The sequence below is a fragment of the Podarcis pityusensis genome (genome assembly GCF_964106645.2).
Source record: "Podarcis pityusensis genome assembly, chromosome: 3".
Taxonomy (NCBI): Eukaryota; Metazoa; Chordata; class Lepidosauria; order Squamata; family Lacertidae; genus Podarcis; species Podarcis pityusensis.
In genome coordinates this window covers 97858519-97913381 of record NC_138026.1, presented here as the reverse complement: position 1 = coordinate 97913381, position 54863 = coordinate 97858519, and the positions used below count along the sequence as shown (strand labels likewise).

The 54863-nt window shown below is 43.3% G+C and overlaps 1 protein-coding gene and 1 long non-coding RNA gene across 4 annotated transcripts; one reads left to right on the top strand and one right to left on the bottom strand.

Moving 5' to 3' along the window:
- Nucleotides 1-14441: 14441 nt before the first annotated feature.
- Nucleotides 14442-51455, top strand: ATF3 (activating transcription factor 3). 3 transcript variants are annotated; one of them, XM_081000627.1, is made up of 4 exons: nucleotides 14442-14547; nucleotides 46121-46364; nucleotides 46818-46922; nucleotides 47042-51455. In XM_081000627.1, exons 2-4 carry the CDS (start codon nucleotides 46125-46127, stop codon nucleotides 47237-47239), a joined length of 543 nt encoding a protein of 180 aa, XP_080856753.1. In that variant the 5' UTR covers nucleotides 14442-14547; nucleotides 46121-46124; the 3' UTR covers nucleotides 47240-51455. The 3 variants fall into 3 exon arrangements, with proteins under 3 accessions (XP_080856753.1, XP_080856754.1, XP_080856752.1); XM_081000628.1 differs by lacking the exon at nucleotides 14442-14547 and adding an exon at nucleotides 36327-36549; XM_081000626.1 differs by lacking the exon at nucleotides 14442-14547 and adding an exon at nucleotides 36414-36560.
- LOC308474410 lies at nucleotides 24881-37601 on the bottom strand. Its single transcript, XR_013984706.1, has 2 exons — nucleotides 37276-37601; nucleotides 24881-26289 (listed from the first exon to the last, which is right to left on the bottom strand). It is a non-coding gene; the product is annotated as an uncharacterized lncRNA (long non-coding RNA).
- Nucleotides 51456-54863: the final 3408 nt, after the last annotated feature.

Sequence of the window (54863 nt, the reverse complement as noted above, 5' to 3'; positions counted from 1 at the left end):
GAGATTCCTGCAAGGGGTCGGAATAGATGACTCTTGGGATTCCCTTACAACTCTACAATTCTATTATGCTGATTCCTAGGAAACTGATTATATACTTCCTGAGAATGCAAGTCCATGAGTACGTGAGTCCAAATCTTAATAGAACTTGTCTGGCATGTCATAAAGTGTCCTTCTCCTCCCCCCCCCCCCACAAAAAATATAAAACATAAAGGAAGTTGTAAATGGGGGGAATGCTTAAAAACCAGCTTTTATTTGCCTTGGTCAGGAAAGGGCGAATTGCCAAGAGGCCATGTCAGATTTTATAAAGGTCAAATACTTGCTCTGTTTTACATGGAAACTTGGTTGCCTCACCTCAAAAGGAGCTGGAAAAGGTTCAGAAATTGGCAACCAAATGATGAAAGAGCTGGAGCAACACTCCTATGAATAATGGTTATAGTGTTTGGGGCTTTTTAGTTTAGAAAAAAGACTAATAAGGAAGGGAGGATATAGATGGAGAAATTTGGTAGGAAGAAGGTTTTCTCCATCTCCCATAATAATACAACTGGGTGTTATCCCATTAAGCTGAACATTGGGAGATGGAGGAAGGATCAAGGAGTTAAAACTATGGGATTTGCTGCCACAAGACCAACTTGGATGGCTTTAAAGGGTTCAACAAATTCACGGAGGACAAGTCAACCTCTGCTGTTTCAATAGGATGATAAACCCTTTTAAGGACAACTTTGCTGGGAAAGCAGCATAGAAAATGAAATAAAATGAAATAAATTAATGAATGCCTATATAACTTTACCTCTGAGTACAAGTTGCTGGAGATCATGGGTGGGAGACTGCTGCTGCTGCTGCATTCATGTTCTACTTCTGGGTTCCTCCCCAAAAGGCGAAAGTGGCGCATTGCAGTGCTGGGGCCCCTTGGTTTAACACCTCTTGCAAACAAGCAAGATCCCTTCTTCGTTCCATCTATAATGAATACAAAAACTCTAATGCCCAGGCTCTACCATCCTCCTATTTACAAGCCAAAAGAGCATACAAACAGACTTTAAAGCTGGCCAAACGTGAGTGGTATCTAAAGCGTTGGCGAGCCTTGATTGCGGCCTCTAGATCCCGCAGACCACAGGAATTTTGGGCTTTGATAAACAAAAGAGGAAGGAAGTACCCACGGATGATTATCCCTGCGCCCACATGGGAACAATTCTTGAGTAAATATTTCTCCTTGGCAGAGGAATCCAACTCATCCACGGAATTCCGAGCCGACCATCTACCTTTGTGGCCCTCTACCGACCCAGACCTGATAATGAACTTGATATTAGATCTGAAAACGGGCAAAGCCCCTGGGCCGGATCTAGTCCCTGCTGAGGCTATTGTTGCGCAACCGAGGTGGTGGGCTGAAATCCTGGCCAAAGTCTTTGATGCAATTAATTCTACGGGGCTTATCCCTAGGTCATGGAAGGAGGCCGTGATCGTGCCAGTCCATAAAAAGGGTCCCCCTGCTGACCCGGAGAACTATCGGAACATCAGCCTTTTGTCTATCATCGGGAAAATCTATGCAAAATTTTTGCTGTCTAAGCTGTCCCATTGGGCAAACGACTCAAATTTGATTGGCCACGAGCAAGCGGGCTTTAGGAACAATTATTCGACCACTGACCATATGGTAATTATGTATCATCTTGCCAGAAAATATTCTGCCCCGAGTCGGGGGCGCCTATGTGTCGCTTTCATAGACCTAAAGGCCGCCTTCGACAGTATCCCAAGAAACTGTCTATGGAAGAAATTAGAGAGATGGGGCACAGATAGAAGGCTGTTATGGCTTATAACCCAATTACACCATGGGTCGTCGGCTAGAGTGAGACTCACACCGGCGGGAAACCTATCCAACGAGGTCCCAATAAATAGAGGTGTGCGCCAAGGCTGCATTTTGGCCCCACTCCTCTTCAACTTGTTTATTAGCGATATGAAGCTCTTTCTGAATGAGTCTCAAGCCAACATTCATGCCCCCCGCCTAGCTGATTTTCGCTGCCCTCTGCTCCTATATGCCGACGATGCAGCGATCCTTTCCTACTCTAGAGTCGGTTTATGCAGAGCTCTAAAGATTTTTGCGGCTTATTGCAAACTCAACCATCTGACAATTAATCATGGGAAATCTAAAGTCCTGGTCTTTACCAGGTCTCGGAAAACTTACAGCTGGAAGTTAGATGGAGTCCAATTAGAACAGGTTTTCAAATTTAAATACCTGGGAGTCTTTTTTCACTACAACCTAAGCTGGAAGCCACAGATACAGTATTTACTAAACAAAGGGAAAACAATACTTTATACTCTACTCCAAATTTTTGCGGCCGACGGAGCCTCCCACATCCCTTCTGCATTGAAGGTGTACCATGCAAAAGTGGTTTCCACCCTCTGTTATGCTGCCCCGCTCTGGGCCCCAGGGTCCAATTTAACATCGTTGGGGACATTGCAGAATCAGTTTCTCCGTCGCCTCCTGAAACTCCCCATGTGTGTGAGCAACGCAGCCATACGTCTGGAGTTAAGGATTGCATCATTGGAGACTGTCATCTGGAAGCGAGTCTTTGGTTATTGGCTGTCCAGCTGGCATAGGCTTCCCGACCATTACCTTTTTCAGTGCCTCTGGCGGGACGACTTTGTCAATCCGTGGGTAGGAAAAATCCATGCCAAACTTCTGAGCATCGGAATTTCTCCAGCGGACTCCTTAAAGATGAACTTACGCTCAGCCAAAAGCCTTATTGAGCAAAGATTAGCAGACATTGAAAACCAACACAACCTCGCCGGGGGTGGGGGTGTCTGCTCCCCCAGGTATCACGGAATAACCCCACCACTTGGCCTTCCATCATACATGTCATCTCTTTCATCTGTACCACACCGACTTGCATTTATTCGTGCAAGGTTCAATGTCCTTCCATCGAACCTGCTGAGCCACAGATTTTCCAAGGGTTTGGTGTCTCCGCTATGCGTGTGTGACGGGAAAACTGTTGATTCTCTCCCACATATAATGTTCAACTGCCCCCTACATAGCATAGCCAGGACTAAATTCCTGGGTCCTGCTTTACTACGCTTGGTTGGCAGGCCTGTTGAGTCACATGCCGCACTACTTTTGCAGGATACAGATCCTTCTGTAACTCTGCAGGTGGCGAGATTCCTGAATGCGGTTATCTCACACACAAAAACCACCAAAAACAACAACATCAAAAACTAATCGGACAGTTTTGAAGAGAGTGCATGTCGGATCTCGTCTTCAGTTTTCCTTTTTCTGGGATCCGTCCCTTGGAGCTATCCGGGCCCCAAGCTGTTACCTGGCTCTGCTCAATGACCCACCCCTGCATCATGGTGTTCACCTTCTGGTTTTCACCTTCTGGTGCCGAATATACCGGCTTTATGCCTCTGTGCTTTTATGTTTGTACATGGGCTAATAGCCGCAAATAAATAAATAAATAAATACTTCTGGGTTTCCCATAACCATCTGCCTGGCTACTGTGAGAACAGACTTGCTATAGACATTACATTTTGTAATTAACATTCAGTGTATCAGGTTTCTGTTTTCATTGCTAATATGTAGTTGCCTAATGGTATCTTCCAAAAAAGATGTACATATGGGCACATATATGAAGCTGCCCTGTACTTAGACATGTCATTGGTCTACCTAGCTCAGCACTGTGTATTCTGACTTGCAGTGCCTCACTTTCTTCACAACAGGGCTTAAGATCAACTCGACAAGTCTATGATTCTATGACCTTTTGCTCCACAGGTGGCAGCTCTCTCTGTTGAAGAGGCAAGCCAGTGTTCAGCTAATACCTCTTTGGTGGTCAATCAATAATGCAATGATAAATGCAATACCAAATGGTCTATTTAGTTTCCATCTTCTCCAATGAACCCACACAGCTGCTGGTGCTTCCCCAGGAAGCCACATCATATTCTGAAAGCATCATTCCAGTATGTTTGCTCCACATTTACTTGGAATATGTATTCATAGCCCAAGCAGACAAAAATACAAAATTCATATGATGCATGCAATTTACAGAGAAAAGAGAGTATTTTCTATGACTCACTATTTTTAGCAAGTTCCCATAAAGGGTCCAGTGTTAATGCTTGTTAATTATAGCTTCGGTTGTTGATAACCAAGAGGGAGCAGAACAAAAATAATGGAGTGTTTCTTTTTGCACAAATGCTTAGTCACTGCTTCTTTTCGCTATGTCACACACTGTTCTTTGTGTTTCCCTACCTACAGAAGCAGGAAACTTCAGAAGTCAACATGTCAAGAGTCATGCTCAAAAGACAGACAATTTGATGACCTCAGCATCTCTCTTGTACCACGAGTCACATGGATTTGTGGTCATGATTGGAGGGAAAGTTCTAAGTTTGGAAAACATTGTTTCTACCAATCATCTTAATAAAGGCTTTCTTCTTTTCTGTAAAACAGACATGAATGTTTCTTTGGAAGGGGCAAAATTAGAAATTTGTTGGAAGCTGATTAATAGTGGCAAAAAATGAGTAACCATGCTTTTTTGTGTATGGTTTACAGGGGGTAACCAGATGGGTGCAATGTAATATACACAAGCCAAATTCACTCAACTTAAAATTCAAGTCATAGCCTTGGATTTTATAATATGTTGAAGTTTGTAGCACAGAGGGCTACTGAGGAATGGGAGGGGGGGTATCAAAATCAGAAAGTCTCTTCATGATTTTCTACAGTTCTCTCGCCTCCACCCATTTCATAGAGATCCTTCCCAAGGGTTTTCCAAGGGGTGCAGCTAATAGCAGGAGGAACTGGGAAACTTTCCTTCCATGCACTTATCTTTGGATCCAACCCACAGAGCCTTTAGCACATTACTGCAGTGCACAATATGTGTCCCTAAAACTATTAATGGTCTGCATTCCCAAACACTCATAAAACCTTTCTTAAAATGATTTGCATTCTTCTCACTGATGGTTGATGGAAAAGCTGATAGCCACTTCCTCAATCTGAAGCAGAGATGGAAAACCTGTGGCTTTCCAGATATTGTTGGACTACAGTTCCCATCATCCCTGAGCATTGACCATGTTGACTAGGGTAGACTCGGGGTGGAATCCTGCATCATCCAGAAATCCACACGATCTTCTTCCCTGTGTAAAGATTTGAGTTCAGCAATAGATGTAGCAGAACCTTAAGACTATGAACCTGAATGATCAGGAGACATCAAACCCACCCACCCCCTCTCAAAGTCTAGTTTCTCCACTCTCTCAAAGCCCAGGACGTATTAACCTGTCTCTGACTTGTTCTTGCCTGGGGCTGACTTTAACCAACCCATTAACATCAGATCCAAAGGGCTTGTCCAGATGGGTGTTTTTCACTTCATCTTACACCAAGTACAGCAAGAAGAAATGTACACCGCACACCACATCCAGTGATATGTGCCTAGTTACAACTCAGCTTCCCAGCATGTGAGAGATCGTACATTTATCCACAACTGATCTACACAAAACTCTTAAATATCTTCGACCTTTGGCCATTGTCCAGCATCTCCTCTATAATTAGGGCCGGTCCCATTTTCTTTAATTGTAAACCATTTTAAGATAGGTAAAGATAGTCATCGCTACGCTTGGAAAATTTCTTGTGCAGAAGTCACCATGTACAACCCTGAACACATCCTAATATCTTGTCATATTGCCTATTGGGCAAGCCTTACCAAATGTGCATGTGTATCAAGCAATGGAAACTGTTTTTTGTTGTTGTTGTTGTTTAAATAAAACTTAATATAAGAGTTTAGAGGAAGAAGCATGGACTGTAAAACAAATGCACTAAGATTAGCAGTAAATAAACGAGAGGCAAACTAGTGCATACAGTGTTTTATAGCAAGGTGGTGAACCTGTGGCTCTCCAGATATTAGACTTTAACTCCCACCAGCCCGGTCAATATGTCCAATGATCAGGGATGGTGGGAATTGTGGTCCAGCAATATCTGGAGGGTGACAGGTTCCCCATCCGTTTTACAGCATTGCCTTCAATGATACATGGTCATTTGCTGATGCGTTTATGCTGTGGCTTATGCAAATTTAAAGTGCAATTCTATTCACACACACTGGAGTAAGTCCCATTGAAGTCAATGGGGCTTACGTTGAAGTAGGTATTATAAGCTGTAATCCTACATGAGCCTACTTAATGCTCAAAGGAAACAGCCTGGAGCATAGGGTGACTGGCAGCAGGTAGCTGGATGCTTATGAAACAAGGAGCAGGAATCCAATACAGAAGCTTTCTGAATAAGCAGGCTAGCGTAGAGTTCTGTAGGACTTGGGAGAACTCAGAAGGATTGCCAGCACTCCTCTGCCAAAGTGCAAAGCTCAACTAAACCCTTATATTCCCAGTCAGATTCAATAGCAGCCATTGTCTGGCCCTTAGGTGAAGTTGCAATGAGTTAAAGAGGCAGTACTGTAGTTTAAACTGAAATCACATGTACATTTTGAAGTACTTTGATGATTGTTGGGGAATCTTTCCTCACTTCAGTTCATGTGGCCTTTAAAAACTTCAGTTTTCCCCTCTTTAAAGGTCATGACACTCCTCCAGCTACTGCAGAAGCCATTGTCCTCCCCTGCCCTCATTGCCTACACTGGATGTTTGCCCATGCTGCCCTATGAGTGTACTTGGATATAGTCCCATCATGACATGGCTGGTTACATTAATGCCTTTCTGTACTGATGGTCAGCCCCTCCCATTTCCCTTTGGGAAAACCGGGAAACCTTGTTAATTTCACCAATTCAATTATTCCTTCTTTTCGCTGCTTAGATTGTGGTGAAGCATCAATTTTAGCAGTGTTTCCTTTTCTTCTTTTTAACAGCTCCAGTGCAGATACAAATGCATGCCCTTTTAAAGTTAGAGGAAAACTCATACTGGTGAAATTGATAAGAATGATTTTATGAAAGTACAACAATACATTCAGATTTTTTTTAAAAAAGAAAACTGCTAATAAGACCCCAAGATTTCTACATTCTGAGTGGTTGCAGTTTGGTTTCGGCCACTGTTGCACTGTCCTTCACCTTCTGTCACATGAAAAGCTACTGGAATAAAAACATTCTCAGTAGCTTTCAGTAGACTCACATTTTGTCTGGAGTGGAAAAGAGCTGGCCTGCAAGATTCAAGTTAATATTCAACTTCAGCTCCTGATATGAACATGTGGATCTCCAGTTTTCTGCTTTTGGAAACTAAGAAATGAGAGACCCACGTGAAAACTCTCAGAGATCTTATCAGCACTGTCTTTTGTCACAAAATTGAGAAATAGGGACTAAAATTAGAAGAATCACGGGTGATCCAAATGTCCATTCTATTTACGTAGCCAGGAACAGGAAGGAGGCAATTACATCAACATAATAGCTCCTAGGACTTGGCAATCCCAGAATATTACATGTGGAAAAATGAAGCTTTTCCTTCTCCTCTTCCAAGCCCCTGCCCACAGGCACATAAATAAAGGAACCAAAAGAAAATGTACCCAAAACATTATTTCTTCATGGATGACCAAACCCTACTGCAGCTCTTGACAACAGAAAAGAATGAAGGTTGAACAGGTGTCTTAAGAGGGATTTGCTACACAGTATCATAGGGGCTGAATAGTGTCACACACTTTGTAGGGGCTTCATCACTAATTTGGTAACACTGGCAGTGCAATTCTATGCACTTCTTACTTAGTATTAAGTCCAATGGTACTCACGCCCTAGGACATACGTTAAGGAGTGCAGCCTTAATTCTTTGCCTACATGAATCAACAGTCTGTCTGGGTATAAAGCAGCCTCTGTTGGATGAAATCCAAGGCTGCTGTCCCACTCACAGAACAACTTTTGATCTAACAGAGCCATTCACTAATGTTAAGCAGGAAGGCAATTTTCTCCATTTCCCCCTTCCCACTGCAGACCCTCTACAAAACCTGTTCCAGACAGTTGGGGGATCCTCCAGATGATGTAGATAGCTGAAATCCAGGAGAATCATCTCCTCTCCTTTTCTGTTACCAGACACTTCTATTGGGTCAAAAGCCATTCCATTAGTGGAACTACCACACTGGAATTCATCCTATGTCCTTAATATGGGGCACTTCTCTTTTATTACTAGTGAATTACAAATCTCTATTTTACATGTTATTACATGGCATTAGCGGTTTTTATTTACAAATAAAGGCCCCCACAAAGTGTCAGAAGCAAAATGAACAGCCCTTGACCAAGAAGCCTTGCTGTTCTGATGCAGTTTTCAATTCATCTGTGGTTAATATGTATTATTTAAAGACATGGCGACAAACATAGATTTATAGAGCTCAATATATCAAGCAAAATTAACAATCACGTCCAAAGAAAGCAATTGGAAAAACTGGCAGCACTATTTCCCCCCTTACTTCTAATTCTTAAAAAAATCAATCTTTTCAATCTGGTTAGAAATAATTTGTTACTTTTATAGTCTATCCTGGGAATAAAAGTAAGACATCGGAGCTCCATGTTTTGCACAATTGATTAAGCAACCCCATACTGAAGGATCTAACTGGCTCTAAGACATCAACAGAGCAGGACACAACCATAAAAACCGTAAATCTAGGAACCTTTATTATTACTCCTTTCTTGTCTTTTACGCAATCGGACCTGCATGATCCCAAACACTTACATACAAATCCCATGTCCTATCCATTCCTTGAGGGTGTGGCAAGGCTGCCCAGATTCAATTGTCTCAAGTCACTACAGGTGGCACATCAAATACACAAAAAATCCTCCCTGTGAATTCAACAGCAAGGCTCACCACCAAGGCACCAAGCCATTCCGTTGGCTCCAAACAACGCTGAAAATGCTTGAGGGCTGAGCATGAGCAGAACACTGGGGAAGCTGACAGTGAAAAATAACAGACAAATTGAATTTGTTTATTTCTATAGTCCATGCCTTCAGTATCTATGAATAGCTCCATTTCTCTCTTGAATTTCACACATCTGTGTGAGCCACAGGCCACTTGTATTTTACAGCTGCTTTTCTGATTGACAGAGATAGTAAAGGAACTAAGATTCACTCTCATCAGATTCATCTTAGCTCTTTCCTCTATCAACTTTTCTTCCACTCTTCCTTTCCTAGAACCACTGCTCTTTCCCTTTTCCTGCAGTTTCATCATCCCTCTTTCCTAATCTTGCTTCATCTGACCCCAGGTCCTACGTTCCTCGGGTTTCATTTTGTTTCCTGCCTTCCTAAAGGTCCATTTCTCATGTCTTTTTACAGATGTATACTGATTTAAAATGTTGTAATAAATAATAAATTTTAATATTCTACTGGGATTCCATCTTAAACATTCATCACGTGGTACAACCAAACCTATTACAGTGGTACCTCAGGTTACATACGCTTCAGGTTACAGACTCCGCTAACCCAGAAATAGTGCTTCAGGTTAAAAACTTTTCTTCAGGATGAGAACAGAAATTGTGCTCCGGCGGCGTGGCAGCAGCAGGAGGTCCCATTAGCTAAAGTAGTGCTTCAGGTTAAGAACAGTTTCAGGTTAAGAACGGACCTCCGGAACGAATTAAGTACTTAACCCGAGGTACCACTGTATAATTTTTTTTTTGTGCCACAATGACCATGTTTTTCCACCCACAGAGAATGCTGCCAGGTCTTAATTCAAGGCAAATCAGTCATAAGAACTTAAGAGGAACCTGCTGGATCAGGCCAATGGCCCAACTAGTCCAGCATCCTGCTCTCTGTGGCCATCCAGCTGCCTGTAGAAAACCCAAAAGCAGCATCCGAACATCTGGTTTCCAGCAATATTCAGAAGCGTTGCTGTCTCTAACCATGGAGGCTGATCATAGCCACCATGATGGCTAAGAGAGTCACTCCATTCCCTTGATTATTTTGATTAACCTTCTCTGAACCCTTTCCAATTCTACCTTATCCTTTGGAAGGTGAGGCAACCAGAATTATACAGAGTCTTTCAAATGCGGTCACACCATAGATATGCTTAAAGGCATGATATCGGCCCAGAACTTTTTTATTTTTGTATTGGTTTTTAATCACACATAATCATCCATTACAAATAAACCTAACACATAATACCAAAACTCATTCATATTAACATTTCTTTAGAAACATAGTATACTAAAATATACTAAAAAACACATTAATCCAACATTCCACTGTATTTTAGGCAAAAAGAAGCGAAACTCTTTGACCCAGCATAAATAACTTTGCTTCATGCCTTTCAATAAATTAGAAACGCAGTGCCTCATCCCAACCCAACTATATGAACCTGCTTTACTATTCCTCCCTGGGACTATTTAAAAAGAAACTTTAAAGTTGTCATGGAGAATACACCTAGCTATATATGTGTTATATAATACGCATGATGATGCTTATTATTGACATATGTAAGCCACCCTGGGACTCTTTATGGGCTGAAAAGCAGGACAAAAAACCCCTCTAAATAAAACCAACAACATGAGGGAAGTGTTCCTGGGCATGAGCAGAAGCCCTAAAGGGTTTTAAGGGCCTATTTCTTTTCGTCCCCCTCTTGAGCGGCCTTTGCTTAAGGGTCCCACCCCCCTCCACAGCCCTCCCGCTCTCATGCGGCCTAGCGCGGTTGCCAGGCAACCTGCGGCCCCCAGCAGAGTAAACACCGCTAGGGCGCTAGGCAACAGGCGGGGCGAGACCGAATCTCGGTCGCTGCCCAACTGCCGCCTGCATGACATCACTCACCCTCCTTGGGCCGGTTTATAAATAGACGGCATTGCTGCGCGTGCGCGGGGGGCTTCCGCGGTCAACGATGAGTCATAGCACGAGAGAAGGAAACAGGGCTTTGCAGCCACGCCCCCTCATGAGTCATCACCCGGCGGCGGGCCTGCCAGTTCTGAGGAGTGCGGATGGGCAAGGGGGCTCGTCGCTTGCCGTAGCGCTCAGAAAGCGCTCGGGCGCAAGCGACGGCGCTCTGAATCCTCTTTCCTCCTCTTTCGCGACGCGAATATTTCTTTGTTTCGCGTCGCCGCCCGCCCCTCTTGTCAAGGACGGAGAGGGGCCGACGCCGACCTCTTCCCGGAATGCCGGTGACGCGCTAAAGAGGGACGGGGAAAGCTTGGAATGTTCGCTGGCGTGCGGCGGCCTTAAAGGGACAGTGACCTTTTCCCTTCCGCTCTGGGTTCCGAATGCAGAAGGAAGCGGCAGTCAGGAGCCTTTAAAGGAGACGACGTCCCCAATGAAGAGTTTCTTTTTTAAAGCGAAAAACGAAAGCAGCCTTGTTAAATTTTGTTAAAAAACAGCAACAGGATATGAATACAGGTCTTGGGTCTGTTCAGTGCCAGGATGAGAGACCTCCTGGGAGACAGTGTGGTGTAGTGGTTAGAGTGGTGGCCTAGGAGCTGAGAGAGAACAGAGTTCAAATTCCTACTAAGCCGTGAAACCCGGCGGTTGACCTTGGGTCCGCCACTGCCCCCTCATTTCTAACCCACCTCACAGGGGTGTTGTGAGGATGAAAAGGGGAGTGGGGAATAATACTGGGCACCACCTTGAGTTCCTTGGGGAAATGGTGGGATAGAAATGTAATCAAAGAATAAAGCCTTAATCTATAGCAGATTATTGGCCTAATCTGACCCTGGTTACAATGGATGCAAGTGGCTTGTTCATCTGACCAAAGGCCCCAGTTAAATTGCACATTCTCTTTCCAATGGTTGCCAGCCAGATGCTTCTAGGAAACATACAAGCCTGAGGTGAACAGCCTTCCTCTTTTATCTGCCCCCATTGTTTGGTAGTTGGATAAAAAATATAGGGATACTATGGTTTGATGTGAAACCCAAACCAACAGATCATGGCTTGGGGTGTTGCCTTGCCACCCTCAGAGGGGCAGGACTGTAGCTCAGTGGCCCAACATCTGTCTAGCATACAGAAGGTCTCAGAATCAGTCCTTGGTGTCTTCAGGTAGGACTCGGAAAAGCTTGTACCTGAAACCTTGGAGAGCTGCTGCCAATCAAAGTAGATCGTACTCAACCAGATTCACCAATAGTATGACGCCATATAAAATAGTTGTTAAAGTGATAGTATATGGGAGTTCTCAGGGAAGGCAGAAGAAAGGGGAAATGATAGGAACCATAGTTTGTCTGGAACACAAATTGTTTGTAGTCTAAGGCTAGAATCCTATATCCACTTACTTGGGAGTAAGGTCCATTGAATTCCTTGGGACTTACTTCTGAGTAGACTTGTATAGGATTGTGCTGTAAACTACATTGGTTAGTGTTAACTTCTAAAAAGCCCGTTACATTTTCTGATAACTGTTCTTCATACCAGTTGGAGATAGCTGAACAGCCATCCTAAGATCCATATTATGTGATCACTTGCCTTCTCATCTTATGAGGGCCATTTGAATTAAAATGGAATTTGTGTGCCTATCCCACACTGTAATACTGTGGTGTGTGAGAGGAAAGCAATATTGTCCAACGTAGATGAAGTTGTAACCGTCATTCCGTAATAACTCAAAAACTCCACTGACTTTGGGAATGATGCCAAGAATACATTGGTCATGCTGGATTGTGTGTGTAACCACTCAAGGGCTTGCTTATATAATATGGTTGAAATCAAATGTGTCACAGATGTTTGCAGTAGAGAATCCCATGGGGCACCTAAGTCCAGTGTTACTCTTGTGCAGCGGTTAGTGTGGTGGACATGGACCAGGAAGACACGGGATCAACTCCCTATTCAGGCATGAAGCTTACTGGCCAGCCTTGGGCCAGCCACTCCATATTGCTCAGCCTAATCTACCTCATAGGGTGGTTGTTATGAGGACTGAGCATGAGGGAAAATACGGTACTCCCTAAAATCCTTGGAATAAAGGTAGGATATAACCATAATAAATAAGCATGCCATGGCTTTGTCGCATATGAGTAGAAAACCCAAAGGCCTCTTGACCAGCCCAAACTGATGCTTTTCTGTTTATATGCTGCTGTTAAAAAAGGAGAAAACTTTGTTTCACACAGCATATAATTAACTAACTGTGACCTTCCAGATGTTTTTGAGCTAGAGCTCCCATAATCCCTGTCCATTGGTCATGCTGGCTGGGGATGATGGGAATTGGAATCCGACATCTCGAGAGCCACAGGTTTCCCATCCCTGTTTTATGGGATTGGCTGCCACATTAAGAATAAGAATAATAAGTCACTGTTTTGCCACGGCAACTCAAAGTGACTTACAATATTTTAAGCAAAAAAAACAAACACATTCATTAAAACCAGCCACACACACACAAAATAGGTTGAAACATCCCACTGGGACAAAAAGGTCATAGGTAAAAGCCAAAGGCCTGATTAACAAAGAATGCTTTTGCCTGGTGCCTGAAGGTGTGCAATGACCGTTCCACTGCCAGGTGAGCCTCCCCTGTTGTACTGGTCATAAGCTTAGAGGACTTTTCAAACTGGCTAGACAAATTCAGGGACAATTCTAGTTGTGATGACTCTGTGCAACATGTTCAGAGAGTAGGTCACTGAATACCAGATGCTGATGAGCAACAGAAGAAGAAGACACCACAACAACCACATGTAATATTGACATTCCCGATTCTGGAAACTTAAGTGTTAAAAATACAATCAGAATTGTTTGTATTGCATCCATCTGTCATAGATTCTTTAGCTGAGATTGCTGCATTGCAGGGGGGGTTGGACTAGATGACCCTCGGGCCCCTTTCAACTCTACGATTCCATGATTCTATGATTTATTACTGTTTCTATCCCAACCTTCCTTTAGGGAGTTCAGAGAGGCATATATGGTTCTTCCTCCCCACCCACCCTTCCATCGTCACAACAAGAACCCTGAGAGGTAGGTTAGGCAGAGTAAGTTGGGCTTGTCCAAAATCACATAGGGAACCTCATGATTGTGGGGCTTTGAACTCATGCCTTCCTATTCCTAAGGATTCAGCATTCTAACCACTACACCACACTACCTCTTTCATAACTAACTTATTTAAGAATAACTTCCTTATCACTCGTTTTGAAATTGAACATGGCTTTTTCTTTTCTAAACATTGTGATTCTTTCCCCCCCCTTTTTTTAAAAAAATGCTGTTTTTGACATGTCTTTGTATTGTAAAGGAAGAGCCGCTGGCTGTAAATTTCCACACACTAAAAAGCAGAAAATGACTTAAGTAGTTAGAGGAGCAGGGGATCACACAAAAATATTTAGAACTCATGTCAGTCTCACCGGTTTCGAACGACAGATGTTGTCCCTAGTAGGTTATCTTTTGAGCAAAGGGCATTGCTGTGAAATACAGCCCCTCACGCACTGGTAAGGTCGAGATGATGCGGTTGCTTCATATTTAGATCATGGGTAGTGGAGAATTATAGGGCGCATATTAGTCACCTATGCTATGATTTCATATTCCCACCTAATTTAGTAACAACAGTTGGTTACTTGGGGGGTGCCTGGGGGGCAAAGGAGATTTAGGTCATTAACTGAGGTTCTGGCTAAGGGAGCAGATGGAGAGGTTTGAAAGAGAGATGAGGAGTCAGGCTAAAAGAGAGAAGCTCAGCTTTCCCAGAGACCGAGGGCTGCTTCAGGTCTGGAACTGGCTCATCTCTCAACTTTCCCAGGTAATACTATATACATCCATGTAAACGTGTGTGTGTGTGTGTGTGTGTGTGTGAGAACAGTGCTTGGGACTGTTAACGGTGAACACTGAATGTTGACCATCACAGATTAGTTTTGCAAATGCCTGAAAATAGACATTTCCCCCTTTCCTGAAATTAGCAAATGAACACTGATGGTCAGATTGTAAAGCTATATTCACGAGGGTTAAATATTGTGAGTTTTGGAGAGGTATTCACAAGATTCATCTGGGGGTGTCACCCAGGACCTGTGAAGGTCAACAGTTTCCACATATCTGTTTGAAGTGGCTTAATTTGCTTTTGTTCAATGTTTCTTTGTGTCAGGGCATCAATCATTTTGCTGCGGGTGGGTGGGAATTTATGCTCTGGAGGGAGTTTCCAAATCAGTGAGCTTTTTTGGGGTAACTAAATATCACTGAACATATGCATGCCGCTATTTCACCAATACCAAATAGACATATTCTGTATTTGAGCTGTGTCACAGCTGAGAAATGAGATTTCTAGTTTGCAGTCTTATGCCTAATGGAACTTAGACTGTGTACACACCATTCATTTGATGCACATGGCTTCCCCAGAGAAACCTGGAAACTATAGCGTACACTTCACAGAGCTACAATTCCAAGCACCCTTGGCAAACTACAGTTCCCTGGATTCTTTGGAGCTAGTCCTGTGCTTCAAATGTATGGTGTGTACCCTCCAATAAGTGTGTATAGGATTGCAGCCTAAGGAAATTTGTGAAAAGGACCACTGACTTTGGTGGCAGCGAGTGAAGCACATTCTTAAATCTCTGTATGGGTATGCTCACCTTTCCAATTACTCCACATCCAGTGTGCTCCCACTGCTAATTTTCAACGCGGCCGCTGCACAAGAGCTACAATCCATATCAGTGCTATGGTTCCGTGACAAATACTGCTGCTGGACATGTTCCTTCCTCAAACCAGCTTCAATCTGATTAGAAAACAATGTGGAGGAATCCGCAGGACTCTGAACAGAGGCAGTGTGGTACAGTGGTTAAAGTGCCAGGCAAGGATGTGGAAGACCAGGGTTCAAATCCCTACTTGGCCAAGAAGCTCACTGGGTGATCTTGGACCAATCACTGCCTCTCGGCCTAACCTTCTTCGCAGGGTTGTTGTGGGGATTAAACGAGGAGGGAGAGAGCCATATACAACATGTTGCGCTCCTTGGAGAAAGGTGGGATAAAAATAAATGTGGAAAACTGTAATGGCCATCACATAGCTACAGATGAGCATGCAAGTCAGGTGGCAGCTTAACGAATAAGTGTTTGGGGTTTGCGTGTTGCAGGGGCAGGGAAACCCAAAATGTCCCTAGCTTTCAGTGAAAGCATCCTCGCCCTCTCTGCAGTGTTGAAAATTCCCGGGGCTCCAGGTGCGTTTTGTGACTTGACATGGTCTAATTGTGACCAGTTTGAGATGTGTGGCCATGATCTATGGCAGGGGTCAGCAAACTTTTACAGCAGGGGGCTGGTCCACTGTCCCTCAGACCTTGTAGGGGGCCGGACTATATTTTGAAGGGGGGGAAATGAACGAGTTCCTATGCCCCACAAATAACCCAGAGATGCATTTTAAATAAAAGGGCACATTCTACTCACGTAAAAACATGCTGATTCCAGGAACATCTGTGGGCCAGATTTAGAAGGCGATTGGGCCAGATCTGGCCCCCGGGCCACTAATAATGAACATACCTTAAGTCTTTTACGTTTGGCAGACATGGGTATTCTTCTGAATTTGTCAATAAGGGAGAATGCTACTCATTCAACATGTTATAGTCTGTTGTTTTAGATCTGACGTATATGGACAAGTGAAATTGAAGCACAGCTGGGTGTGTGCAGAGGGGGAGCTTAGCTCTTTCCTTCCCAATGCCCTATTTAAAATCCCTCCCCCCCCAACTGCTGTTTGCATAGGGAAGGACACACCCCTTGGTGCCAATGGAGGACACCTTCCTGATGTGCAAACAGTAGATTGGGAGGGGAAGAGATTTTTAGTTGGGATCAGAGTGGTAGGGCCAGGTAGAAATCTGATTCTGCTGCTTTGATCCTGCCTGGCAACCCTCATGGCTATTACATTTAGAGAGGAACTTTTTTTTCTAGCTGAAGGGCTGCATTCCTTTCTTGTCAGCCTTCTGGGGGCCACATGCCAGTAGTGATTAGGGCTGGAAACAAAAGTAGGCGGAGCAGTGAATGCAAATCCTACTTTTGTGCAGGAGGCTAGTTCCTACATGTACAGTGGTACCTCGGGTTAAGAACTTAATTTTTTCCCGGAGGTCTGTTCTTAACCTAAAACTGTTCTTAACCTGAGGTACCACTTTAGCTAATGGGGCCTCCTGCTGCCGCCACGCGATTTCTGTTCTCATCCTGAAGCAAAGTTCTTAACCTGAGGTACTATTTCTGGGTTAGCAGAGTCTGTAACCTGAAGCGTCTGTAACCCGAGGTACCACTGTACTCACACACCCATCTCTGTATGTAGAAAATATGTACTTGCTTACCACCGCCAACAACAACAACAACAACATGACATGTTTATCTGTGTGTTTGTGAAGGGAACTATTGGTCTGAAAAGGTCTTTGCCTTAAAAATATGGACACTGCATTTATGTTTGGTATTGCCGTGGACATTGGGGGAAAAGAGGGGAGAGAGAGAGGGAGGGAAAGGGTTGCAGGAGATGGGATAATGATCTTTTCATTCTGTTGCATAGCGTCTGTGCAGGGTTTTTGTGTCAGCGTCTCATGCGTAGGTCCTTTATTTATATAGTTATTTATTTTTATTGGCATTGTGAGAGGGTTGCTGTATTTCAAAAAGTGAAAATCCAGAAACCAAAGTTGTTGAGTGTTTCCCCCAAAATCTCATAAAAGGAAATTTAAGGAAATTCACCAAAATCTACATGCCTGGATTTTCCTGGACATTTTAGCGATTTTCACCCGGACACTGTTTCTGACATATGGCAGCCCTATATTGTGAGAGATTTGAGGGTCCAGAGCTTTGTTGCAGTATGCTTTATTTGTATGACTCTAGGAATTGAAAGTGGAGACGCTGTATGCAGTTTTCCTTGTTTATTTGTTTTCTTTGTGTCACAGAAAATCTTTAATAAAAACCAATTTAAAAGAAAAAGCAAGTACTGACACCGTGTGACTCAGAAATAGGTCAATTTATTGAAGCAACCTATTCCACAGGATACTGTAGTTTAAATAATGGGGTTTCATACGCACCACTTCTCCAGACACACCAACCCTTACACGTTCATTTTCCTTCTGAGGAGAATGTGCAGTAAGCCCACAACTTGTGCCCCTGTAATGGATGAATTCAGCTTTCCACATTTGCCCAAAATAAAAAAACCAAAAATGGAAAAGGGGTTGGGTGTCCAGGAAAAAAAGAATTTGACAATTCCACCCACCACTGCACCCAGTGTGTGTTTACTTTAGGCGGTTTTGCCTTCAGGCATGATCCCCAGAACCCTGCGTAAGTTGCAGGCTTACTGTACTACAGAACCAAAAAACGTATCAGTCTAGCACATTTCAGAGATCTTCCAAAGCCAGCTACTTGACATTAAACTACCACTTGACATTAATAGGTTTAGTTTAAATTAATACATTGCTGTGCAGTGAAATCCTACACATGTCTACTCAGAAATAAGCTCAATTATTTGGGACTTCCTCCCAGGCAAGTGTGCCTAGGATTGAAATGTGTTGCTCAGCACCAATAGCTGATTATGAAGAATAGTCCTGCCTGTGTAGCCACATTGCAGTCTAGAGTTGGACAGGCTTCTGCTTGTTGAAATCCGTGGGCTTAAGCATACAGTACCTATCTTTGCCAGTTTGTGAACCCTATTCTGCAAATATCGCTTGGGAAGAAGGTGGAGGCGTCCCAACTTTCCCTGCTGTTTAATCGATCTACCTCCAATGGGAAAAAGTTGCTTGAGCTTCCTTTCAAAATGGTAATTGCAGTGAACCTGAATTAAAATTAACCTTCCTTCTGAGCCGCGGCTTGTAATTTAGCATGACTTTCACAATCCGGCAATTTTGTCCCCTCCTCCTGTGTACAGGAGTGCACTGTATTCAGAAACCGACACCAAGTCTTGATATACAGAGCTTTCTGTTTCTGTGTGACTCAGTTGACATTAACATAATTACGTTACAGGAGTCAAAAGTGATTTTCAAACTATGAGTAATGCGCAAACTAAGAGAGAGAGTGTGTGTGTGTATGTATCAGAGACAAGTACATATCAGCTGCCCGAAGTAAACACCAGCTGCTGGTTTAGCAGCTGGAGAATGGAAGCCTTGATGTACAGTAAAACTATCTGTGTTCAAAACTTATGGACAGAATTGAAATCTAGAGGGCAAGAACCAGAATCCTGGTGTAGTCATAGTAATTATAGCCTTGGGCCTCATATTTTTCTCCTCTCCTAATCCATAAGATCTTGGGGTGAGGAAGCACTTCTGTAACCCTCTCTCACGCATATGAGAACAGTTACAGGTAGGTAGCTGTGTTGGTCTGCCGAAGTCAAAACAAAATAATTTCCCCCCTTCCAGTAGCACCTTAGAGACTAATTGAGTTTGTTATTAGTATGAGCTTTTGTGTGCAATTTTTATTTTGTTTCACATATGAGAAAAGTCACTCATGTGAAGCGGGAAGGCTACGAGAACATGCTTACACTCTTCCTTGTGCAGCTGTTGCACAACTGGCCTGCAAAGTAGGCCAGCTGTATCCCCCTAAATTATCCACTTATTGCTGCCACCGCTGCTCTCCAGCCCTCAGATGGGAGACAATTCTGGGGCACTCGAGGAAGTACTAAAATGTGGGTTCCTGAAAACAACACATCCTGCTTTGCATAGCTATGGAAAATTATAGGCTGAAGCCAGCACATATGCAGATGCATTTTAATATCCTTTACTCCAGTTTCATCTTTGTGTTAATAATAGTAGTAATACAGTAATACAGTGGTGCCCTGCAAGACGAATGCCTCGCAAGACGAAAAACCCGCTAGACGAAAGGGTTTTCCGTTTTTCGATGCACTTCGCAAGACGAATTTCCCTATGGGACTCGAAAGTCTTGCGAGTCTTGCGATTTTTTTCGCTTCCCCCCCCTTTTTCTAAGCCGCTAATAGCCTTTTAGCCGCTAAGCCGCTAAGCCTTTAATAGCCGCTAAACCGCTAATAGCGCTAATCCGCTAATCCGCTAATAGGGTTGCTTCGCAAGACGAAAAAACCGCTAGACGAAGAGACTCGCGGAACGGATTATTTTCGTCTTGCGAGGCACCACTGTATATTATTTATACCCCACCCATTTGGCTGGGTTTCCCCAGCCACTCTGGGTGGCTTCCAACAGGATATTAAGATCAAACATTAAAAACTTCCCTAAACAGGGCTGTCTTCAGATGTCTTCTAAAAGTCAGATAGTTGTTTATTTCTTTGACAACTGGTGGGAGGGCATTCCACAGGGCGGGCGCCACTACCTAGAAGACCCTCTGCCTGGTTCCTTGGTTTAAACTAAAAGAAGCAAGACTGGATATCATCTTTCAAATACGTACCAGTGCTTGGTGACCATTCTGCTTATTATGCTATCATAAACTGGAAAACATTTGTCATGCTTTTAATTTGCAAATAATTTTATGGCATTTCTTTACCTTGTTCATTTTGGTTTAATTGCTCCCACACGAAGCAAAAACACCACATACAATAATGCACAGCTACAATTAAACCAAGCCGAAGATAAGAAAGGTCGAAAGGCTCCCTGCAAATTACAGGTGCTAGAAAAATCACTATTATTCATAATGAATAATGATGATGATGACAGCAGCTGAGAAATATATAAAAGACGGCAGTAAGCAGGAGGGCTGCCTTTTAAAATATATGGGTCAAAGTGATGGGGATTAATACTGCAACCCTAAATGCACCCCCAGGAGGGAGCAAGCCCTATTGTACATAGTGGAGCTGACTTTGTAGTAAAACATGCGTAGGATTGCGCTGCTAGTAGAGTCAAAAGGAGAATTCGTTTGTGCCAAGTGGGGTTTTAATACTATTTTCTCTTAAACAAAGGATGCTCCCCCTCAATGCCATGATCACAACACAAACTGCTTTCAAAATTCCTTTCAATTTCAAAGCCCATTTTCGAAGCAAGGGGGGAGACAACTGTCTGAGTAACAGCAGCCTTAAACGCCCTTGAAAACAAAGAACCAGCTTCTTTAGACCCTGGCAGAGAACTTTTAAAAGAAACAAGAGCGCTGCTTCTGTCATTCAGACATTTGCATGAGACAAGGAAAACGTCACAAAATTCGGGGAAGTGCAAGCTTCGAAGGATGGCAGGTTGTGGTTTGGTTCTCAGGTTGGTTCGGAAAGTTTAGATTTAATATTTGCCTTTAAATGCAAACCAAACTGAATTTCTCCCCCCATCCCTAGTTAAGATCATGGTGCTATGAGAAGGAGGTTCAGCTTATCCCGTTTCCAACACAATTTCCCTGATTAAAATCATCCCCAGCTTTTGCTCTTTGGAGGCACCCCCATGGTTTCAAGGCTGTTAATGAAGCAAGAGATGTCTCCAGGCTGACCAGCGCAAGGCTCCTGTAGGGATGACACAAGATGTTGCGCTTGCGGAAGGACAAAATCCCTTCCCTCACACAAAAAATTCAGCGTATTGAAGTGGACCAGGTTGCTTTAAGGTTGGTAATGGGACAATGTCCTCCCATGGGGTGCTCAGAGCAGACCACATGGCGGTCCTCCGACAGAAGGGAATGGGTGGGGTCACTCAGGAGGATGACTATCAAGTCTCCATCCCCATCCTCAACATGCTCTACCTGAGGCAGATGCCTCACTCTGCCTGATGAGAAGGCCGGCCCAACCCATGGCACAGAAGCTCTAGGGCAGTTGAGGATTTATAGATATGCACAAAAGTAGCGTCCCTTGTGGTGGATGATCCCCCCCAGTCATTAACATAATTAACTGAGAAAAGATCTTTGAAACATGACAATGAATTGCCCTTGATGAATTCTCGTGTTTAAATTTATTACGTTGTGTCCGCTGTCAAATGTCTCCTACTCCCCGATTAAACTGTAGAAGCTGTGATGCCATGCAGGCCAACATGTCATGTGGCGACTGCCGACACATTCCCTTCTTTCTACCTCTCTCTATATGTGTCTCATCACAAGCAAAAGGAACTGTTTAATAATCTAATGGGGGGGGGATAATCTGTGTTATTACCTCATTCTTAAGCGTTTAGCTCTGTTGTATTTTTTGGATGGAAGTCACATTTATTTACATGAAGGAATAGCCCTACCCACGCCCCTCAAAAAAGGGCTGTGTAGAAAACACGGGGGGGGGGGAGAGGAGAAAAGAGCTTGCAATTCAATCTTTGATCTTCAGATGTAGAACCCAACTCGTGTTTGCTTTATTTTCCACACACACTTCTTTCATTCCTATCTGGACATGTTCATGGCAAAGCTATAAAACACCCAGGAAACTGAAAGTTAAGGCAGTCCATTTCCCTCTCCCAGCCTTTGAAACTGGAGGAAAAGGCAAGAGTCTTAGCTAAGTGAAATTTCAGGACACTCTTGTTCCTCAATTTCCTGCCATCTTTTATGTTCTGTGTCAGATTATCACGTAACCACTATTGAAAGACACCCCCACTGTGTTGATAATATTGCTATAGTTATTTATAAAGGATATGGTGAAAGAAAATAATCGTAACAAATGCTCTTAAAACCTGCTCTTCTTTAGCAAATTACACTGGGCAACAATTTTTTACTTTTTGAATGTTGTCTAGATTTCTACAACTGATTTAGGGTATTTTTGCACTGCTGAATCAGGAAATGGCATCCGTTTCTCTCCATCAGGTCCGGTTTACTGTAAACTGAGTGGTGGGCATTGATAAAGGTAAGTACACGTAAATTGCATGTTGCTTCACCATTTTTCAAACTTCAGGGATTGAACTTCCGTTTCTTGGAACTCCTGGAATGCTCAGCAGCAGGGAGGTCTCTCTTCAGAGTCCAACAGTAGTCAGCCATCATGACTGCGTCCCAGCGACCCTGATACCTGGTCTCCATCTCTTTCATGTCCTGATTTCCCTGCTCTCCCCCTGCTTGTCACTCAGGGGGATTTCTCCCCCTGCTCGTCACTCATTGAACCCAGGTTCTCAGGAAACCGGCCCATATGTGAAAATAGGTAGTGCATCTTGATGCTCATATAGCAGCCCAGGTTTCTGAAAGCAGTCAGCATGTTGTTGACAAGTTCTGCATAGTTTCTGGCCTTATTGTTGCCAAGAAAGTTCTTCACTACCAGAACAAATGCCTTCCACACTTCCAGTTCCACTTCATTCATTGAGTTTCCGAACTCTGGATCTCTGATGAGCTGACGGATCTGAGGACTGTCAAAGATGCCAGCTTTCAACTTCTCCATGGTCAATCCTGGAAAAGCCTGGCACAAGTAAGTGAAGCAGTCACCATCCTTGTCCAGAGCCTTGGTAAACTGCTTGATTAAGCCGAGCTTGATGTGCAGCAGTGGGAAGAGTATTCTGTCTCTGTCCACCAGAGGGTCATTGATGACGTTCCTTTTTTTGCAAGGCACCAGTTCCTCCCACACAGGCCAGTCCTTCTTCGTGTAATGCTGAGCACGGTCCCTACTATCCCACATGCACAGAAAACATGGGTACTTGGTGAAGCCAGACTGTTGTCCCAACAAAAAGTTCACCATCTTCAGATCAACACAAATAAACCACTTATGCTGATCAGAACCAATTTGCTTCAGCACATACTTCACCGCTTCATAGTTCTCCTTCAGTGTAGTCGAGTGAGCCAGGGGTATAGAGGCAAACTGGTTGCCGTTGTGTAGCAGAACACATTTCAGTGATCGCTTGCTGCTGTCAATGAACAGTCTCCGGTCTTTGGGTTCGTACTGTGGCACTCCAAGCTTGAGCAGAAGCTGCGCAATATCTGCACGGTACACCAAGTCCTTCTCTTCCGAGAAAAAACGGAGGTACTCTTGATGCCTGTTGCGGAAGAAACTGATGCGAGCACTGTCAGAGAGGAGTTTTTTTCCCCTTCAATCTGGATGCCAACAGTTCGGCAGAGTCCTTTGACAAGCTGAGGTCACGAACTAGATCATTCAACTCCTTTTGGGAAAATGGATGTGGAGCATCATCTTCAAGAACCATCACTTCTTCTTCATGTCCTTCAACACTGGAGGCATCTTCGTCACTAATGTCAGGAAGTTCTCCGAAGATAGGCACTGGAATTTCATCACAATGAGCTACAGGACGACGTGCTGATTGAAGATAAGGATACTTCGTGGGGCGGCTGCCCCATTAACTTAGTTTTGATCCCCCAACTTTATGCTTTGCTGCACCAATTTATGGAAGATTTCGAGGTTTTATCACTTCAAATTGATCCCTTTTCGACATAATCACCCAGAACTATTGGACCTGAATACTTCTTGTCATTAAAATAATCATTTCCAATCAAAACAATTATTCAACATGGCATTTTACCCCCACCAACTTCTTCTAAAATGCTCCGCATAAGCGTACATGTGAACAAAAACATAAAAAAAGACATGTGGCCATAGCTCAAAAACTTGACCAGATTGCGCAAAACCAATGTGATTTTTGGATTCAGCGCATCAGATTCGTCCTAAATCAACTGAAAAAACGCAGGCAACAAATTTGTTGTTGACCAGTGTTATCTTTGAATTCTCCAAGAGCTAACTAGAACTGTCCTGCAGAATCTTTTTGCATCCTGCAAACTGGGCAAGTTGACCCTCTCCTAGGACAGGAATACCCTTTATCGAAAGCATCTATGGCAGAGATGTCAAACTGATGTATATTTATACATATACAAGATACTTATGCATATTTATTAGGGCTGTCAACTGCCTGAACTGATCACCTTCCATTAAACCAATTAATTTTTCAACTAGTTTTTCAAATAAATCTGCATATTACCAAAATATAGCAGATTTTCTGAGATCCTGATCAATGTAGAGCAGGCATGGCCAAACTTGGCCCTCCAGCTGTTTTGGGACTACAGTTCCCATCATCCCTGACCACTGGTCCTGTTAGCTAGGGATGATGGGAGTTGTAGTCCCAAAACAGCTGGAGGGCCATGTTTGGCCATGCCTGATGTAGATGATAACTCACAATTTCATAAGCGGTAGTCATTCCCAGAAGCAAAAGTGATTTTTAGTATTTTGTTTCACATCCTGTTATAATAACATACCAGAATCAAACTAGCCTTAAACGTTCCCCACCCAAAAAGTGTCCTCAATCTGCATTTGCAATTTGATTCATCATTTAAAGCTGTGCTTAGCATTTACATTTCCCAACAGGTTAAATGCTATTTATTTCCTGGATAGGCTTCTTTGTTGGATCTCTTTAGCAGGTATAATTAATATCAGTATAATCTGCGTTACACAAATATATGACTCTACCTCTTTCACAAGCCCATTAATATTTTTTTCTCCACATACTTAAGGATAGCATCTTTTATGTTCATTCATAATGTTTCTTTTTTAAAAACAAAACAAAACAGTTTGCTTCCCTTATAGTGCAATCCTATGCATGCCTACTCAGAAGAAAGTCCCACTCAGCTCAGCAGGGTTTACTCCCAGATAAATGTGTTGAATTTCAAAATATTACCTTCTTACATATCACACCCTGAAACTCCTGATTGCATTAGTACTTTTTAGCCAATTGTTGACTGGATCACCCAATAGCGTACAACTGCTCTGAAGTTGTAATCGCAGTCCATTTTACTAATCCCACTGCTATGTAGATATCCAAAGTCCATGTGATAAAAAGTCTCTGGAAAGTTTCAGGGAAAGAACAAGCCTGTTCAGTTTGCCGCCTTCCTCTTGAAAACCAGAAAACCTCTTCCACAAACCCAGAGGATAATAACAGTTCAAACATTTCCATATAAATTTCAGGTTTCTGTAATAATTTCTTGGTTAACAACAATCTTACGTGCCCAGACACATAAAAGTAAATCCCACTGTGTCCAATGGGCCTTGCTTGCTTTTAGGAAAGTGTGCCAGGGACAGAAATTTATTGTAACACAGAAGATGACCAAACATGAAAGCTACTTCCCATTCAATCACTTTTGTTTGTATGAAAAAAATAAACAAATGCACATTTGTTTCCCATTAAATACACTATGATCCAAATGTCATTCTGCAAGGTTTTATTGCAGGGTTATTGCACTGAAACTGAATGATCTTGTACCTGGGGAAATGCGATGATTCCCAGAGAAAACACATTAATGGTAATGATTATTATAATGCTAACATTTTGTACAAAGTGCATAGGAAGATGCCTTTGACTGAGTCACAACACTGATCCCACCTAGCCCAGCTTGTAGTGTCTCAAGGAGAGAAATTTCCCCAACCCTTGATCCTTTAATCCAAGATGCCAGTGATGATACCTAGTGCCCCATCTCTGCAAAGCTTGTCATGCTCTACTCCAAAACTTTGAACATACGAAGGTGCCTTGTAATACCAAGACTGAGTTCACACATTCACTGTGCACTCATTGCATTTCCAGTTCTGGATTTTTAATCTGAATTCACACACACACACATTATCCTAAATACATATGATATCCCGTACTTTCTTATAAAATACTACCGTCTGATATGTTGTTTCTCAAACCAGCTTCACACTGATTGAAGTCCTTAAGCTGCTCCTAATTCGTCTCTAGCCACAGTGTGAATAAGACATCCCTGGCCTGTCAACACACCTGGGGAGGATACAAAAACATAAATGAATCTAACCCTGATGAACCTGTGCTGATGTGAGCAGCTAGTGGGGAAAGAGATGGAAAATTCACTGAGAAACATCAGCTTCACTGCATCCTAAGGTGGTAATGTGAACACACATTGGCCTATCCAGTCCAGCACTGTCTGCTGTGATTGGCAGGTCAGGGTCTCAGGCTTAACTCTTTCCCATTGGCTGCTACCTGATCCTTTTAATGCGAGATGCCAGGAATTGAACGCGGACATAAATTGTGACACAGAGCTATATAGTACCTAGTTAATGACAAACTACCCCATTTCCCATTATGTCCTTAAGTTTTGCAATAACCTTTAAACTGCTTTTGAAAATAACAAACCTTAGATCAGAGTGGCGAACCAGTTTGGCCCTCCAGTTGTTGCTGAACTACAACTCCCATGCTGGGTGGGGTTCATGGGAGTGTAGTTTGGCAACATCTGGAGGGCCACAAATTAGCCTGCCTTCCTTTAGATGTAAGTTCACTGCGCCTGAGAGCAAAGCTAACATACTTTTTAAAAGCAGTGATTAGATATTAATGGGATCTGCACCATATTGTATTATCCCAGAAGAAGAGGCAGCAACAGCTCAGTGAAACAGTATAACCTTTACATGAGAGGTTCCCACTCCATGGACTGCTTGAAAATTGCTGAGGGTCTCAGTGAATCACTGAATAAACTTCCTTTGTTCTACAAAATAAAGCACCTAAATCGTTGCTGGCATCTGTCTGTCTCAGGAGACAAATAACTCTAATTTTAATAACTATAGTGTTGCATTTCTAATACAGTGGACGTGCTCTTGGATTAAATACAAATACAAATAGAATATTTTCTCCCTTCTGCTCTGGCATAATTCTCAAAACCACTGCACTATTACGAACATTATGGAGGCCGCGGCTTTCTTAGCTTGTTTCATCATCTAGCCCTGCTTCAAAATGGCCTCGATTTCCATGGTGGGTAGGGAACCGCAATCAAGTACAGGCCCAACTACAGCTATTCTAGAATGTTCTACAACCTTGTTATAGATTACCTGAATGCGGCTCACAGACCAGAGTTTGAGAGCCTCTGCTTCACATGTATAATAAGACTGAAGATTTCCAGTTAAAAGAACTGAAGGTAGCAGGGCTGGATCTAGACACGTCAAAGAAGCGATTCAGTTAGATGTGTTGTAAACTCATACAAGGAAATCCAGTAGGGAAAGACGGGACTCCACAGTGCCATTTGGTGTCACACTGTTATCTTCCTCTTCTTTGGTGATCACTCGTAGCCAAGTAAGATTGTCTTCCATAAATATGGTATTAACAGTGAGTCCGTAAGTGACTGTGGATCCACATGTCTTTCCATAGTGGGTGGGAGGTTTCCGGGTGGGAGTTGATCACAGTGAGGGTTTGCCAAGCGTGCCTTCCTCTTAGCACATTTCTCCCTTTTGTCCTGAGTTTGAGTGTCTTCAAAGCCCATGACACCTTTGGTAAAGACTGTTCTCCAACTGGAGCGCTCGCAGACCAGTGTTTCCCAGTTGTCTGTGTTATATACTACATATTTTTAGATTTGCCTTGAGAGAGTCTTTAAACCTCTTTTGTTGACCACCAGCAAAACGCTTCCCATTTTAAAGTTTGGAATAGAGTAGTTGCTTTGGAAGACGATAATTAGGCATCCGAACAACATGACCAGTCTAACAAAGTTAATGTTGAAGAATTGTTGCTTTGACACTGGTGATCTTTGATTCTTTCAGTACAGTGGCATTAGTTCGCCTGTCTTCCCAAGTGATATGTAAATTTTTTCGGAGACACTGTTGATGGAATCTTTTGAGGAGTTGGAGATGGCATTTATAAGTGGTCCGTGTTTCACAAGCATACAGTAAGGTTGGTAGTACAATAGCTCACTCACTGGATCATCACCTTGTTGTGGTGAGTGGGCTTGCACGTTCCTATGACCCTTGTGAGCGAAGCAGTCAGGAGTCTCGTACAGAGTGGTATATCACATATGCAACACATATAAAACACTTTTTCTTTCTTTCAACACATATAAAACCAATCTAGCTGAGTCCCAGGTCTCCGCTTGAGGTTATGGGAAGTTGTTACCAAAGCAGAGAATACTGGGCTGTACTCAATATAAGGCAGGGGCATATGTGAATGAAAGGTGAAGGTCAAAGGATACAGTAGAACCCCAGTGAAATCAATGGAGAGCGTTCAACAGCAGTACTTGGCCAAAGTCTCCCAATCTCAACAACTAGATTAAGAACATAAGAAAATGTGTGCTGGATCAAACCAAAGGTCCAGCATTCTCCAGTGGCCAACCTATGGGAGGTCCATAAGCAAGACTTGGGTGCAACGGCACTTGCCCCACATGTGATTCCCAGTAGCTAGTATTCAGGAGTACACCAACAGTGGCGGTAGAACATAGCTATTGTAGCTAGTAGGCACTGATAGCTTCATCCTCCACAAATCTGTCTGAGTGCTTCATGCGAAAGTGGTTTCAACATTTCAAGAACAACCCCAGCTTCTATTGTCTACAGGAACTGCATTCCTGAATATGTCACAATGGCCTTATCTTAAAACAATTGACATTTTTTAAAGGAAAAAAATCACATTATTGTATAAATTATAGATAAATCTTACAACAGTATTTTGGGAAATAATTGTGGTTACGAATAAATCATTACGGTTTCAACAAAGGCATGTGCCTGGACATTATCTTGTACTTTGCTGTTCCCATGCACCACAAATAAAACCTGTTTCCTTGAAAACAATGGCTAATTAGTCTTCCTTCTTTGCTATGTATTATGGAAGTCAAAGTTGTATCTACCAGACCCCATGCAACTATTTCACTGTAGATGGTGGATTCTTTTTGCCACAAACCAACAGTCTTATGCCACCTTATATACACATTTATTACGACATAAACTTGCACAGACTAGATTCCACTTCTGATGGGGCACAACAGTTTATGCCAAAATAAATGTGATAGGCTGCAATCCAAACCCGTAATCTGGGATTAAGCCACACTGAATTCAACAGGACCCACTGTTGAATAGACATGGTTAGGATTGCAGCCTAAGTATTTAAGAATCCTGAAAACTCTTTGTTTTTGCTACAGAAGACTAACACATCTAGCTCTCTGGATAGTTCTCCCCACTTCTGTGCAACTGCTGTTTCTGTAGCTATAAAAACACAACAATAATTTCTAGGTCTTCTGGTTCTACCACATCTTTTCTCAAAAAACCTAAATAAAACTAGGATATTCTAGTGGGATCCTATATTGGATCATCCTATCAATGATCCAATCATAATTTCCAGTATTTTGACATTTTTGAACATTTCCCTGTAATCAACAAGGGGAAGTTACAGATAGGTAGCCGTGTTGGTCTGCCATAGTAAAAAAAAAAAAAAAAAAAAAAAGGTGCTACTGGAAGGATTTTTTTTATTTCAACAAGGGGAAGGTCGTACCTTTGTTTCCTGTACCACCAGCAATTGTCCCAGAACTGATTAAATGTATTTTATTGAAGCCTTTACAGAATAATACGCCAATGGTGCTGACTCTCATCAAGCAAAACTATACTTTTTGGCAACTCCAGAGCCCATCTGAGAGACTATTGTTCAAATCCATTATCCATTTACCTTGATAGGCATGTTAGTTTTAAGACCCATAGCCACTCCAAGAAGTTGACTAGAAATATTACTTCTGGGTTAGTTCTAAACCCAGTTTTCATTTATGGGCTAATTCTAATCTTAAGGGGAGGAACTAGATTGTTTGTGCTCAACACATCTGTTTCAATTTCAGCTTCTGTTTTCTTGTTACTCATTTAGGCAACAATATTTAAAGGAGAGAGGATGTCATGAGGTTTACCCGTATGATTAAACGGTGGCATTTCGTAGCAATGTAGCTGCTGATCATTTGGGTGTTGTAATTGTTATTTTTTATTCAATTTATTCATGGCTTGCCACATGAAAAGTCTCTGGGCGATTTAAGAAGCTTCGAAAACACAAAGCACAAAATCAAAAAGGGGAAATGGAAGAAAACAGAACAATACAATGAGAACCACAGCAGAATCCCTAGAACAGCATTCTATGGTTATACATTTATAGTGCAAACTGATGCATGGAATGCAGCTCCCCAGAATAAACTATACTGGGCCCTGTGATTAGAAGAGAGACCCTATTAGTGGTCCCACACGCGGCTGTTGTCTGCTTGGTGTTGACTTTCTTGGTGGATCCCCATCTATCGAATGCCCACCTGGTGAGATCTGTCTCCCACACTACTGATTTTCAGGAGAAATTTAGAGACATTCCAAATTACCCAGACATTTGATGGCTGATAGATATTGGTCATGGCAACTTTGAAATTAACAACCATGAGGTGTGTTCTTTAAAAATAAAATAAAGAAGAATATGTTTAGATAGTTTTTGTTTTTATATAATTTTGTTTGATATAATTTTAGGAACCTTTGGTGAAACATCCCGACAGTATGTTAATTACTAATTAACTTGAAAAATGGATGGCAATTTTCATTTAATAAATAAAATAATAAAATAAATTGTCAGTGTTCTCGTGGTACGTTTCTGTTCTATCACGTTTTTTTTTGCAGTGTATTTCCAATTTTTTTATAGAAACTATGGATAGTTGTTGTATAGCTGCTAGTGTCACACTCTATTGCCCCAATCTATCACTGTAGTATTGTAAACTTCAACCAAATGTTCCCACAGTAAATTCAGGTTTTACTGGCATCATGCAGCAGGGCTGTTCTTACGTTTGGTGTGCTGCATTTTCATATGCTTCGTATCTATTTACCTCTAGGTAGGTACCTGTTACAAATGTTTTCTTTTCATTTAATCTACAGCAGGAAAGGCCAATTTCCTGCAGTCCAAGAGTCCAGAAGTTGCAGCAATCAGATCTCCTTATGGATCGTTAGGGTCTGCCTAATTAGGCTGGCGTCAAGAATTGCACAGGTATGGAGCAAATGAACTCATTTGCAGGGGGAGGCAATGGAATAAATCTGCTTCTTCAAAGGTCCCTTGAAGCAGCAGATTTGCAGTGGTCGGTCACATTCTGGAATACTGGGACTGTGTCAGTACAAAGGGGAAAAGAGAAGCACAGAAAGCAAAGCCTTTGTTCATATTTTTGGAACCACCTTCATTTTGGGTAAAACAACCGTAGCTCAGTGGAAGAGAATACCATCTGCATACACAAAACCCCTAGCATTTCCCAGCTGGAAAAGACTCCTGCTTGGAATTCCAGAGAGACTAGCAGTTCCCTATTTTCCCCATGGACTGCTTGAAAACTGCTGGGGGGGTCTTGGTAGAAATCATTAAGTGATTTCCCTGCCTGCCTGCTGTGCTTAGATGCAGCATGGATTTTTAATTGTCTTTTTATTGCTCATTTTGTTCCTTAAATATTGTATTGCAATTTGGATTCTGTAGAATCCGAATTGTAACACAGCTAAACACAGTACAAGAAGTGAAAGCGATAAAAATGCAATTAAAAATCAATACGAGTATGTAATGTGATGGATGTTCCATATCCTGTCTTCCATCACAAAACAACAGATGTGCCACAGACCGCCTGAATGAAGCTTGTGGATCACCAGTGATCCACAAACCAACCTCTGCTGTAGGCACTGCTATAAAACAGCTTGGATGTTCCTACATAGAGCTCTTCAAGGAAAGTAATACTTTGGTGGAAAGTTTACATACGTTAATCAACAGAAGGAAGTGGAATAAAAAGTATCATATCATCATACAGAACTGTTTTATATCAATATTCAGGATGTCTAGCCCAGTATGGAGAATCTACTACTTTGACTGGCAACAGCTCTTCAAGATGGAAGGCATTGAGGTCTTCCTAAGTTCTGCTGTCCGTTTATGTTCTCTCTACCCATGATATACCGTACTTGATTCCCTCCAGCAGTTTGGGTTTGTGGTCTGAGAAATATCTACTGTATCTACTGTATCTACTGTTTATTTTGTTTAAGCAGATCTTTGTTATACATAATATTTGCTTAGGGTTTTTTAAATCATACTGGCTCCAGCGGAACGACAGAAACTTTGTGCAACTGAGCTTCTGGCACCATCATACTTTTTTGCAGGTTGACCACAAATGGGTTTATTCCGAAATGAAGTCTCACAGAAGTTTGTAGGAAATAGGTTTTAGATAAGATATGCACAGAGCTGCAGCCTTGGGCAGCACAATTACTTGCATGCAAATTCTGTGAAAATCAATGGGAAACTTCCAACTAGATCCAGCTTAAAACTGTGAGTATTTTTCCACGGCTGAAATATATTGTTCAAGTGTGGAGTTCAGGTTCCATTTGGGATATTAGAAAAGAGAACTGGCACACAAATCTTGGTTATCTTCCATTGGCTAATTTACTGTTAATCGATGAGTGTGCAGATTGTTTATTTCCCCAGATCACACAGAATTGAAAGACAACTTCTCAGCTTTATCTAATGCAAAAGGTAAACCTAAAGGGTCCCCTCACCATTAGGTCCAGTTGCAGACGACTCTGGGGTTGCGGCGCTCATCTCACTTTACTGGCCGAGGGAGCCAGCGTACAGCTTCCAGGTCATGTGGCCAGCATGACTAAGCCGCTTCTGGCGAACCAGAGCAGCGCACGGAAACGCCGTTTACCTTCCTGCTGGAACGGTACCTATTTATCTACTTACACTTTGACGTGCTTTTGAACTGCAGGTGGGCAGGAGCAGGGACCGAGCAACGGGAGCTCACCCCGAAGCGGGGATTCGAACCACCGACCTTCTAATTTTTTAAAAAAACACTTCTGATAGTAGCTAAAACCCCTGCTGGTTAATATACTAAAAGTGTGAGAAGTGCAACAACAACAAAAAAATATGTTTCTGTCTTACCTGCCTGACAAAGAAAGTTCTAGTTGTCTGATGTCAATACAAAATTTGACACATAAAATATGCCATCTTTCCTGTTTACTATTTATTTTCTAGGAGGAACTTTGCAACAAGCAGTTATTCCAAGCCACTTTTAAGCTTCTTAATAGGCATAACTGGTCCAAAGTAAAAGTTGTTCATGTAAAAAATAAAACCAAAGTTCTCAAACCCTCTTATTAGATTTATGGGAGCTGTAACCAGCCATAAAGCTAAAAAAACACTAGCAGCTCATGTAAATAAATAAAATTCTGGTGCTTATTTTCCTCCCTTGCCCCCTTCAGTTCTAGCTAATATGCATTCCACAGCATATTTTAAAAATAAAATACGGAAAATGCAAAACTAATTTAAGTGCTATTTGTAAAAATGGCCTTAGATTTGAGGATTAAGCTGTATGTGGCACAGCCACGCCAGACAGTTCTAGAATCAGTTGTCAAGGCATCTCTGAGATTTCAGTAGGGTTTTCTACCCCATATATGTGATACTACAGGCTCCTTTGAGTCTCGCTTTCTGTGTATGCACCTGTAAATGTTGCTAGTGGAGTGTTTACTGTTTTAAATTCCATGTAGATTTTAAGTCATGCAGATTTCAAATTCTCCTTACAAAGGTTCTCAGTCCCCAAGTGCTCTCTGGGTCAGGTGCAAAAATCTATATAAGCAAGCAAACCCCAGGGGATTCTCATAAAATCAAATAATTGATTTTCCAATCCCTGCAATGCAGAAATCTACTAGATATAGAATTTACTTGGACATGGTGAGTTGGGTCCAGATTTAGCCATGCTTAGAGAAGGCCCGTGAATTCCATGGGAGTAAGGTTAGTTTAAGTGTCACTGATTTCATCTGCTTGAAGCATTTTACATTAAGTTTTAAGGGGCAGAGTGTTATGCTCCTAAAGTTGGGAATATATGTGTGCTCCGTCTAACATGAGTTTTCCAACCTCTCATAAGTAGAAAATAGCCATCATCTTCTGTTTCGAGAGATCCTAAGCAGGCTTACTCGGAAGTTGCGCTGAAGTCAACAGATCAGGCTTGCCAGTCAGTGCCTAGAGACTGGCGCATGTCTGCCTCGCAATACTCAGCCACGCAGCGCCCACAGTCCTTTCCGGAGTGGACATCGTGGGTTTATTTCATTTGGCACAAGTCACGTTAGACGTCTGCACGTGCGCGCGCCTTTTTTCTTTTGCATTCTGACGGAAATGCGTCAAAGCAGGCGCCTCCCGGCAGCCTACATCCTTTTTATTCTCCTTATGCACGGAGAAGCGTGGGGGACACGCAAGAAACCTTGACGGAAGGAGGATGCAAAAGCAGCCCTTCTTCCTTCGCCCTCGATTGCATCGCCCTTTGCCTTGAAATTCGGGTGGGGAGCTATTTGCGATGGGGGGGGGATCACCACATCGCCTGCATTCAGACGAATCTGCCCCGAGTCGAGAGACCACCCCCCCCAGCTCAAAGAATAGCAAAGCGTCATTTGAAACAGTCCCAGAGGAGCGGAGTTCGAGGAGGAACTTTTATTTTATTATTCTTCTCCCATCACAAGCGTGGAAAAATGGTTTCCTCTTTGCAAAATAATTGACCTTCCTGCACTGCAGTTTGTTGGAATAGATAACCCTCGGGATCCTAGGATTCCAATGAATCCTGAGCACACACGCTTAGAACTTCTTCGGCGCGAATGATAGGATCAGGCTGCGTGAATTATCCTTCACCGCATTCCCCAAAGGCAAGTTTATTTGGATTCGGAACAGAAATCCAGTTGATCGCGACAGAACCTTCCAAAGTGGAATCGCAAATAAGATAGGATCAGAACATTACCATTTAAAAAATAAAATAAAATGAGGGGGAATGACGGGTGTCTACAATATGCTAAGATAAGCACAAACAACTCTAGTAGAAAATTTAGGGCGGCAATAGTGTGTGTGCGGGGGCGGCGGGGAAGGAGAGATGTTCTTCGATGACTTTAGAGTCTTTTTTTTGCCGTAAAGCGGGCAGACGGGATTTATGTATATGTGGTATGTTCGATTCAGTTATCCCACTGACCCCAATTTCTCGGCTGTCTTTTCTCGTGCGGTTTCGGTCCATTTGAGAGAGGGAGAGGAACGCTCTTTTTTGAGAGTGGCCGGGTCGCCCAAAAGTTTTCAACGATCCCTGGGGATTCTGGATTTAAGGTTTTCACGCTCTCCCGAGAGATATATTGCGCGGGCGCGAAATCGGGGGATTGGGACGCGACGGGACACACGCGGCTGGTCATTAAAGAAAGAAAACCGAAAAATCAAAGAAATGGGGGATTGGGGACGTTGTCGGCGGATCTCGCGAGGTAGGCGCGGATACACCCGATCCCACACAAAAAAACCACACACAGTCTAGACACAAATCTCAAAGGAGGGGACAGATCCCCCCCCCGTCCTTTAACTCCTTTAGCTACACAAAATGGCAAGGCATCATCCGCAAAGTTCCAATCAGATCCTCATTAGAAAGAGAAGGGAATAATAATGATGATAATAATAATAATTTATTATTTATACCCCGCCCATCTGGCTGAGTTTCCCCAGCCACTCTGGGCGGCTCCCAATCAAGTGTTAAAAACAGTACAGCGTTAAATTTTAAAAACTTCCCTAAACAGGAAAGTGGGGAAAACAAAAAAACACGCCCCCCCATCGCACCCTCCTGTCCCTCCTTCCTAATCGCCTCTCCTTTGCCCGGCCCCGCTTTGCTGCGGGATGCCAGCGATCTGGAGTCATGCGCTGGCTTGGGCACCATTGGCTCATGGAGGGATCATGCCGCCGCTGCCGCCGCGAAGGGTGTTCCCACCTGGCTCGCCGCCCGGGCAAGGCGCGCGCTCCGCCTGCCTCTTAAGGAACGCGCCCGGGAAAGCGTCGCCCCGCGCCCCGCCTCCTCCTCCTCCTCCTCCCTCCTGGTGTGTGTGTGTGGGGGGGAGTCCTTGCATCACCGGAGAGCCCCGCCCCCTCGCCAGCCTGGGCCCCGCCCCCTGCCTCCTCCAGATCTTGCTGAAGAATCTATTAATAGCATGACATCAGCGCGCGAGCGGCGGCCAGAGTAAATACCAGCGCTGCCCGCCGGGCTATATAAAGGGGGTGATGCAACCTCGCGGGGAGCCAGAGACGCGGAGAGGCGCTTGGAGCGAAGGAGCCGCGGCTGCCACTACTACTACTACCGCTCCTGCTGTCCAGCGCCACCCGTCCCGCCTCGAAGGACAACCCCACTCCACGCACCCCGCCCGAGATTTTTATTTTATTCCTTAAACTCTCACCTGAGAGTCTTCCCTCTCTTCTCTTCCACCCTCCGACTCTTCGAAACTGGGAAGGAAAAGACGACTCGAAGGAGGAAAGGTGAGGAACAGGTAAGGGAGCGAGACACCGGAGGAAGGGGAAGGCAATCGCGGAGAGAAACCGGGACGAGGAGATCTGGGATCTCTCACCCGCTCACTCAGGTGTTGTCTTCACTGTGGCGGTTTTTTTGGGAGGGGGTTGGTCTGTGGTAGGGAAATAGGCTCGAGGGGAACGCGCGTCTTTCGGTACGTGCGTATCCGTCCCGTTTCAGGTCTCGGAACTTTTTCAGTCAAATCGAGTGTTGAGTAGGTGAGATTTCTTCTTCTTCCGTGGAGTTAGTGAGGTGAGGGAGTCAGAAGTGAAATCGTTCACGTTTCTTTTTCTTTCTTTTTAAAAGTGAGGCTAACTGAAAGTAAAAGTTCATTCATCCGAACAAAGTGTTTGACCGATCTCTCTCGAGCGCTCTCTTTCGCGTTAGCAACAGAAACTTGCCTGTTTCCTCCTCGGGCGCTCCAATCTTAAAAGTTTGGGCGACCGCACAGTGGTTTTCATTGATGCTGCTGCTGTTTGTTTCTTTTGACGGAAAGAAACGGCAAGGGAAAAGGGGGGGGGGGGCAGTTCTGTTTAATCCCAAGATCGTATATTTCCAACTGCGTAAAAACTACGCGTGGAGAGGTTTTTGCGGCGGTTTTTTCCAGGTCATCGCCAGCTTTTTAATTTCCCAGAACACTTTCGGGAGAAAAACAGCAACTTATAAGTGATAATAATCAAATGATGATCACTTACGGTAAGTTGTGGGATGGCGAGAGTTGGCGGAAAAGATTCGAAAGCTTAACTTTTTTTACGATGTGGCAATGCCTCCAGCCGCCAGTCGGTGGCGCACGGCGTGGTAGCGAGAGCGCTCCGTATAGGATGCTTCCTGCTCGATCTGTCAGATTTGTTTTTTACTCGCCGGCGTTGAGTTATCAGAGGAACCTGTAAAAATAGGAATGCAGGCGGTTTTATGCAGATCAGGCTTGCAGGGATCGATAGGACTGTTTCAAAACTTCAGTATGTTTGGGACTTTGGAGTGTTAAACGTTTGTTTAGTGGAACTGCTAATTCCAGAATCCATAGGAGGGAACTATCTTTATTAGGCCAAACAAAATGCCAAAAAATAATGTGCAAGCTTTCGAGTTCTCCAGAACTCTTCACTGGGCTAGATTAAGCAAAGCAGGGATGGTTCTGCCATCTAGCCTGATGAGGAGTTCTGGAGAACTTAAAAGTTTCCACAGTGTTTTGTGACATTTTTGATTGGCGTAATGTAATAAATGGTCCTAATACAGATTTTTTCCCTTATAAGCCAATACGGCTACCTTTCCTTTAAGTGTAGATGAATATGGCTGGTTCCAGATGAAGTAGTCTTCATGCAGATAGAGGCAGAACGTTAACATTTTTGTGGTTTATTTGCATGAAGCTGGGTGAATGCAGGACGTCCTGCAGCCTGTGCATGTTTACTTGGAAGTAAGTCTCAGCAAGTTATATGGAGTTTACTCCCAAAGGAGGTCTGTAGCATTGGCACCATGAAGCCCAGTCCTACTTCTGCTTAATTTGGAAGCCCCCGGTGTTGGAGGATTGACCAGCCTCGGCTAGAAGTCGGGCATTTAGCTTCGCTGGTCTTGTGCTGTGGAATACTCTCTTGGTAGAGATTTGACAGGCACCCACCCTCACTTTTGACTTTCATGCATCTCTTGAAGACTTTTTTTGTGTGCCAACAAGAGCCTTTGCAGCTGCTAAATTTTTATTTTTGATTAGCCAGTCACCTTAAGGAATTTCTGAATTTTTATTCTTTAAATAGTGCTTTATGTTTTCATGTACACTGCCCCAATACGGCAATACAGAAATTATTTAATGAACAAATAAATGGAGAAAGTCCCACAGCTTAACTTACTCAGAAGAAAGCTTGCACAGGTGCACCCTTCGAAGTGCAACAGAACTCCACTGCGTTCAATGTGACTTACTCCCTCATAAGTGTGTATTTCCTAGTTAAGTGTACCTAGGTTTCTAGGCTTACTTTTATTTCCCACAGCATAAATTCTCTGTGCTATAGCCTCCTAAGCACTTTTACTCAGAAGCAAGTCCCATTGGATTCAAGTGGGCTACTCTTAAATAATTATGCAGCTAGGATTATTCAAAGCATTTACGAGTTTATCTGTGATAAGGATATAGGGCAGCCTTTGCTAGCCTGGTCCCCTTGAGCTATTTGGAACTACTATTCCCACCAGCCCCAGCTTGCTCAACTAGGGCTGCTAAGAGTTGTAGTTCAAGGCAAAGGCTTCCAAATTGCAGTCTGTGGACCACCAGTGGCCCATAAGCTTCATTCTGGTGGTCCGTGGTGTGTCTGTGGATTAGTGGCTAAAGTACATCCTATTAAACATTCATCTTGATTTTTAACTGATTTTCTATGGCTTTCATTCTGCGAAACTCAAATTGCAATACAATACAATGTGTAGGAGACCTGTGGGTATAGTGCGGTATACAAATTTAATAATAAGAAATAATGGAAGCAATAAAAATACAATTTAAAACTGTCCAGTGTTTACCACAGCACATTACAAATGCTACCAGAGATAGAGAGAGAAAAATCATTAAGTGGTCCACCAAGACCCTCAGAAGATTTCAGTCAGTCCTTTGTGGGAAAAGTTAGGGAACCACTGATCCAAAACAACTGAAAAGTGAAATGTTGATGATGGCTGAGAAACCACACAAAGGGATTATGAGTGCTGAGTATCAATGTGAATTTCTGAAACACTTTTTGCATCGAATAAGGTTGATGGTGAGCAAAAACGGCAAATACTTCTGTCCAACTTGCCATCTAAGCTGGGGCTTTGTGAGGACACCACACACAAAAAGTGGTGACTGCAAGCGGTTTCTGGTGCCTTATTGATTTTCTTCATCATATTAACAGCTGGCCATTTCGAAAGCAGCAGATATATGTGGCCAAACTGCAATGCCAAAAATCTTAAAAGGTCAAGTTCAGTTCAGGGTGCTTGTGGACTTTAATTGCTTTTGAAGCTGTGGGAGATTAACTTCTATGGTTAACAGGTTACTGCATCAGCAAGATGGGGAAAATATTCAGGGTGTGTGGGGAAGCAAATGTATCAGTCAAAAAATAAAATGAAGACTTTTGGTTTCTGTGAATATCTGAAATGAAAGGCATGTGAAGCATCAGGTCAGTGTGCCTTGTTCTATTTTTAATGTGAGGGCGAATCTTTTAATGTCAACCAAGTTAGCTGAAAGTGACCCAGTTTTTTAAAGACCCACACCATACTTCTAACAGATATTCAGTGCACATTTAAAGGATACAACTTCACCCAAAGAATACTGGGAAATGTAGTTTCCTTCTCACAGAGCCATACTTACCACACCCTTAACAAACTACAGCTCCCAGGATTCTTTGTGGGGACACTAGGCATGGTAAATGTACTTTAAATGTACGGTGTGGATCTTCCCTCTTTGATGTGTCACTTGTTTCAGCAGAAGCCTTTAAGAGTAAATGGTTTCAGGGATTAGAATCAGAAATCTGGCTATGAACAGGAAAATATGACACAACAAAGAATTGCAACAAAACCTGGCTGTACAGAACAGTCCTATTCAGTTTTCCATCCAGACTTGTCCTTCTCAAGGATACTCTATTCCATTCCCTGCCACCTCAACTCCAACAGCCAGCAAACATTCTGTAGCCACTGAGCATGCCCAGTCCTCATTGGGCTGTTTGCCTCCCCCCTTCCTAAAAAAAATGTGTGTGCTTCTGTCGCAAATCTTGGGGTTCCCCTCAGGCTACTGCTACCTCCTCCATGTGAGAGGGTGGTGCCATTTTGGTTTCTATAAGATTTCACACTTGAAGAAGGAGTCTGCTATTAATATATAAGGCTGTCTACACACTGCCTCAAAGAACTCTGGGCAATGTAGTTTGTTAAGGGTTGCTGGTAATTGTAACTGTGCTGGGTAAACTACAGTGCCCAGAATTCTCTGAGGGAAGAATGTGTTTTGAATGTGCCTTAAAGGTAGAGGGTGCCCCATAGCCTTGGATTATCTGATGGTAGTTCTAAAACACAAATCCTGAGAAAGCAGGGAGGTGTGCAATAGCTTGTGTTTATTTTGCCTACGAATGCCTGTGTGTGTGCAGCAATCATTTTTTTAAGTGGGCGGGCCTCTGAAGGAACTCGGCAGGAATACCCTTCTTTTATGCAATGCGTGGGCAAATTGGCACAGGTTGAAAGAACTCGGAAGCTTTTGGAATCTCTCCTGCTGCTTAGAATAAAGCTATGAACAGCGGAGGGTTGCACAGCAAGGATCAACATGCAGAGAAGAACCACATGAAATATTGGGTGTGGGTGGCAGGGCCTGCTCAAGACATTTTGGCCCCTGAGGCGAATTACAAAATGGCACCCCCTCCTTCTCAGGGAAGAAGGAGTGAGTGAAGATCTACCTCAGGAACAAGACGGGGAATAAAGATCTACCTCAGGATCTGCTGCCCTTGTGGATCCTGCTGCCTGAGGCAGTTGCCTCACCTTGCCTCATGGGTGGGCCGGCCCTGGCAGGTGGCCTTTGCTCAGTGATACAGTAGAGCAGATCCCTCATATGTTAAAGGTCTCAGAGTCAATCTCTAGTATCTCTGGGTAGCTTGGATTGTGTACACATCATATACTTAAATTGTATTTATTGAATCTGTATTTCACTTTCCTGAAGGAGCCCAGGCTAGCAATTTAAAGCACCCACAAAGAATTCTGGGAATGGTAGTTTGTTCTGGGTGCTGGAAAGTGTGGGGGAAAACTACACTTCCCATAATTCTTGGGGTGGGCAATGGGCTATAATTATTGTACATTAAGTGAATGCTGTGCATGTAGCCTTTATTGCGAACTTGATGCTGCTAATGCACACAAATTTTCCACAGAGTCCACGTGATGGCATTCTCGTCAAAATGCCGTCCTATATCCCTATATCCAGCAGCCCTATTTTAAACTACATTTACTGTTTCTGTGTGGTTTTTTTTAAAACTCATCGTATTTTCTGAAGGAAAGGAAAATCTGGATTAATTGAGAAAATAACATACACTGACATTTTGTATGAGTAGGACGTTATGTGGCTGTTGCACAAAGCTTGTGTGCAGGATCTCGTCTACAATAAACTGCTATGTGGAAGTGCCCTCGGATTAAAAGAAAATATCTCTGGTTGTAGGTCTTGGGGTGGGGGTAGCAAAGACCTCCACTTGTCGAGGAAGAGTAGATAATACTGAACTAAATGGACCAATGACTTGTCCTTTGAAATTCAGGATAAAACACTCATTATTTAAATGCTAAATATATGCATTTCGGGGGGGGGGCCTAGGTGACCCATAGTGTCCCTTCCAACTCTACAGTTCTTATTCTTCTTTGATATAAGGCAGCTCCTGACATTTAAGTTGTGTGATAGCGCTGATTTTGTTTTGCGCTTAGCTGTCACCCTGTTTAAAAGGCAGAATTGTTGACAAAGAAAAGGGGGAGCCTTTGATATGTGAACACCTCATGGGGAGAGGCCATCAGATCTTGCCTTTTTAATCATTTGGAAATGCAGTGCTCAGTACTGCATACATGGGCTGTGAAATGTTTTTATTTGGCTCCATCTGGCTGTAGAATGTTTCAGTCTGCCTCTGTGTGTCACTGAATGATCACAAGATGAATACATAAAGACCTTGCAATCGTCTTGCATCAGCTCTTAAGAGAGGCCCAGTTGCTGGATGTGAGGTGTTCTTTATGTTCAAGTGACTTTAACAAACAAGGCATCCTCCATTCCTTGAGCTTGGGACCCACATAGTTACATCGGTGGAGGCAAACCCCACTTACCTGACTTCCTATGTACGGCACCTGTCAGCTTCCTACTCCTTAAGTCTTAGTATTGCTCTTGCAAAATTCAGCAAGGAAGAGGACGGTGACAATGGAATTAGTTGGCTCTGCCTGTTGTTGTAACCTGGCTCCCCCTACTGTTTTTCTCCTTGCCTTCTGCCCTATTGGTCAACATGGGCACCAGGCACTACTGTGTTCGATGGACTGTACGTGACGGCTCATCAAACAGAAACTACAGCAGCAAATAATATTTAGTAGAGAGACATTGGGATGGGAGGGAATTGTGCTTGGATGTGCGAAACCCAGATTCTGGTTCCTGCTTTCTCAGGTATGGAATTCGTTGCGTTATCTTTGGACGAGTCCGTCAGCCTAGACCTCTTTGCAGGATTCTGTCTGAAACACAGCTGAGAATGTACATTAATAGCAGTATGGTTTTTGGAAAGCTGTAGCAATTCTCTCCGGAGTCCCACGTTACTGCCAGCATTCTCAGCTGTTTCTCTGCCAGGGGACTGGTGTAACGAAACCTTGGCCATTCCCCAAATCCTCAGAATTTTGTGTTGATGCCAACAGTAGTGCCAACATAATGAATGGAGCTCCAAGAATTGGCATGAAGTGCCTATTAAACATAGCTATAATTTATAGCCTATAAATGGGGACTCTCTGTACCCCCTACTCTGCATATAATTACCCAGAACACTGGCATTGTAAAAAAAATATTGGCATTCTGGTTTTTGTTTTTGGAAAACAAGTTCATAGACCTGGCTTATGAAGATATGACTGGGAAATGGGTAGATTAATCTGTGAAGAATTAAGCAATCTCTATAATCAATTAAAGATGTCAGTTAAGGCACACCACTTTTGTTAATTTACTGCTTTGATCGACTTTTCATTACCGTCTTCTGAGCTGGAAACAAGAGGATAACCTGGAAACTGAAGGCCCTTTTGCTGTCTTGGTTTGATTGGCGTTATCTTCTACCTCTATGGAGGACTGAAGGAGATCAGCATTTTTGAGGTGTGACTCACCATGGCCAGGGGGATTTCTGCAGAATTACATAAGTTTCTCAAGGTCTATGGAAATAACAAACAATTCCAGGAAATCTTCGCTCTCATAATCAGGAGGTCAAGAAACTTTTGGTTTTCTACTGCTGTTGCTTTTTTGGAGGGGGTATGCCTGGGATTCACTTTGCACATCATAAAAGCCTTACTTCTGTGTTGAAATAAAAATAAAACCCTTACGTGGATGGCTGAAATGCATGCATTTTGCCATGGTTGGGAGCCAAGTATTTCCAGTGCATGCAAACAGTGCCTACATACATGTAGCAAAATGTAAGAAGAGCCCCCTGGGTGTGGCCAATGGCCCATCTTGTCCAGAATCCTGTTCTCACAGTGGCCAACCAGATGCCTGTGGGAAACATGTGCGGGACCAACAAACTTAACTATCTGTATCAGGTCTGGAGAACCTGTGGCCTGAGGTCTGAATGCGATGCTTCAGAGCAGTCTGTCTGGCCCTTGAGCTTCTCCCCAGATCAGCCCTGCGCTGCACTCTCCTCAAGTGCTCTTGCCTGATTGGAACGTGTCACTGAACTGTGACAATATTCCTGCCTTGTTGGGGTGCAGGATGAAGAAATGTGTTTGTAGGTAGCAGCAGTGACAGTATGTCCTCTTTCGCCGCTTGAGGCTGTGCCTTCAAATCTTATTTTTTTCCTTAAGCACACTTATCTGCTGCCAGTGCAAAAGGGTGCAACTTCCACTGGCGTGGGAGACCATAATGAACTCCAACTATTCCCTGAAGCTATAATTACAATGGATACTGCATAGATCAAATCTAGTTTGACAGCATGATGGCTTCATTTATGTACACAAATTCCCAGAGGCAGTAATTGTCTTATGTATTATGAAGCTAATTGTAATAGATTTTGCTGGTAATAATATTTTGCAGCATTTTATTGCTTCCTCTAATAAAATGGAGCTTCTCAGGATGACTCCTTTGATAGATTCCTATGGCTGGATATATGTGCAGCTGCATGTGCGAATGAGCCACATTGCAGGCAAGAGATTTCTTGAGCACTGGGTGCACTGATTTAGTGTATCTGACACACCTAAACTGCACAAACACTGGGCAAATCCCTGCCAGTCTAAACATAAGATTGGGAGATTAATTAATCAGCACAAGTGACCCAGTTCAACTTGTGGTGCAATTATTGCACAAAATCCCATGTAACTTATATAACTTATATATTGCCACTCACATTTCCTGTTTGGTTAGAAGTTGCTCACCCAGCTGCCAGTATGTGGCAGTATTATACCAAATGGTACAAAAAACCTGGCAATGTTAGTTTTGAATTGCTTCCTATTGAGTTATAATGTCGGTTTATAGTTGCATTTAAGTTGTTTATCAAGGGTGCTTTGTGTAATGTGTGTGAGAGTGTGTGTATGGAAAGAGAGCACCAATGTGGTGTACTGGTTAGAGTCTCCTAGGGCCTGGGAGACCAGGGTTCAAAGCCCCACTCAGTCATGAAGCTTAAAGGTAAAGGGACCCCTGACCATTAGGTCCAGTCATGGCTGACTCTGGGGTTGCAGCGCTCATCTCGCTTTATTGGCCGAGGGAGCTGGCGTACAGCTTCCGGGTCATGTGGCCATCATGACTAAGCCGCTTCTGGCGAACCAGAGCAGCGCACAGAAACGCTGTTTACTTTCCCGCCAGAGTGGTACCTATTTATCTACTTGCACTTTGACGTGCTTTCAAACTGCTAGGAGGGCAGGAGCTGAGACTGAGCAATGGGAGCTCACCCCGTTGCAGGGATTCGAACCGCTGACCTTCTGATCGGCAAGCCCAAGGCTCTGTGGTTTAGAACACAGCGCCACCCACTGTGGTCATGAAGCTTACTGGGTGACATTGGACCACTTACCTTCTCTCAGCCTAGTCTACTTCACAGGCTTGTTGTGAGGTTAAGACAGGGAGGGGGAGCCATGTATGCTTCCTGGAGCTCCTTGCAGGAAGGGCAAGATAGAAATGTCAGGATTAAATAAACGTGTACAGTATATTGAACTAAGATATATATATATCCAACTAAGCTGTACCTAGAGCAGATCCATTGAAATGATCACATGGGCATGACTGACTTTAGCTCATTGATTTCAACAGACCTACTCTGAGTAGGACTTACTTGGATACAATTCATGGGCAACCATTCTAACAAGATATACAGTGGTGCCTCGCAAGACGAATGCCTCGCAAGACGAAAAACGCGCAAGACGAAAGAGTTTTCCGTTTTTTGAGTCGTTCCGCAAGATGAATTTCCCTATGGGCTTGCTTCGCAAGACGAAATGTCTTGCGAGTTTGTTTCCTTTTTCTTAAAGCCACTAAGCCATTAATAGCCGCTAAGCCATTAATAGCCGCTAAGCCGCTAATAGCCGTGCTTCGCAAGACGAAAAAACCGCAAGACGAAGAGATTCGCGGAATGGATTAATTTCGTCTTGCGAGGCACCACTGTATATCTTGTTAGAATGGTTGCCCATGAATTGTATCCAAGTAAGTCCTACTCAGAGTAGGTCTGTTGAAATCTGTTGACCTGTAATTACAGGTCACGGCCCAGAGTTTGAGGAATTATTCCACATCCAAAAGTCATATTTTCTAAATCAGGTCTTAGTTGAGAGTTAAACGATCATCTGACAAACACACACACACACACACACAGAGAGAGAGAGAGGGAGAGAGAGAGAGTCCTGATAAATTCAGAAAGAGTCATTCTTGTTCTTCTTTTTCAGCAAAATGATGCTCCAACACCCTGGCCAGGTGTCTGCTTCGGAAGTCAGCGCCACTGCCATTGTCCCGTGCCTGTCTCCTTCGGTGTCCCTGGGTTTTGAAGACTTCACAAATCTAACTCCGCTGGTGAAAGAAGAATTGAGATTTGCCATCCAGAACAAGTGCCTGTCGCACAGGATGTCCTCCACGTTGGACACAGTCATGGTTTCGGACAGACCTGGGGAAATGTCTGTTTTGAAAGCAGAGGTGCTCCTTCTTTTAATTGCTTGTTTTGCTTTCACATTCAGTAATGGCGTTCTATTTAAACAAGAACAAAACAGAAAGCAGGGGGGTGGGGAGGAACTAAAACCAGTAGATAATTGTTCAATGAACTTTCCAATAGGAAAACTGTATTATACATAAGGCAGGAGTCTGCACTAATACCTCCCCACCCCATCACAGACAATGATCTGTGTGTATTTGAATGAAAGTGGCTTTGTGAAAGGCTGCAACTGCGTTAGTGCCAAGCTGGAGCCTTGGTGTGCACTGCATGTACTTCTGAATCATGTGCTCTTGGGAAGGAGTCATAGCTCCGTGGTACACTTGGGGGAGATGCTGATAACTAATTAAGTATAAACTTGGCCCACTTGCAATATTGATACATCATCTGGATGTGCCCAAAGTCAACCAATTTACCTCTCTCTCTGAATCTTGCTCTAGTGTGCGCCTGAAGATGAAAGGAAAAGGCGACGGAGGGAAAGGAACAAGATTGCAGCAGCCAAGTGTCGAAACAAAAAGAAGGAGAAGACGGAATGTCTGCAGAAGGTAAGTCGGATGCTATCTGGGCACAGAAGATGCGAAAGAGGAGGTGTGCGTTTGTGTGTTTAACAGAAGAATGGTTCAGAACTTCCGCTTTTATATTTACCCTCTTTTCCTGTGCCCAGGAATCGGAGAAGCTGGAAACCATCAATGCCGAACTGAAGGCTCAGATTGAAGAGCTGAAGAACGAGAAGCAGCATTTGATCTACATGCTTAACCTGCACAGGCCCACCTGCATCGTCCGGGCCCAGAACGGGAGGACGCCGGAGGACGAAAGGAACCTCTTCATTCAGCAGATAAAAGAAGGAACCTTGCAAGGCTAAGTGACAATGCTAGGTGCCCCTAGGGCATGCCTCTGACACCAAAAAATTACACCCCAGCACATCACCCCAAGCCAGAAGCCATAAGAGAAGGTATCTTGGTATTTGTGGTCTCCCATTAGTCGAGAGAAGGCAGAGGAGATGACATTGCTAAGAAGAAAAGGCTTGCGCTAGCTTAGCTGTGATTCAGGTTTTAGTATCTGCCATACTTGCTGTTCCTAGAAGCCATACAGCTACAGACTTGCTAAACCCCTGATGGCATGTGGTACTTGCACTTGAGTAGAACACTAGGACTCGCCATAATGCACATCTTATGGACAGCCAAGCTGAATGGACCCTCCCCATCTGTCCTCGATTGGGGTAGGAAATGTTAGATAGCGTGGGCTGTTCGTTTCGTTTGTTTCTTTTGCTTTGTACTTTCAAAAGAAAGAGGTTGGCAACTTCCAGAATGCTGCTTTCAATTCCGAAAGGCATTGCGATATAACGGGAATTACTGTGTTTCTATATCCTAGTGCAATGTTTTTTAAACCGAGCTTTACGCTCTCTTTGTATTGTTGTTTTCACGGAAGCCTTTCTGTGGGTTTTTGGATGACTCACATTGGGGGTGATTTGTGGGTGATATGACAGGCATCAGCTTCTGTAAAAAAGATAGAAAAAAGTCTGAATGTATCAAGCTGGAACATTACCCCTTCCCTTGGCTTGTTTGAAGAAAGGGGAATTCCCCTTTGAGAATCCACTTTATGAGTCACATCATGTACAGTATTCGGAAGGACTTCATAACATACAAAACAGTGACACGATCGACATAGATGTTAAATTAATCCTCCTCTCTTGATTTGTGGGCCACCACCTCATGAATCCAGAACTTGCAAATCTTTCCTGGGCACCACCTTTTTTTTTTTTTCAGAGCAAGAAATTCTGGTGGTTCTCAAGTTGCACAAAGGAATGGTTGTGGGTGCATTAACTGCATGTATTTGCAAAACTGTTCCATGACAATTACAGCTGTGCTAGGAAAAGAGACTTAAAAGTAGCCAAGTAGGTCTGTCAACAGCTGAATAGCAGGCTTGGAGGTGCAGCTTCCCCTGTCGTCGTGCAGACAGCTTTTGGTTAGAGTGTTGGTCCACATTGATACCTGAAGCTTACTGGGTGACCTTGAACCCATTGCTGTCTCTCAACCCCACAGCACCTTGCATGCATAAGAACTTGCACCTATATAAGTATGATCATTAAAGATCTCAAGCAGAGCAATCCGGTGTTGGAACAGACAAAGCTGCTCTACAGAGTTTCATAGCTTTGATTCATCTTGTCTGATGCCATCTCTTCTGACTGGTAGAGCCTCTTCAAAGACCCAAGACTCTGCTACTTGTCATCCTTGTTTAAGGATGAGTTGGGTGTGGGACTCGCATACATTCAAAGCATGGCTCTGCAACTTGAGTTGTGGTCCATCCTTTGTTCCCTGTAAGGCTTTTTGCATAGATTACTCATCTGGTTGTCATACCATTTACACAGAATGGTACTCTGGGTATCTGGGGTAGAAACCCCAAGTCTAGTGTGTGCAATGCTCAAGCACCCTGTACTCATGTTATTAACTCCAACAGTGCAGATCGTTTTGGTAGCTGGGGGAGTTAATTTCAGGTGCCCCTTCCTATTCAATAAGCCATTTGTCACCTGTTGGCATTTCTCACCCCTCCTTCTGTGAGGATCTCTGGACTCCTCAATCACCTTTTATTTATCACTGATATGCCTAAGTAGTGCACAGATTGTGAGGTAGATGCTTTAGTTAAACTCTAACTTTTTACTATAATAACAAACACCTTACCAAAAAGAAAAAGAAAAAAAAAGAGCTCACTTCACTCTCTGAGACAAACCCCACTCAGTATTCAAACACTGAATTTAGGAACCTGAGTCACAAGAATAGGAATTTTAATTTTGCAAATCAGATTTCTGTATGCAGATTTGGGTGAAAAATCCTCATTTTTGCCCAAACACTTTGCAGTTCTGTTATGAAGTATTGTTTCTAGTTTTAGTCTGCTGGGATCTAAATTTAATTATGTATCAATGCAGTAGACAAAGGCGTTTGCAGGATAAAATCCTTCATCCACATTGTCCAGTGTTAAAACACACCCACATAAACATCGTACCTCAGAACAATAGTTTTCAAAGGCTATAATCCTATATAGTACACACTTAGCTGGGAGGAAGGCTCATTGAATGCAATGGGACTTCCAAGTAGAGACATGCATAGGTTTTTACTGTCAATCTGTGGCTGGTATACTTGAGCCTGCTGCCTGTTTTATCTCTCTGTTTTTTACATTCTGCAACAGAAGTACTTAATACACTTTCAGCAATTTGGATATATTATAATGTCCAATGCTGTGTTTCAAATGTATATTTCATGTAACAAAAAATGGAAGGAAGCGGGCCAAATTCTGTCTCATCAGAGTGTGATTTTTCTTCCTGCAGAGTAAATTCACTTTGCTGTTTGTGAGCTGTTCCTCAAGTCATGTTGGACAGCAGGACCCCCCCCCCCCAGGCCTCTGCGTTGACCGTGCAATGTACTGGGTTGGGGAGGGATGCGTGGGAAGAGGGAGGGAGGGGGGAAGAGAGTTTATTTACTATGTTAACTATGTGCAATTCTGCTATCAAGAACCTTATTGGGGGGGGGGAATTGATTGGGTTCCTGTAATTATGAATTCTAGACAGTACTCGGTCGTCTTCAGTATCTAATGTTGTCGCTCCCTAAAAGTGATACGGTGCTGTTGATTGTGGGATGTTGCAGGCCAGATCCAAAGAACGAAGAAAACTATGGCTGCGTTCACACTCCCATTTCCTGTGTGTGCTTAGTGCTGGGTTTTTAATCCATGTTCACACAGCATTATCCCAAATGCACATGTCCCCTGCACTTCTTTGTGAAATGCTGCCGTCTGATGCATTGTTGCTCAAACCAGCTTCACACCAAGTGGAGTCCTTAAGGCTTTCCAAATTTGTCTCTGGCCAAAGGGGGAACACCTTTGCATGGGGTAAAGGCACCCCCACCACAATCAACCTCTGGCATGTACACAAACAGAAACAATGAAGCCGTGCTGATGTGAACAGCTGGGGGTAGGGTGGTCGGGGGGGGGGGAGAGTGCTGGAAAGACATCACTGCAGTCTTAGGTAGCAATGTGAATGCACCCTTTAACAGTCAGGCTGTTTTCCCGCTCTGCAAGCAAAAGAGCATATTTGGATCTGGTTTTGCTTTTCTCATGGTATGCTCTAGTGCTGGGATGGGGAACCTGTGGCCCCCCAGATGTTGTCACAATTCCTACCAGCTCCCTGGCCAGTTCAGTCAATGGTCAGGGATGCTGTGAATTAATCTCTAGGGAGACACAGGTTCCGTATCCCTTCTGTAGCAACTAGACCTTCCATGAACAAATGCACTTTTCGTACATGGAAGGGCTTCTTGGGATCTACACCCTAGGCTAGTATGAGGAGCTGCCAACATTAGCCAGAGACGGTCCCTGCATGTATTTAACGTGTTTCCAAAAGCAATTCAGAAAATGATAATAAAAGAATGGACTCTGTTGCGTGTATGATGTTCTCATACATAGAGTCTTTGTTTTCCCTTTTGAGAGGTGTTTTAATATTGCGGTTCTACAGCCTATTTAAAATGACGCAGGCGTCTTGCTGCTGCTGCTGCTGCTGCTTCGGTTGAAAGACAAATGGCTTTAGCGAGCATGCCAAATGTTTACAACGGCACTGCTACTTTTTCAAAGATAATATTGGTTCAGCTGTGGCTGCTTCCTCGTGTGTGGTTGTGTGTGTGTGGTTGCGTATGTGGGTAAGTGTGCAGTGCACATACCTCAAGATTATATCAATAGTATACATCCTATATATCTGTTTGCATTGCTTGAGAGTTGCATTGCTGGACTTCTGGGGGACTCTGGCACTCTGACAGCACTGTGGCAGGAAGGAGTTCAGCTGCCTAAACGTCGCCTGTCTGCAGTGGCAGCTAGCAGCAGTAGCTGAGCTCCTTCCTGTTCTTCAGGGCACAGGCAAACTCCTTCCAGGCCAGGTTGGATGCTGGCTTCCAAGCCAAGTGGGAGAATTGTTGAATGAAAGAACTGCATGGATTTATGTATCTGTTTTATTCTGAACATTTAATAATGCAGTAGAAGCAATTTGTTTTCTATTAAGTTTTATGTTTTGATACTTTAATAAAAAAAGACTAATACATGTGTGTTTTTTGTTCCTGTGTGACTTACTTCACCTTATTTGAGGACTGATGCTCACTCAACCCCCCACCCCCCCAAAAAACACCTCCCCAGGTAGTGTTCTTAAATGTGTCCTAACTACAGTAGGCTGCCTGGTCTCCATATTCACTGCATGACCCTCAACCCCATGCCATTGCGAATGCCAATATCATGCCCTCAGTTCCCTCTGAATTACTGCAATTGTCCCTTTCCTGATCTGCTGTTGCTTTCACCTGCCATATTGCTGCAAGGTGTTCTTTATACCTGAACCAAACAAGCCATCTGCCCAACTACCCTGGGTTTGTACATACAAAGTCTGTAGAATCCTAGCATCCGTTTACAATTTGTTCTGCTCTGCTGGGGATTGGGGCTCTCTGGAGAAATCGTAAGCATTACCAAAGCTTCTTCAGGCAAGACAAGGCCAGTATCAAACCCAGGACAGGGGAGATATCTTGAGCATGAGGGAGGTTTTCTCAGGGTGAGTCTCAAACACCATTCCAGGTGTGCTGACCCTTGCGATTTCCCCCAAATGTGGGAAACTCGACGCCATGCTGGCTGAGTTTTGGAAAATGTTGTCTTAGCACAGGACCAGAGATATCTGAAGGCTTAAGAAGCCTGGGAAGGCCCTTTCTAGTGGCTCTCACTCATTGTGAGGGCCACCTGCAATCTTTAAAAGGTTCGTCTGGAGCAAGAAACGCCTGGAAATGGCTACCATTTGACAGCATCACCCAGGCACCTCGACTGCCTTCAGCCTGGTGACTTCGTCCACTAATGTTAGCCTGCCAGCTTCCACCAATTTCATCTATTCATGAATATCCATCAGTTCACATTCATGCCCCCCCTATATTTGCCTTGATCACATTTTAAACCTCCTATTCATTCATACAAGCACAGAGCAGCCAACATCCATGAAGAACACTGTTAGGAGCAAGCCAACAATAGATCACATGGGGTAAGTGAAGTTGACTACTGATTAGAATAAACAAGGTCTACTCAGGAGTGCCAGGCCTAATGAGCAAGACAACTCTTCTCGGTAGGTCTTGCCCCTCTGAGGCAGTTGTGGAGACTGAAGGCCTTTCCCACAGCTGCCTAAGTCTCCTCATCTCCTGGGTCCTTCTCAAGGAATATGAGACTGTGCTGACACACCAGTAGACCTGGGGAATGAAAACTACTTGCTTGCTCAGCATAACATCATATAGCGGTACCTCAGGTTACAAACTTAATTCGTTCCAGAAGTCTGTTCTTAACCAGAAGCGTTCTTAACCCGAGGGGCGCATTCCCTACATAGGTCTCCCACGGCCCCGGAAGCGGATTGTGTTCGTATCCCAGGGCAAAGTTTGCAACCTGGAACACCTACTTCTAGGTTTGTGGAGTTGGTAACCCAAAGTGTTTGTAAGCAGGACTGTTCGTAACCTGAGGTACCACTGTACTGACCTTGACCTAGTACAGCTGGAGGAGTGTCTCCATCCCCATTGTTCAGCCCAGACATTGAAGTCCAGCTCCGAGGGCCTTCTGGCGGTTCCCTGACTGTAAGATGTGAAGTTAACAGGGAACCAGGCAGAAGGCCTTCTCAGTAGTGGCGTCCACCCTGTGGAACGCCCTCCCATCAGTTGCCAAGCAGATAAACAACTATCTGACTTTTAGAAGACATCTGAAGGCAACCCTGTTTAGGGAAGTTTTTAATGTTTCATGTTTTAGCGTGTTTTTAATATTCTGTGGGGAGCCACCAGGAATGGCTGGGGAAACCCAGTCAGATGGGCAGGGTATAAATTATTATTATTATTATTATTACTACTACTACTACTACTATTACTATTTACATGGCTGTATCAGCCACCACAGACCAAACACCACTGACAGACTTTTCATATTCCTATCATCTGAAACATGACATTTCCCCCCTCTGTGGAGATAGGTGGTTCTCACATTCAGCTGAGTCATCAAGGCTGAGTAAGCAATGATGAGACATGACGATGACTATATTGTGAACCAGCTCTAAGGATCCAATCCTGAGTCCAGTTAGGTTGCTAAAATCCAACTGAAGCCCTCATGATGCAGGATTGGACTCTTTAACAGTGCATCCTATACATGCATGCAATAGAAGTAAGCCCCGTTGAGTTCATTTTTGGTACATCCAACCTGGTAATACTTAACTTCCTGTCAGTTGGTGCTGTGTCTCTAGAAGATCTTGAATTTATAGGAGCAGCTGACAGACCATTTATACTAAAGTAAGTTCATTGGTGCCTGCAGAATCACATCAAAGTACTTGGTGTATGACTCATTCCTGAGTGGTTAAACACAAAGTATTCTGGCTACTGTTAAGAGAAGAGGAAATAAGGGTGCTGGGGAAACCAAAGGTCTGTGAGAAGGAAATTTTGCCTGAACAGGGCCCAGTTAATTGTATTAGGTCATTCTAGTAACACCAAGGTTACCATGGCAATATCCTATATAGGAAGATAGATTACCCTAAGTTTATGGGGGGAGGGAGAGAAGAAGGCAATTCTGTTTCTCTGACTCACACTAATAAAAACCCACATCTGTGGAATAAAACAGGACATGTGGTCCGAATGATGTCAAGTTAGATGAAAGTTCAATATCTGTAAATTAAAAAGGGGGGGGAATGAATTTTGATTCATAATTCTCAAGGGACAAATGTTCTTTGCAATTAACACAGAATTGTTGCTAGAGACATGACACTTTTAAGAGTGCTAAACCTGCATGAACTATCCATTCAAGATGTTAGATCATTTCAGAAGAATCGCCCCAGCATTGGAAGCCATTGGTTTTCAGACGAAAACAGTGAAAGAAAGTGGTGTGCCTTCTTCTTTTTTTTTTTAAATGATATTTATTAAAATTTCAAAGAATACAAGAATTACAAAAAAAACAAAAAATAAAAATACAAGAAAATACAAAATACAGAAAAAAGAATAACAAAACCCTTATTAAGGTATAACAAAGAAATGAAAAATAAAAAGAAACATACAAAATAAAAACAGTTAAAAACACATTAATTTTCCATAGCATATCTTCCATACACTTATTTCCCCGGACCTCCTCGTACCTCCCTTTTTTGTATTCCAGTTCAGTTTGTTAGTTCAGCAAATCCTTACCATTAAGCTTTTACCCATTTGTGAACCTTTTTTCGTATCTCTTAAAGCATTACAGCTGGAAACCACTTAGTTTCTATCCAACATCCTTCTAAGAGTCATTAATTTTACAATATTTCTGTAAATAGTCTTTAAATTTCTTCCAGTCTTCTTTCACCGACTCTTCTCCCTGGTCTCGGATTCTGCCAGTCATTTCTGCCAATTCCATGTAGTCAATCACCTTCATCTGCCATTCTTCCAGAGTGGGTAGATCTTGTGTCTTCCAATACTTTGCAATGAGTATTCTTC

What these genes read in the sequence shown, in the direction of transcription:
- ATF3 (XM_081000627.1), top strand. Translation starts at nt 46,125, where the DNA reads ATGATGCTCCAACACCCTGGCCAGGTGTCTGCTTCGGAAGTCAGCGCC. An exon ending in TGTCTGTTTTGAAAGCAGAG is followed by an intron (nt 46,365 to 46,817) that starts GTGCTCCTTCTT and finishes ATCTTGCTCTAG; the next exon opens with TGTGCGCCTGAAGATGAAAG. An exon ending in AGACGGAATGTCTGCAGAAG is followed by an intron (nt 46,923 to 47,041) that starts GTAAGTCGGATG and finishes TCCTGTGCCCAG; the next exon opens with GAATCGGAGAAGCTGGAAAC.